Source organism: Lampetra fluviatilis, chromosome 35 (assembly GCF_964198595.1).
Source record: "Lampetra fluviatilis chromosome 35, kcLamFluv1.1, whole genome shotgun sequence".
Classification (NCBI taxonomy): domain Eukaryota; kingdom Metazoa; phylum Chordata; class Hyperoartia; order Petromyzontiformes; family Petromyzontidae; genus Lampetra; species Lampetra fluviatilis.
In genome coordinates this window covers 12,127,498-12,199,586 of record NC_136309.1, presented here as the reverse complement: position 1 = coordinate 12,199,586, position 72,089 = coordinate 12,127,498, and the positions used below count along the sequence as shown (strand labels likewise).

Genomic DNA, 72,089 nt, shown 5'->3' with positions numbered 1-72,089 from the left:
CACGCCCTCAGCAGCTGCTGCGGCGATGGCGGGAGATTCAAAGTTTGAATCCGTTGAGATGGCGGGAAGGCGCATCGGACGTCGGTTCTCCTCGCCCCGTGGTGGTCCACCAGCCCCCAGCCGCGTGATGTGTTCGAGTGTGGCGGCAGCGGCGTAAAGCAGCTCCGCCAGCCTCGCGTGAGCCAGCCTCAGCCCTTCTGATGGCGGCTCCTCTTCATCCTGATGCCCCGGTAAGAATGCGTCCGGCTCCGGCTGCACGATGTCTTGTTGAGCCGTCTCGGGCTCGACAATTTCAGCGGTGTCCTCCACCTGCGGTACTCCGGCTCGAGCTGTCCGGCGCGTGTCCATGTTCGTAGTTGTTCTGACACCAGATGAAGTACCGTTGATGACTCTTGGACACCGTTGGTGAGGCACACGTATTTATTCCGTACAAGTAGTCACAACTGTGGACATACAATACTAGAGGGGGTATCAGCCCCCTCACCCGGCTAGCTGGGAATACACTGCTAGCTATCTCTGACCTACCTCCTAGTCCTCCACTAACGGGCTAGGGGAGGCTGTCTGGCCCGACACTGGTAAGTCGGGCTACGGTACCCGGAGTCCCAGAGCACTAGCTCTGGTTCTCGGGACCACGCCGCTGGCTCGGTCCTGCGCGGCCCTGACAAGGGCGGCGTCCCAGGAGAGTCCAGGGCTCTAGCTAGACGATCTTCGGTCTTCACTGGTTTAGCTTTAACATTCTGCCCCGAGCCCTCTGACACATCCCCCTTTATACTCCACCCCCGCTGAGGGGTGGGGCCCCGGGCTGCCTGGTGCGGACGTCGTTGAGAGCACCCCCCCCGTGCACTCACGTAGCCCCGTCCACTGTGTTTGTTTCCCATAAGCTGCCATGCATAACGGCTCTCTCTCTAACACCCCTACACATGTACCATGGGCGGATTTACCTAAGGGAGAGGCCGATCGACTGTGCGAGTTACTGCGGGAGTATGCCGACGTATTCAGTGAACACGACTTGGACTTGGGTCAGACCGACCTTGTTAAGCACCAAATTGACACCGGTGCAGCCCGACCCATCAAACTCCCTGCATACCGAGTGGGCGCACCCGAACGCGCCCAGATCAAAGAGGCAGTTGGGGACATGCTTCGCGATAACATAATTCAGCCCTCGGCGAGCCCCTGGTCAGCCCCAGTGGTACTAGTAACGAAAAAGGATGGGTCAACCCGGTTCTGCGTCGATTACCGTAAACTGAACGCAGTCACACTCGGCGACGCCTTCCCCATACCCCGCATCGACGACACCTTCGACAGCCTCGCCGGAGCGCGATATTTTTCCACCCTCGATCTCGCGTCCGGGTACTAGCAGGTGGAGATGGCGGAGGAGGATCGGGCGAAAACCGCATTCACCACGCCGATGGGACTATTCGAGTTTCGAGTACTCCCGTTCGGACTCACCAATGCGCCCGCGACGTTCCAGCGGCTGATGGAGTTGGTGATGCGGGGCTTGCAATGGGAACAGTGCCTGATTTACTTGGACGATGTGATAGTGTTCAGTAGATCTTTGTCTGAGCATTGGTCCAGGTTACGAGAGGTATTCCAGCGACTGCGAGCGGCTCATCTCAAGCTCAAGCCACGTAAGTGTTACATCGCACAACGCGAGGTGGGGTACCTCGGGCATCGTGTCAGCGAGGCAGGCGTGCACACCGATCCGGAGAAGGTACGCACCGTAGTGGAGTGGCCACGGCCAAGGAATCTGACGGAGATCAGATCACTTTTGGGGCTCGCCACCTATTTTCGTCGATTTGTAAAGGGATTCAGCGAGATTGCACGCCCCCTCACCCAACTCACTTCCCCTAAGCACCCCTATCAGTGGACAGGGGCCTGCCAGACGGCCTTCACCACTCTCAAAAACCACCTCACCCACGCCCCCACCCTCGCTTTCCCCGATTTTACCACCGATTTTATTTTGGACACCGATGCCTGCAGTAGCAGGCTGGGCGCGGTGTTGTCACAAGTGCAGGATGGGACGGAACGAGTCATCGCGTACGCCAGCCGGACCTTGAGTGGGGCCGATCTGAACTATTGCGTGACCCGCCAAGAGTTGTATGCCGTGATTTTCGCATATAAACAGTTCCGGCCGTATTTGTACGGCAGGAGATGTCGCGTACGCACTGACCATTATGCTCTGCAGTTTTTTCTTACATTCAAGGAGCCGCGGGGGCAGATGGCCCGGTGGCTGGCGCAGCTGCAGGAGTACAACCTGCAAATCGAGTATCGGGCTGGCCGGACGCATGCAAACGCGGACGCCTTGTCGAGGCGACCCACGGTGTACGCCGAAACAAGGCCGGAGGAGGCCTGCCCGTGTTTCCCGGGGGGACGCTGCCGGCAGGCAACGGACCCCCGAGAGGCCGCGGCCACTGACCCCCGCCCAGCGAGAGAGAGTGCAGCGTGCGCCACAGAGACCCTCGCAGGTGGCACAGGGGATCCCGTCGACCGCCCGGCAAGCGCAGGACCCACGGCTCGGGGCCCAGCGGACCACCACGCCCCGATCGGACGGATCCAGGAGGACGTCGGCTGCGCCTTCCCGGGCCTGGATGACGAGTAGCTGAGACAGGCCCAGTAGCGGGACCCGGACCTGGCGGCGGTGGAGGCGGCCCTGCAGGAGGAAAAGGTTGCCCTGCAGGGACCCTGGAGTGGTTTGTATGCCCGGTTGTGTGTAAAGAACGGGGTGGTGCGGGAACTAACCGAAGCCGGGCAACCGGGGTGCATCTGTATTCCCGCCCAGGTGCGGCCCCAGCTGCTATAGCTGGTGCACAACCACAGGGAATGGCGCACTCAGGAGACCCTGCGTTGCCAGTATCTCTGGCCCAAACTGGCACAAGATGTGGCCGCCTGGGTACAGGGCTGCCGCGCTTGTCAAGTTCAAGTTCATTTATTAGGTATAGCCCTGTGAGCCATTCGGCTCTTGAATCGGGTGCAACCGCAACAAACAAAAAAAAACATGAACAAAAAACATCTTCAAGTGAATATGTGACTAAGTGCAAACAGAAAATCCAAGAAAAGACAGCAAAATATTGCAGAAAAAAAACCGTACACTAACGCTGTGTGCAAAAATCCCAGTGGGATGCAAGTCAAACAACAACAACAACAACCACAAGACAACTTAGATTAAGGCCATCAGTCTAACTCTGTACTACAACAAACAAACATGGCTAAACCAATACACTTTTCGAAATCACCACAATAAAGCTATGAAACCAATGAAAAGCAATAATAGGAACTGTGACGGAATTTTCACAATAAATGGCATAAACAACATGTACTACCAAAACCCTGCAGCCATAGCTGGCTGCATGAGTGACTCCACAACAGCAGGAGCATCAATCGGAGTATGCACCTTTAAGATCAGTACACTAAATCAAAACACAGGTCATATTTTGTAGCGATCATCCGGAGCGAAACATTTTATTTTAGGCCACTGAATAGCACTGGCAGCTAGGGGTGTACAACTCCTCTAGAGCAGTTTTGAGTGAAGATCTCATAGGTAGTGACTCAAGTTTCAATTTATTGGCAACAGCATTCCAGACCCTGGGGGCATCAATAGCAAAGGCCCTTCCTCCAGTATATGTACGGCAATAGGGAATATGAAGCTGGTAAATGAGTGTAGACCTTAGGTCAAATTTGTTCTTTGAAACAGAGAGGAGATCCAGCAGGTAATCTGTGGATTTTTTTGCAAGTACATCATGAATAAATAAGATCTGGTGCACAAGCCGTCGAACATTCAGAGATGTTAAGTTTGACCCAATGTAGAGATCACAGTGGTGAGTCCTATATGGGCATGCTCTTAGTTCTTTCGGTAAAGTCACGTAGGTAAAAAATGAAATTAATAAAAATTAAACAATAAAAATCACGACGTTTCGGAGGCAACACAAGTCTCCGTCAGCAGGTGGGACCGTCACAGCCAGATTTGCTGCATCAAGTGAGGCAATGATTCAAGATGTAATCCCTTAAATGCAAGTTGAGGGGGGAGGAGAGGGGGGGGGGAGCTCATCAGAATGTGGTAGCCAATGAATGGAACGTATCGGGAGGGAGTGGGGCGGGGCTAAAAGAAGGCACGAAGTGCTACGTAGAACGTATCGGGAGGGGGAGGGGGGAGGGGGGCGGGGCCAAAAGAATGCACGAAGTGGTACACGAGAGTCGGCAACGTGGACGTGGTTGTGCGCAAGCAACTATTGTTGCACACGCCAACGTATTGGACGGAGAGGGGGAGGGGAGGCCAAAAGAGAGTGTGGGGTGCAAGTGTACGTGGACATGTGTATGTACAAGCACCTGTTGATACACATGATAGAAAAGAACGAAAATGCCCATGTTTATACCAGTGCTGGCTGAACAATAAAGAGAGTACTGTTAAACACTGGAGATGTTAACACTCGGTAAAGTAAAGTAAAATAGTGCCTGTCAGATAAGATGGTCCAAAAATGTGTAATTAAGTCTTTCAATGATTACTAAGTTTGTACCCATCATCACGGTTGAAAGTATGTCTGTGTTTGTATATCTGAATGGCTTCGTGTACAAACCTTTGATGGTAGCCAGAGGGTTTGCAGAGTACCTTAGTCTCGGAGAAAACAATCTCATGAGAGCCCACCGCGTTGTAGCAATGATCGGCAACAGCGGAAGACTCAATTTTGCCGTGTTTCAAATCTGACTTGTGCTCGCGGACACGATCAGAGACATGACGTTTCGTTTCCCCAATGTAACAGTCACCACAGCTGCAACTCAGTTTATAGACTCCAGGGTATTGCAAGTCAGGGATGACATCCTTCACAGATGGAATTAGATCACGGATTTTATGTACTGTATTGAATCGGACTTGGATCTTGTGTTTGTTTAGAATTTTGGAGATCTTTTTAGTCACGCCTGCTATGTATGATAACGTGACAGTTTTGATCAGAGTTTCAAGTGGCTGTTTCTGTATGGTGGGAGAAACAGCTTGACAGGCACTATTTTACTTTACTTTACCGAGTGTTAATGTAATAAAGGACTCTTTCACTGTGTCTGTCTCCGTTGTCCTTTATTGGGTTCTTTACACTTGTCCCACACGGCCCTCGCTCAGAGCCTCTCCGCTTGGCAGCTCGACAGCTGCCGTCGCTCCCGTAGCCTTTCCCCACTCCGCTGCAGCTCCGCTGCAGGCTTCCTTGTGCAGTCCTTCAGCTGCTCTCGCTGCAGCTCCACCGCTGGTCTCTGTTCCTCCTGTGCCCGGTCACCGCTGGCCGACGGTGCCGAGTCTCACCGCGTGGCGATCTCGCCACTCTCCACCCTCTGCCCTGCGTGGCCTCACCCTGTCTTTATTCCCACACTCTCCCCCCGTCTCTTCTGGTTCTCTCCCTTAAGAGCTTACCCCTCTCTCCCACATGACCTAACCCCTCCCCCCGTGACGTCATATCCGCTAGGCTGTTTAAGCCCGCATTACACCACCCTCCCCCGTGGATAAAATTGCAGCCGTCCTCGGCTGAACAACAACAACAACAAGTAATGCGAGCGACCACAACCATCATACATGTGAGGACAGCGAAGCATACAATAAATATAACAACAACAAGAACACGAACAGTATAAATCAACGAAACGAAAGGGACTTAGACCGCGTGCGGGTCGCCGGCCCGTCCCGGACGGGCAGCGGCCCCCCTGCAGACCGGGAACGCGACGGGGTTTTAAGAGCGACAGGATTAAGTCTTCCTGTCGCTATTGGAGGCCCGCCAACGTCCCGGTCCCGTATCCCTGAAGGCCCAGAGTCCGGGGTGTCCCGCAATCGTGTCTGTGGCGGGGTCGGAAGGGCGGCGGGGCTCGGTGTCCCCGCAGCCGTGGTAGGCACACCCCGAGCAGAGTCCTCTGTCTCCTGCAGTGTCACGGCCGGCTTGTCTGTAAATGGCACGACAGGCGCTCTTGCAGGGTCAACAGGCACAGGCAAGGGTGCGTCGGCAGCAAAAGACCCCGGCAAGGCAACATCAGGAGATGACGCATCCGTTCGAGGGGCCACATATGGTTTCAAGCGAGACGTGTGAACGTACCAACGCCGAGATCCAAACCGAACGCGTGCAGACTGTGGGTTGGGAACCTCGATGAGGCGAACAGGCCCTTGCCATGGTTTATGTAATTTAGGGAAGGTCCCTGGCCGCACCTGTGGGCAATGCAGCCAGGCCATGTCCCCCACCTTCCAGGGGCACTTCCCCTTAGAGCGTCGAGCGCACCGTTCGTTCTGGGCCTGGGCTTTGGCCGTAGCCATGCGGGCCCCTTCCCGCGCCTCAGTGACACGGCGAACGGTGTCCTGAATGTAATCAGGAAGAGGCTTAGTAGGTCCCCTCACTCCTGTTCCCAACTGCACATCCATCGGCGGCACGTTTTCGCGACCGTACATAAGGAAAAACGGCGAATATCCTGTAGACGCATGCGGCGTCATCCGGTATGCCGAGAGCACCCCAGGGATATGCAAATCCCAATCTGATTGTTTTTCACTCACCGTGTGACACAGCATGGCGGAGAAAGTCCGATTTAGCCGTTCGACCATACCATCCGTCTGTGGGTGGTAGGGAGATGTCCGTATCTTTTTGGTTCCCAGAGCCGCGCACACTTCCCCCAACAATTTAGAAGAAAAATGTCGGCCTTGATCTGTGAGGAGCCTCTCCGGCGCCCCCTTGTCCATAACATACCCAAATAGAAAGGCGTCTGTAATGGACGCCGCCGACTGGTCGGGCAAGGGCCAGGCCATCGGCCAGCGGGAGAGGTACTCCGCCCCAACTAGCAAGTATTTATTACCTTTAGCAGATGGCGGGAAGGGTCCCAAAATATCCAACGCGACCAGTTCATTAACTCGAGACACTTGAATAGACTGTATCGGTGGCACATGGGTGTTTAGGCGGCTTCCGCCGGGCACAATCGGGACACGCGCGAACGTGACCGACGACATCTGTTGTCATGCCGTGCCAAAAGTAATCTCGCTGCAACGTCAATAGGGTCTTCTGCACCCCCAGATGCAAGAGCGTGTCGCAATGCAGAGTCCTAATCAATTCGTACCGCAAGGATGCCAGTACAACAAGACGCCAGCGTTCCTGTAACCCTTCCCTCCACATCAGCAGACCATCGCGGAGAGCGGTTTCCGGCGTACCCCCAAAACCCGGTCCCCCACTCTCTTTTGCAGCCCGACTCTGTAAGGTCGCCAATGAATCGTCCAGCATTTGTTCCCGAATCCACACAGCCCTTGGAAGATTCAAAACCCCATCAGCCGGTCCCGGCCCCATTGGAGCCTTAGGCACCTCAACTGCCAACGCAACAGGCTGAGGGGGATGCTGGATCGGCGCACACCTATGCGTCCCGGACGCGCACACGCAAGGGAATCGCTGCGGCAACCTAGAGAGCACGTCCGCATTCGCGTGACGCACCCCCTTCCGATGATGAATTTGAAAGGAAAATTCTTGCAGCGTGTCCAACCACCGCGCCAGCTGGCCGGATGGTTGGTCCACCTTCAGCGCATACTGCAAGGCCGCATGATCCGTGCGCACAATAAACGAACGGCCGTAGAGATACGGTCGAAATTGGCAGAGAAAGTAAACAATAGCCAAAAGTTCTCGGCGAGTGACGCAGTAGCGGGTTTCTGCGGGAGACAAAACCCGGCTACCGTACGCCACCACGCGCTCCACACCGCCTTTGGACTGAGACAACACGGCTCCAATGCCCGTGTCACTCGCGTCCGTATCCAGAATAAAGGGGTGATCAAAATCCGGATAATCCAACGTCGGCGCCGTATCCAACCGATCGCGCAGGCCTTGAAACGCCGCCTCTTCTGGCGGTCCCCAAGCAAATTTCCGTCCCTTACCCGTAAGGAGGTGCAGAGGCCTCGCGATCGTTGCAAAATTTGGAACAAACCTACGATAATATGAGGCGAACCCCAAAAACCGACGCACATCCCCCACCGTGGCCGGGGTTGGCCAGTCACGGACGCACGCCGTCTTGTCCGGATCCGTGGCAACCCCGTCCGCACTAACAATATGTCCCAAATAGCGCACGGACCGTTGCAGTAGGTGACATTTCTTAGGTTTAAATTTCAAGTTAGCGGAACGCATCCTGGCGAACACCGCCTCCAACCTCAGTAAATGTTCGTCAAATGTGCGGCTGAAGACGATAATATCGTCTAAATATATCAGACATGTCTCCCACTGCAACCCAGTTAATACCAGTTCCATCAACCTCTGAAATGTGGCGGGGGCAGCATTCAACCCCATCGGAAGACAATTAAATTGAAATAACCCCTGCGGCGTACGGAAAGCAGTTTTTTCCCGCGAGGACTCATCGAGGGGAAGCTGCCGGAATCCCGAAGAGAGATCCAGCGTCGAAAAGAACTTCGCCCCCGACAAGGCATCGAGGGAATCGTCCATACGCGGCAGGGGGTACGCATCTGCCACGGATACTTTATTCAATTTCCGAAAATCAACACAAAATCGCAATTTCCCGTCTTTCTTTTTAACCAAGACAACAGGCGCGCCCCATGGGCTGTTAGATGGAGATATTATGTCCGCAGCCAACATGTCATCCACTGCCCCTCGAACATGATCTCGCTCTGCCGGACTCATCCGATGCGAGTTCAACCGAATAGGGGCAGCGTCCCCTGTGTCAATATGATGGAAAAGCAGAGAGGTGCGTCCCAAGTCCAATTCGTCGGAGCTAAACACATCAGAATAACTCAGCAATAACTTACGAAGCGCGACACGTTGGTCCCCGGAAAGGGAAGGATTTTCCCCACACAATTCGGCGATCCAGCGATTATCTGCGGCCCCAGGGCCCGAAACACCGGCAACCATGACCTGGCTGCCCAGATAATCCTGGGCCGTAAATGCCGTAGTGGCATGTGCCACAACCGTACCAGCTGGCACACACACGTTTTCTGTACTTCCATTAAGCACCTGCAAAAATGGCTGCTGGTCCGGCCGGACAATAGTTTGCGCCCCGACGAGCGCTGATCCGCCCGTTATGGTGTCGGACGGCGACAACAAAACCCCAAGTGCTCCTTCACGACCAGGCACAGGTTTCCGATATCGCAAAGGGATAAGCATCTGTGAGCCAGGTGGAATGTCAACAGATACCTCGGACAGCGCCTGCACCTGGCCGACCGGAGCAGGTCGCCCCCAGGGCGACGGCAGAAATGTGATTTTACGACCCCCCGGTAATTCGATACAGTTTTCATTAATTCTAATCAGAATGGGCATTTTGGCCAAAAAATCAGTTCCCAACAAACAAGGAACCGCAAGGGACCTCGAAATTAACACAATCCCCGAGGCCGACACTCCCCCGATAGATATATTGGCTTCCACCTGGCCTACAATGCCCAAACTACCCCCGTTCGCCGCAACACAGGAGTCGTAAACCGGACGCATGGCCTCCGGTGGGATGCCCAACAGATGGAAAATTACATCCGATATAATGGTCGCGGATGCCCTGGAGTCCACTAAAATGCGCACGTCAACCCCTTGTATAGAACCAGGTACAGTGGACGAACCAGTAGCGGCCGCGACGACCTGCCGTGCCAATTTACGCCACTGCGTTACCGAGCGACATGGCCCAGTTGATGGCCTCCCGTTATTAACAACACCCACCGCTCCTCTCTGTTCCTCCTGTGCCCGGTCACCGCTGGCCGACGGTGCCGAGACTCACCGCGTGGCGATCTCGCCACTCTCCACCCTCTGCCCTGCGTGGCCTCACCCTGTCTTTAATCCCACACTCTCTCCCCGTCTCTTCTGGTTCTCTCCCTTAAGAGCTTACCCCTCTCCCCTACGTGACCTAACCCCTCCCCCCGTGACGTCATATCCGCTAGGCCGTTTACGCCCGCATTACATTAACATCCCCAGTGTTTAACAGTACTGTTCAGCCAGCACTGGTATAAACATGGCATTTTCGTTCTTTTCTATCATGTGTATCAACAGGTGCTTGTACATACACATGTCCACGTACACTTGCACCCCACACTCTCTTTTGGCCTCCCCTCCCCCTCTCCGTCCAATACGTTGGCGTGTGCAACAATAGTTGCTTGCGCACAACCACGTCCACGTGGCCGACTCTCGTGTACCAATTCGTGCATTCTTTTGGCCCCGCCCCCTCCCCCTCCCGATACGTTCTACGTAGCACTTCGTGCCTTCTTTTAGCCCCGCCCCACTCCCTCCCGATACATTCCATTCATTGGCTACCACATTCTGATGAGCTCCCCCCCCCTCTCCTCCCCCCTCAACTTGCATTTAAGGGATTACTTCTTGAATCCTTGCCTCACTTGATGCAGCAAATCTGGCTGTGACGGTCCCACCTGATGACGGAGACTTGTGTTGCCTCCGAAACGTCGTGATTTTTATTGTTTTATTTTTATTAATTTCATTTTTTACCTACGTGACTTTACCGAAAGAACTAAGAGTATGAATCATTGCAGTCACGAAAGCTTCAAATCTAGAATCCTATATGGGCAGTTCAATGTAAATCTTAAGGCCGAGTGATACATTGAGTCAAGCTTCTTCAGTACAGTACTTGGGGCTGATTTATACACAATGTCACAGTAATCAAGTAGAGGCAGTATGGTAGCTTTTATCAATTCCAAACGGAACATAGGGGGGAAGCATTGTTTGTGTCGATATAAAAAAACAATTTTAATTTTTGTCTTCTTCCCTATATAATCAATGTGATCTTCAAAATTCAGTTTTGAATCCAGGATGACCCCAAGATACTTATAGATCTTCACTTGCTCTATTTGATCATTATTTAAGGAATGTAATTGGGGGAAAATAACTTCCCGCTTTAATCCTGGTGAGAAGCATAGCACCTTGGTTTTGGCAGGATTTAGGACTAGTTTAAGAGCAACTAGCTGATGTTGAATTTTGTTGAAATCACTCTGGAGCTTAGCAATCACGCCATCTGTAGAACGGCCAGCAGTAATCAGTACCGTGTCATCTGCAAAAATATTTACCCTGGAATAATCCAGTTCAGTGCCCAAGTCATTTACATAAAGAGAGAACAAGAGGGGGCCGAGAATGGAACCCTGTGGAACCCCTTTTGTTATCTTAACACTGTTTGACCTCCAACCATCTGTGAATACAGTTTGGGTGCGAGAAAATAGATAATTTTAAAATCATTTTACTGTGTTTTCGGAAAAACGGAGGCAACTTATTCTACTAAGCAGGATGTTGTGGTCTACTGTATCAAAAGCTTTGGACAAGTCAAGAAAAAGACAGGCGCAGTACTGCTTATTATCAAGGCTATTGTAAATGTGATTCAGAGAGTCTAATGCAGCAGATGTGGTGCTGTATTTTTTCCGGAACCCAGATTGTTTTAGATGTAATAGATTGTTGGTGGACAGGAAACTGATAATTTGGTAGTTCAAGAATTTTTCAAAAATTTTCATCAACGGGGACAAAATTGAGATAGGTCGGTAGTTATTTGGATCATCTTTAGGGCCCCCTTTGTGAAGTGGACAAACATAGGAATGTTTCCAATCTAGAGGAACTGATGCTTCTTTGATGGACAGGTTGAAAATATGGGCTATAGGTTTGTATATTAGGTGACCAACAGTTAGTAGAGCAAAGACGGGAATACTATCTGCTCCGATAGAGGAGGACCCTTTCAGGTAGGACAGTTGTTTCAGAACATTACTTTCGTGGATTGGCTGAAAACTAAATTCGTTTAATGTTTGGATAGGGGTGTAGGAATTTGCATGAGCAGGGGTGACTCCCAATACATTTGTAACGTTCTTGAAGGAGACGGAGACTTAGAGGCCACACGCTTTTAATTCACCAATACTTACTACACCTAACACAAGGGGTATACGGTCCCCTTACCCGTTATCCTGAGGAGCTACAGACTCCGGACTTGCCGGCTATCTCCCCCGCAAGCCTAGCGTCCTCCGGCTGGGACCTAGGGGAGGCACACTGACCCGCCGCTGGCCCGGCGGGTCCCCGACCTCTGGTCGCTTGAGACCTTCGCCCTCACAAGGGCGGGAAGGCTGTGAGCCAGGGTTCTATCCAGGACCTATCTCCCCTGACCACTGGTTACACTGAGCCCCAGCCCTGACAAGGGCTGGAAGGCTTGGTCCAGGGTCCTAGCTGTCTTCAGCAGACTTGGTTCTTCGTGTAGCAGAACTCCAAGAGCTCTCAGCGCTCCAGCTTTTATACCTGTTCGTGGCTGGGTTAACCAATCCCCGGCCACCTCTTGGACCCCTCCGATTGGTCCTTCCCAATCTGGCGTTTGGATCCTACCTCACCCCATTTGACCCTAACTGTTTGATTGAGCGGGAAAACCTTGTTTACCAACTGCTCTCTCACAGCTTGCGAACAGCGAGTAGTTATCACCACTACATCACCCCCCCCCCCCTATACAGCACGCAGCCATACCAGCTGCAACACAATTCACAACCCCAACAATAATACAAGGAACAGGCACTCGGAAGCGCGAAGAGAAAAACACAATGCGTGAGCCTCAACGCAACAGTAACAACAACAACAACAAAACAACAACAACCCACAATAATTTACCCCAACCCGCCTGTACATATGAACACTGTGGACACACCACACCAAGGACCTGGGTCAACCGCACGCCCACACCCCCCACCGAACGCCAGGGGCCCAGGGAGGAGGGGCGGTGTGTATGCGTCGGATCAGGTCTCAAGAGAACCTGGGACACTTCGAGCGAGTCCGTGTGGCAGGTCCATCGGAAGAGTTCAGCGTTCCCTGCGGAGGGTTGGGAGGGGCCAGACGATGGGTGTCCGGCACGTCCCGAGAGGCCGGGGATTAAGCCCGTGAGCCGTCTTCCTGCAGGCCAGGCGGTCGGGCAGCTCCCCGATCCTTCGGTGAGGCCACCCTTGGTGAACTCACACCTGCAACATCCGAAGGAGCGGCAGGAGGGTGCGGAGCAACACCAGGATCAAGAGAACCCTCCCCCGGCATGCCGGACACATCACGCGAACGGCCCCTGCGAGATGAAGATGTGTGAGTGCGCGGTGCGACATAGGGTTTCAGGCGCGAAGGGTGAACGTACCACGAGCGCCGTCCGCACGCGACCCTAACACACTGGTCCCGAACGACCCGAACAATGTCCACCGGACCTCGCCAGGGTCTGAGCAATTTCGATGACGTCAGCAGTACCTGGGGACAGTGCAGCCACGCCTTATCCCCTACGGACCATTTGTATACTGAAACCCGGCGATCATACAGACGCTGATTCGCCCGTTGCCTCGCCCCGGAATTTTCCTGCGCAGCCACCCGCGCCTCGACCAACTTCCGAATGTTAAATTGAACGTGGTCGGACAGTTTCGAGCGCGACGCAGCAGCCTTGACCTGCAATTGCACCTCCATGGGGGGGTCAACATCCCTGCCGTACATGAAGTAGAAGGGCGAATAGCTCGTGGCCGCATGAGGTGCCAAACGATATGCGGCCAGCACCCCAGGTATACACAGGTCCCAATCCAACTGTGCCTAATCCAGCTGATGGCACAACATCGAAGTAATAGTATGGTGCAGACGCTCGACCATACCATCGGTCTGCGGGTGGTAGGGGGAAGTTTGCACCTTCTGCGTACCCAGAAGGTCACAGACCTCCCGCAGAAGGTTAGATGAGAAGTTTTTTCCCTGGTCGGTCAGCAGCCGTTCTGGGGCGCCCTTATCCAGGACATAGCCCTGGAGGAACGCCTCCGCAATGGCTGCCGCCGACTGGTTGGGGAGGGCCCAGGCCATAGGCCAATGGGTGAAATACTCAACCCCAACCAGTAGGTACTTATTACCCCGAGCGGTGACAGGAAAAGGACCCAGAATGTCAAGGGCCACCAGCTCGTTGACCCGGGACACCCGAATCGACTGAAGGGCTGGGCAGGCCGCCCTAGCCGGGTGTTTCCGCCGCGCACACTGTGTGCAACTATTTAAGAGGTCGGCGACATCACGTGCCATGCCAGGCCAAAAAAAATCCAATTGCAGCGTGGCGAGCGTTTTGTGAATGCCCAAATGCAGGATGCGTTCGTGCACCGCCCACACGGCCCTGCCCCGCAGAGCGGTGTGGACGACGATTTTATAACGCCGCGAGCTGGCGTCCCATGACATGAGGAGACCATCACGCAACACGACAGCTCCAATACCCTCCAGGCAATTTCCCGCACGTTCGGCCCGACGGCGTAACCTAAGGAGGGAAACGTCCTCCATCTGAAACCGTCCCCATTCATCTAGGGGCAGGTCGAGCAGCGAGTCGCGAGCGACCAATTCCTGCGAGTCAACAATGGGGACAGGCTCCCTGTCGACCACCCCTGCCACCGCCGCAATGGGAGAAGCCGGTATAGCCACCGTAGCCGACTTGCATCTCCCAGAGCCCATAAAGCACGCACAACCATCACCCGGAGGAAGGCGCGACAGGCCATCAGCGTTTGAATGTCGCGTACCCTTCCGGTATGTTACCGTGAACGTGTAATCCTGTATGACCTCGAGCCATCGTGACAACTGGTTGGATGGCTGGTCTATTTTTAGCGCATACTGCAGTGCCGCATGATCAGAACGAACCGTAAAATGCCTGCCGTACAGGTACGGACAATATTGTTGTATAAACACGACAATAGCGAGCAGTTCACGGCGAGTAACGCAATAACGTTGTTCCGCCGGAGACAGCACCCTACTGCCGTAGGCAACGACGCGTTCAACCCCGTCCATGACCTGCGAGAGCACTGCGCCAATGCCGGTATTGCTGGCGTCAGTGTCCAGGATAAAGGGCAATGTGAAATCAGGGTAGCACAAGGGAGGGGCACTGACGAGGGAATCGCGAAGCGCCTTGAACGCCCCGTCCTCTGCATCCCCCCAATGGAACTTGGCCCCCTTAGCCGTTAAAGCATGAAGAGGTTTCGCAATCGTCGCAAACCCCTCAACAAACAGGCGGTAATAGGACGCGAAGCCTATAAAGCTGCGGACTTCCCCTACAGACGTGGGTGTTGGCCATGTCCTTACACAATCAGTTTTGGCGGGGTCGGTGGTTATGCCTGTACGACTGACAATGTGCCCGAGGTACCACACCGATTCCCGCAATAGGAAACACTTCTGAGGCTTGAATTTAAGGTTAGCGGTCTGCATCCTAACAAACACAGCCCTCAATCTCTCCAAATGTTCCTCAAACGTGCGGCTGAAAATAATTACGTCGTCCAAATAGATGAGACATGAATCCCACTGTAGCCCAGTGAGGACCAGCTCCATCAATCTCTGGAACGTCGCCGGAGCTGAGTGCAATCCCATGGGTAACCGATTAAATTGATAAAGGCCCTGTGGCGTACGGAACGCGGTCTTCGGTTTAGATGCCTCATCCAAGGGCAGTTGCCAAAATCCAGATAAAAGGTCCAAGGTGGAAAAGTACCGCGCCCCCGCCAAGGCATCGAATGACTCTTCCATGCGAGGAAGCGGATACGCGTCCGCCAGTGAAACTTTGTTAAGTTTTCGAAAATCCACACAAAATCTCAAACTGCCATAATGCTTCTTCACGGGCACAATCGGTGCACCCCATGGGTTGTTGGAGGGAGCCACAATGTCCGCGGCAAGCATGTCATTCATTGCCAACCGGACATGTTCTTTCTCTGCCGGGCTCAACCGAAACGGATTTTGCCGAATGGGAGCGGAATCGCCCGTATCAATGTGGTGTTTCAATAGATTAGTGCACCCGACATCAAATTTGTGCTTACTAAAAACATCGGGGAATTCACGGAGTAACATACGCAATTTCAATCGCTGGGACTCGGAAAGATTTTCAGCCCCTGAACAGAGAGAATCCATCCAACCCTCATCAGTATCAGACTGCGTCTCGGACCCTGACATATCATCAACATGAGCCACGATGGAGTCAGTGTGGAGTGGCAACGATGCATGGGCAATCACAGCCCCCTGGTGCACGACCTTTGTCCGCAACCCTGCATTCAACACCTGAATGAAGGGTTGTCCCTCAGCAGGCACAAGTGTTTGTGCTCCCACCAGCTCCAACCCCCGTACGGCCGTATTGGAAGGCGCCAGCAAAATACCCGACATAGTTTCCACCCCGAGCGGTTTCCGTAACCGAAGTGGAATTAACATTTGCGCGCCCGGCGGAATTCGCACGGTTTGGGACGCCATAGCCGGAACAGTCGCACAAGCCGGGCGTAGCCCGGTGGGCGAAGGCAGGAACGACATCCGGCGGCCCAAAGGGAGCTCAATGCAGCCCTTGTCGATTAAAATTTTAATGGGCATTTTGCCAAGGAAGTCCGTGCCCAGCAAACAGGGAACAGCAAGGGTCTCAGAAACCAAAATGGGACCCGTTAATTTAATATCGCCAATACAAATTTGTGCCGTTATTTGCCCAATAATTCCCAAGGAACCCCCATTCGCTGCAAAGCAAGGGACAAAAACTGGGGCGAGCGCCTGACACTTCTGGGGCAGCACATTGTATATGAGGTCCGAAATTATAGTAGCTGAAGCGCCCGTATCAACCAACAATCGAAATTCAACCCCCTCGATGGCGCCGATAATAACCGAAGAGCCTGTAGCCGCGGCGACAACCCTGTGGGCCAACTCCAACCACTGAACTGGTCGGAGTGGCTGCCGAACGTCAACCCCATCCCGGCTCTGACCACTCAACCCAACGCGACGGAGTGGTGCACGGAAACGCAGTGTATGAGATGAGGGCAGGGACCGGATGCGTGAGGTGTCGCGACATCCCTGCGGTTCTTGTGGAGCGGCAGGTGAGCGGGCGGACGATGGCGGGCGACCCGGAGCACGGCGTCGAGGAGCTGGGCAGCCCGATGCCAGGTGACCCTGCTGGCCGCAATTGTAGCACGTGACACGGCCCCATGCCCGCGGGGAGCCGTGTCTCCGCCGGGGCTCCCCCTGGCGAGGCCGTCGGCCGCTCTCCAGCTTGCGGCGTGCTGCGATGCGAAGGCCTGGTTATCCAGGACCTCGTCTTCCCGCGCAGCCGCGCGCGTGGCACACGCCGCCACCTGCCCATCTCGCTGGAGGAGCAGCTCCATATGTAGATAATGGGCAGTGCCCAGTGAGGAGAGATTCGCCTCATCCTTGACGTGAACGGCGATCCGCAACTCCCGAGCCAGCAGCAACATCTTCTCCAGCACAGCCTCCCTCCTCCGACTCGCGAAGCGATGCCTGGTTTCTGATGAAGGCCCGTACACCAAGGCCATCCGATCGAGGGCATCTTGTAGCATGGAGCGAGCCTTCCGTGAGATGAGGAGGAACGTGGCCAGAGCGACGTCGTCCAGTGTGGAAGGCAAGGCTCGGAGAGCGATGTTCGCAGTCCACCCTGCCGTCTCCGCATTTGCCACAAATCGTCGGGCAAACGCTGCCCAGTCTCCACCCTTAGCCGTGAAGACTTGTAGAGACGGCAAGCGCTGTTGCAGTCCAGGGAGGTAGTCTCCCCCCGAGGCGAGCTGCGGGCCGAGCGTGGCGTTTGTAGCGCCGTCAGATGATAAAATGTCCTGCAGAAGTGGCGGCCGTATTTCTGAAGACGCGACAGCCTCGGTTAGGAGGCCTCCGAGGCCGGAAGTGACGCGTGACCCCTGGGCCACGTGACTTCCAAGGGCAGTTGACGTCATTTCCTGCGGAAGTGTCGAAACTCCCGGCGGAAGTGACGTCGCTTCCGGCTGCAGCACTTTCGGCGGCAGTGACGTATCCCCGGCCGGAGATGACGTCAACACCCTGTGCGGAAATCCCGCGTGTTTCGGCGGGAACGGCCCCCAACTTCCGGCATGGTCCTCCCCTCGCAGCCCCCGCTCCCCCCAGCGTGAGCTCGTCGAGGATGGAGGCAGCGGCATGCAGGAGATCGGCCAGCCGAGCGTGGGCTGACTGGATCGCCCATCCCGGCGATGGCAGACTCCCTGATGGGCCCGGAGAATGCGAGCTCGCCGCTGCGGACCCGTCCCCCGGAAATGGTGCGCCCGCCTCTGGATCAGCGTCGGCATCGACCTCCTTGTCCGAGGCCCTGGTGAGCGCCTTCTGTCTGGTCTCCATGTAGGCGAAGTTGTACCCCACTTCTGACACCAGTTGTAACGTTCTTGAAGGAGACGGAGACTTCTTAGAGGCCACACGCTTTTATTCACCAATACTTACTAGACCTAACACAAGGGGTATACGGTCCCCTTACCCGTTATCCTGAGGAGCTACAGACTCCGGACTTGCCGGCTATCTCCCCGGCTAGCCTAGCGTCCTCCGGCTGGGACCTAGGGGAGGCACACTGACCCGCTGCTGGCCCGGCGGGTCCCCGACCTCTGATCGCTCGAGACCTTCGCCCTCACAAGGGCGGGAAGGCTGGGAGCCAGGGTCCTATCCAGGACCTATCTCCCCTGACCACTGGTTACACTGAGCCCCAGCCCTAACAAGGGCTGGAAGGCTTGGTCCAGGGTCCTAGCTGTCTTCAGCCAACTTGGGTCTTCGTGTAGCAGAACTCCAAGAGCTCTCAGCGCTCCAGCTTTTATACCTGTTCGTGGCCGGGTTAACCAATCCCCGGCCACCTCTTGGACCCCTCCGATTGGTCCTTCCCAATCTGGCGTTTGGATCCTACCTCACCCCATTTGACCCTAACTGTCTGATTGAGCGGGAAAACCTTGTTTACCAACTGCTCTCTCACAGCTTGCGAACAGCGAGTAGTTATCACCACTACACATTATCAAATAGGGTACCAGCTTCAGAAAAATGAAGGTTAAAGTTGTCAACTATTTTTGGGGGATCTGAAAAATATTCCCCATTTCGGTTAAGCTGAACCGGCAGATTATCTGTTTTGGATGCCTTTTCGATACATTTGATTGTTTTCCAGAAAATCCTGGCATTTCCATGCCGTATTTTTTTTACGCATCTATTCCTTAAAATCCTGTATTCTAGCCAGTCATTGACCAAATTACTTTTTCTGAGCACATGCCCAAGCCTTGTCCCTAGTTTCCATGAGCTTTGTAATCAAAGGATCAAACCATGGTGGACGGTTGCCTTTAGTTTTAAATTTAACCAACGGAGCATGTTTGTTAAGAATTTGGAGAAACGTGTACCTGAAAGTCTCCCAAGCCGTAGTCAGGTTTGGAATATCACAGACCTTGTCAATATCCGAGTGAAGCACATCATTAGTAAATGCCTGAGTGCTGAAGTGTCTCATGGAGTGCTTCTCAACCAATTTAGGGGGGGGCTTTGGGTCTGGCTGATGATCTCACCCCAAAATGAAGGAGTGATCACTAAGGTTATTACCCAGAACACCAGTCAGTGCGAAATTGTGAGGGGCATTTGTCAATAGGACGTTAAGCAGAGATGACTGTCCCGGATTTTTTAGATTGGGTCTTGTGGGGACATTTATTAGTTGAAACAGGTTAAATTCATCTGCAAAATTTGTGGCCACGGCCGGCGGGTTTAACCGATTCCAATTTAGATCACCCACTAAAACTATTTCACCTTTAGGGAGGCCCCCAAGAAGCTCTCTCAGTGCAGATGCAGCTTCAACATCCTTCCCACTAGGCGGTCTATAGCAGCACACTACCAATATGTGTTGATTATTAGTGTAATAAACGACTGGACCACGATGTCTGGCTCAGTGTCCTTTATTCGGTTCGTACTGTATTCCCACACGGCTGTCTCTACTCTGTAGCTTCTCCACGGTGCTGACTCCGATGTCGGCCCGATCCACAACAGCAGCCCCGCTGCTGTTACTCTCACACAGCCCCCCTTGGCTGTACTCGCTGCAACTCCTCTCTCCATCGTCCTCTCTGCAGCTCTGACAGCCTCGTGCTGTCTCTCCCTCTTCTCTCCCGCCACACCTGGCAGCCACACCGCTGCCTCTAACACGCAGCCCTTCTGGCTGTCTTCTCCGCAGCTGCACACCACTCCGTAGCTTCCTCCTGTCTTCGGGGTTGGCTCCCGATGGCCGTCGGTGCCCCCCCCTCTTCTCACTCGCCCGCGTGGCCTCACTCTTTTCCGCTCACACCCCGACTGACTTCCCCTTCCGGTTTACCCGCTTAAGGACCCGAACCTTCCACCCACGTCACATGGCTCCACCCCCCGTGACGTCACATCCGGAAGGTTGCTTACGCCCGCATTACATTAGGGAGAGTTATTCTGAGAGCCAGACCTTCAAAGCAACACTTTTTAAACAAGGAGTGAGCTGGTGAACATGCAATAGTATTACGAACATAGATGGCAATTCCACCTCTTTTAGATCCTCGGTCAAGCCGAAAAAGGTTATAGTTGTCAATCGTAATCTGCAAGTCATTGACGGCAGGAGTGAGAAATGTTTCTGTTAGGCAAAAACTGTCCGGGTCAAGATTTGCTACTTCTAGTTTTTAGTTGACTTAATTTAATCATAAGCCCTCTGATGTTGACATGTAGAACACCAACACCTTTTCTGCCAGAAAAATCTACAGAATTATACGAGTTCTTTACATTTGGGCCAGGATGAAGCTCAATACCACCCAGAAATAAGAAAAGCAGAATTAATAGTTTGCACAGGTATTTTCTGTGAAAGGATGAAGAGCCACGAACCTTGGACGAATAGCAGCAGCTCGCAGATGGTGTTATTTTTAAGAGCAGAATGAAGTTTGGAAGGAGTGCTGGTGAAGTAATGGGACAAAAATAGGGTTTAAAAGGATACAATGATGGAGTGTAGAAGTGTCTATAAGTTGTTTCATTAGCAGGTGTAGTGGCAGATTTAGCAATAAGTATTGACGCGAAGTAACGCGGGTAGCCATTTGTAGAGTTGAATGTGGCACTAGATATGGCTGGGAGGGACAGTAGTAAGATACACAGCAGGAGAATTGACATCTTTAAAACACTAAATTTAAACACACACACAGCTCACTCACACGCAGCTGTTGTTGCAGCTGCTGTTGTTGCAGCTGCTGCTGTTGTTGTTGTAGCTGCTGTAGCAGCTGCAGCCGACCCAACTGCAGTTGCAAGAGTCATACACGAAGCAGCCGCAGCTGTGTGTACTACAGCAGAGCAGCAGCGGCCGTGCGGCCTGGAGGCGCCGAGGCTGGATAGTTGCGTGATGTGGACGTGGAGAGGCGAGATGTTTGGCCCATCAGCTTCATTGTTCTGCTTCCATTGACGAGCGCCCTCCACGTAGGCCTCGACGTAGACCCCGACGTAGGCCTCGACGTAGGCCCCCACGTAGGCCCCCACGTAGGCCCCGACGTAGGCCTCGATGTAGGCCTCGAAGTAGGCCTCGACGTAGGTCCCGACGTAGGCCTCGACGTAAGCCCCGACGTAGGCCTCGATGTAGGCCTCGACATAGACCCCGACGTAGGCCTCTATGTAGGCCCCCACATAGGCCTCGACGTAGGCCCCGACGTAGGCCCCGACGTAGGCCTCAAAGTAGGCCTCGAAGTAGGCCTCGACGTAGGCCTCGAAGTAGGCATCGATGTAGGCCTCGACGTAGGCCTCGAAGTAGGCCTCGACATAGGCCTCGAAGTAGGCCTCGAAGTAGGCCCCGACGTGGTGTGGGTGGTTGTTGTTGGTGTGGGTGGTTGTGGTTGTTGTTGTGGTGGTGTGGGTGGTTGTGGTTGGTGTTGTTGTGGTGGTGGTTGTGGTGGTGGTGCCCGCGCTTAGCCCGGCGCCCTTGAGCCGCGGCGCCCTTGAGCCACGTGTGTGTCAACAGTGTGGGCAGAAACCGGCGCGGTATCAGGTGCCCCTGAGGCCGTTCCATGTCAGCCAGGCAAACCAGCTAGTTGGAATCAACCTACAGGGGCCATTCCCACGATCCCAATAAGAGGCAACCGGTATATTATCATGGCGGTGGAGTATTTCACGCGCTATCCAGTGGTGGTGGCCATCCCCGATAAAACAGCCCTTGTGGTTGCCCGGGCATTTGTGGAGCATTACGTGCTTAAACATAGGATCTCCGAACGAGTCATTACTGGCCAGGGTAGTGAGTTTGAGGCAGAGCTATTTCAGGCGCTGTGCCGGGAGTTCGGAATCCAGAAGGACCGAACTACAGCATATTACCCCCAGGTGAATGGTATGGTGGAGCATATGAACCAGACCTTAGCCGGGAAGCTCAAATGAATGGCGGCCGCCAATCAACAAGATTGGGACGAACACCTCCCCTGTTCGCCTACGCTACCACGGTACACACATCTACAGGACAGACCCCGTTCCTAATGATGTTTGATCGTGAGTTTCGCCTACCAACAAATCTGTTGTTCGGCATTCCCCCACCGCAACTGGAAGAAGGGAGCCAGCCCGAGGAGTACCTGATGGGGACCCTGAGAGGGGTCTGTGGCCGTGCCTATCAACTGGGAGAGGCCGCACATCAGCGGCAAGAGCAGGGCGCCTGGCCCCGTGTGGAGCCCCCTTCTACTCGGCGAGCTCTAAGGTATGGCTGCACACCCCGCGCGTAGGGGCTGGACAGGTGGGGGAAGCTGACCACCTACTGGCGTGGCCCTGGACTGTGGTTTGGCACATCTCCCCCTGGACGGTGCTGATCCAGGGCGGGGAGAGGGGCCGAGAGACGGTGGTCAATGTCCGCCAATTGAAACCATGGTGGGCGGCCCCGGCGGGAGAGGCCCCCGCCCAATCGGCGGGGGCCCGGCGAGAAGTGGCTGAGGAGGAGGGGGGAAAGGAGGAGGTAGGCGTCAGCCCCCACAGCTCCGTCTCCTCTGGAACATCCCCTCTCCTTGTGTTGTCTCCTTTTATACCTCCCAAGCCCTCTCTCTGAAAACTTATATCTCCCCACCCCCTTCAGCCAATCCTGACCCTTCCCACCAACGGTTCTCAACCGTCCTTCGAGAGTCCACTCTTGAGAGTCCACTCCCGCCTTTTTACCATTCAAATCTTTCCTCCAATCACTTTCAATCTTGCCTCCCGACCAATCACTATGGATGCCTCTCTGCACCAATAGGAGGCCTTGGTCTACTTCCTGATTGTTCGTATACTTGTGTCACGTTAGCGGTCTGTTATCTCGATCATCGCAAATTAAAGTTAAATATCATGATGGTTAAGAATATTCATTTGGGGTAGATATCATTCTGAAAATTTCAACTCTCAAAACGCTGAGTGTGACCGATTTCCTGCCATGGGCACAGTTAAAACAAACAGCAGGGTGCTTATTTATGGCCTTTCTGGTAATATCTGTGGTACTCAAGGAAGGAATTTCCCAGATGCTGCCGCTTGTTATCATCCCAAGCCATCAAACCTATTTTGTTTGCCAACTTCTCACTCGTGCTAATTGGTTTTGCTGCATCTATTTTATTTTCAATTTTGGTCACGCAATGGATACAAAGAACTATAATGTTCAAAATATACAATATCACATTTTACAATTATTTTTGGAAAAGGAAAATAGAAAACATCGTGGTCTCCTATCTACGAGTCCTTACCACTGATCGTGGCTTCAAAGTGAACCTAGGCTGGCAGAAGCGCTGTGGGGACGTTCTAATCATTGGTGAACGGCGCCAATGATGTGTGAGCGAGTCGCTGCACGAATTGTGTGTGGTACTAAAGGCTAGTCTTGACAGTCTCTACATGGCTCCATGAAATGTACGTCCAACATTCCGCTTACATGAATATCGAAGGGAATGCGAATTGCAACAAATTACACCACAATTTCGAGAATTGCATAAGCCGTTGAGCACTCGCATTCCCAGGACAAATTTAGAGCGGGTTGACTCATGAAGCTGAAATCAGCCTTTCGAAGTTCAACTCAGCCTAAATGAGTCCTGTATCTGATGAGGTGGCAGTTCTACTAACATAATCAAGAGAGTCAAAGGCGAATAGATGGGTATTGTCAACCACATGACTGCCTCATTTGAAGTGCCAACATTAATAAGCGATTGCTGGTAGTGTTGGCTCTTTATGTAATGTGTCAACGAGGCCCACACAGGAATCAGGAGGCACCACTTCTTTATTTGAACTTGCAGCCGAAGGTAACACAACAACTAACGCTACACCGACCCAACACTGGGGAAAGGGGAACTACCCTTAATCCCTTAAGGGGGTATCTATCCCTTAGCCCTTCTCGCCGATCGCTCCTGGGCTCCCCGCCGCACCGCTGCCCCGATCGCTTCCCTCACCGGACTGAGCCCTCCGCTCTGCCCCCGTTCTTCCTCCCTCCCCGGAACCTCGCCCCCGGCCCGCCTCCAGCCACGCCTCCTGCTCGGCCTCGAGGGAGGAACGGAGGCCAGCGTTACCTGTCCCCAGCCTCTCACATCCGGGTTCCCTTAACTCCCCTGAGCCGGCCCCTCTGACAGGGCCAACTCCTGCGACGTCTCCGTCAACTCCCTTCAGAGGTACGTGCCATCACTCGTATAATCGTGGGTGCGTCCCACGTACACCCTGTAGGGATGCCACTCACGTCCCTACATCACCCCCCCCCCCCTTGTGAAACTCAGCCGACCCAGCTGACAAATATAAAAGCACAACTGGGCTTCCAACAACGAACAGGGATGAACAACTCGAAGAATAAATATAACAAATGGCAAACCCAACCCGAATATGTACACTATATACAAAATGAAGGGGGGAAGAAAGCTTTGCATAAGAAAGAACACAACCAACATTTACAATGGAACCCCCCCCCCAGACCGGCTGCACCCCAACCCCATTCATACAATACTGCACCCGAGCACGAGATGAGGTGTGTTCAGCCAACGGCTCATCTGGCCCGGGCTGCGGACGCGAACCCGGTGTAGGTGCATGCAAGTCCCGACGGACGGTTATTTGATTCGAGCCATCCTTGCCCGAGTTCTCATCGCTGGAACGTCCAGCAAGGGAGGAGCCGATCCCTCGGGGGCAACGGACACCGTTAGACGGTGGCCCGCTGGCCCTGGCATGTCACGCAGGGGGGTACCCCCTCGTGGAGCAGGGTCAGGTGACGGCGTCATCCTGTTGCCCTGCACCACTCAGCCGCAGCTAACAGCCGGCGGGGGATCCTCTAGGCACTCGGACCCTGCGGAAGGAATAGCAGAACTGTCCTGAGGAAGGATGTCAGAAGACGCGCGCCCCAGCTCGTCGGGCTCACCGGACCCCTGGCCCTCACGAAGTGGGGATCACGAATCCACGAGCAGTGGGACAAACCGTTTCAGGCGCGACGGGTAAACAAACCAGCGATGGCGATTATGTTGGATCCGTACACATTGTGGGCTCTGCACTTCCACCACTTCCACCGGGCCCTGCCATGGCTTGTGCAGTTTGGCGAAGTGCCCAGCAGGACATTAGGACAACCAAGTCACGCCCTATTGCCTTTAGCCCATACCGTAACAGGTCGGCGAGGTATGAGCAGCCGCTCATTGGCCGCCTGGCGCAAGGCAGAGTTTCCCTAACCGCCTCCAAGCGCTGCAGGACCCCCCGCATAGGCTCCAAAATCCTGGTACATTTGTCCAAGGGTTTCAATTGTACAGCAATAGGCGGGTCACGCTCCCTCCTGTACATTAAAAAGAATGGGGAAAACCCCGTGGAAGCGTGCGGGGCGGAACTGTAAGCTGCCAGAACACTCTGAATGTGTATAAATCCCAGTCAGACTGCTTCTCATCAACCCGATGACAAAGCATGGACGACAGGGTCCTGTACAACCTTTTGACCATGCCGTCTATCCGGGGGTGATAGGACGAAGTGCGCACCTTCTTGGTTCCCAAGTTATCACACACCTCTTGCAGGAGTTTCGAGGATAAGTTTTACCCTGGTCCATCAGGAGAAGCTCTGGTGCACCCTTATCAAGCACATAGCCTTGAATGAACGTATTCTTAGGTTTTTTCGGTAAAGTCACGTAGGTAAAAACATTAAAAAATAAAATAAAAATCACGACGTTTCGGAGGCAACACAAGCTTCCGTCTTCAGGTGGTACCGTCACAGCCACGACAGCTGTATCAAGTAAATGAGAAATTGCAGGAGTTACCACTGCGTTTATATAATGGTGGGAGAAGGTGGTGGGGCAAGGGCCACATATTTATTATTAATATGGTAAGGTGAGGCTTGAGACTAAGAATAGACTGTATAACAAAGGCTGAGCCTTTGTTATGGAGAGGTGCGGTTTGTGACTCAACCTGTATTCTAAGAATACTCAACCTGTAATACTCAACCTGTAACAGGGAGACCACCACTAAACATGGTAAAACAGTAATGGTTGTCTGTCAAATAAGATTGGCAAATAAGTGTAGTTAAATCTTTTTTGCATGGTTAATCACATCTTTCCAATGATTACTCAGTTTGTAACCGTCATCACGGTTGAAATTATGTCTGTGTTTGTATATTTGTATGGCTTCGTGTACAAACCTTTGATGGTAGCCAGGAGGTTTGCAGAGAACCTTGGTCTCGGAAAATACAATTTCATGAGAGCCCACCGAGTTGTAGCAATGATTGGCAACGGCCGAAGAATCAGTTCTGCCGTGTTTCAGATCTGACTTGTGCTCGCGGACACGATCAGAAGCATGACGTTTCGTTTCTCCAATGTAGCAATCACCACAAATGCAACTCAATTTGTAGACTCCAGGATACTGTAAGTCAGGAACGACATCCTTCACAGATGGAATCAAATCACGGATTTTATGCACTGTACTGAATCGGACTTGGATCTTATGTTTGTTTAGAATTTTGGAGATCTTTTTGGTCATGCCTGCTATGTATGGCAACGTGATAGTTTTGGTCGGAGTTTCATGTGGCTGTTTCTGTATGGTGGGAGAGACAGCTTGGCGGATAGTGCGGTCAGAGTATCCGTTCATCCTGAGGGCCCGATGTACATATCTTAATTCACCGGCCAGGTGGTGTTGGTCAGCAATGCCATGGGCTCTGTGGTATAGCGTTTTGATGAGAGGATTATTTTGAGATGGGTGGTGGTGGGAATCCGGTTTCAAGTAGGAATCTGTGTGGGTGGCTTTCCTGTAGACAGAATGTCCCAAGGATCCGTCAGGCCTCCTCTCAAACAGAATATCCAAGAATGGTAGTTTACCGTCTTTCTCCACTTCCATGGTGAATCTGATGGATGGGTGTCTAGAATTTATGTGGTCCAAGAAGTGGTTCAATGCTGGGAGGCCATGTGGCCAGAAGACGAAAGTGTCGTCCACATACCTCTTCCACAAGGAAGGACGCAGGGTGGATGTCTGGATGGCGTCTGATTCAAACTTTTCCATGAACATGTTGGCTATAACTGGTGACAAGGGGGAGCCCATAGGGGTACCCTCATTCTGTTTGTAGAAGGTGCCATTCCAGGTAAAATAAGTGTTGGTGAGGCAATGCCTAACCAGCGCAGGTACATCAGAATTCAATCCATGTTGGACTAAGTCCTCAATTATTGTTAGGGTGTCCGGTACTGGGACTTTGGTGAACAAAGATACTACATCAAAGCTGACGAGGATGTCATCAGGAGATAGTACCATGTCCTTAACCATAGAGACTAATTGGGTTGAGTTGAGTACTGCCGAAGAGGTCTTGCCTGTGAAGGGGAGCAGAGTATCTGATAGAAAACGGGCTAGTTTGTACGTAGGAGAGTTTATCGTCGACACGATGGGTCGTAGCGGGGTGCCTTCTTTATGGATTTTGGGAAGACCATAGAGTCTGGGAGGTCTAGCCGCCGATGGTTTTAGAGAGGGACGTTTGCTTGGTTCGATTAGGGAAGTCGAACTCGTGATGATACTGTTGGTTTTCGTCGTTAGGTTTTTAGTGGGATCGTTTTTAATTTTGGAGTGACTCCCATCATTAAGAAGGTCCAGGATTGTGTTGTTGTATGAATCTTTATCCATGATGACCGTGGCATTGCCCTTGTCTGCCGAGAGGATGACTATATCATCTCTCTTTTTTAGGTCCGCGAGTTCAGAGCGTTCGTTTTTGCTGATGTTACTTGTGGGTTTCTTAGCATTCTTAATAATAGTAGCTATTTCAGCTCTTGCTACATCCGCATGGAATAGTCCTATGCCTCTGAGGGCTACATCAATCTGATAAATCATATCCTCTACTGGTATATATTTAGGGGTGACGGCGAAATTTAGTCCTTTGGCCAGTACCGTTTTTAGATTGTCAGAAATTGGGATGTTACTCTGATTAATCACGGTCTTGTTAACATCCAGCTTTGCGATGTGTGGCTCTGGTTTCTTCTTAGATAGGAGGTTGAATTTAGAAATCAGGTTAGCTTTGCATTTGGCTGACATTGAGTCAGCAGAAGCAGAAGTCATGTAATCAACGTGGTTCCAATCGGAAGGTGACATTTTTTGTGTTAACATTAAATGTGTTTGTAAGAGAGTCTTGTCTAAATGATCGAGTTCAGATCGGAGTAACCTTATTCTCTCCGAGATTAGTGATAGGCTAGCTTTAAATAAGATCTGTTTAGAGTTCGGTGTGGACACAGCAGCGGATGTGAGTGTGAAAGCAATGGGTATTACCTTGTTATCTCGGCATCTCTTGAGGAAGGCCAGCGTCTCGAGACGCTGTGACTTCTTGTCTCGTTGTCTGTTAAAAACTCTAACAGATAGGTGGAATTCCTCCCCGTAGAGGGCATTAATTCTAGATTTGAAGCTTTCGTGACTGCAATGATTCATATTCTTAGGTTTTTTCGGTAAAGTCACGTAGGTAAAAACATTAAAAAGTAAAATAAAAATCACGACGTTTCGGAGGCAACACAAGCTTCCGTCTTCAGGTGGTACCGTCACAGCCACGACAGCTGTATCAAGTAAATGAGAGATTGCAGGAGTTACCACTGCATTTATATAATGGTTGGAGAAGGTGGTGGGGCAAGGGCCGCATACTTATTATTAATATGGTAAGGTGAGGCTGGAGACTAAGAATAGACTGTATAACAAAGGCTGAGCCTTTGTTATGGAGAGGTGCGGTTTGTGACTCAACCTGTATTCTAAGAATACTCAACCTGTAATACTCAACCTGTAACAGGGAGACCACCACTAAACATGGTAAAACAGTAATGGTTGTCTGTCAAATATGATTGGCAAATAAGTGTAGTTAAATCTTTTTTGCATGGTTAATCACATCTTTCCAATGATTACTCAGTTTGTAACCGTCATCACGGTTAAAATTATGTCTGTGTTTGTATATTTGTATGGCTTCGTGTACAAACCTTTGATGGTAGCCAGGAGGTTTGCAGAGAACCTTGGTCTCGGAAAATACAATTTCATGAGAGCCCACCGAGTTGTATCAATGATCGGCAACGGCCGAAGAATCAGTTCTGCCGTGTTTCAGATCTGACTTGTGCTCGCGGACACGATCAGAAACATGACGTTTCGTTTCTCCAATGTAGCAATCACCACAAATGCAACTCAATTTGTAGACTCCAGGATACTGTAAGTCAGGAATGACATCCTTCACAGATGGAATCAAATCACGGATTTTATGCACTGTACTGAGTCGGACTTGGATCTTATGTTTTAGTGATGGCCTCCGCCGATTGGTTCGGTAACGGCCAAGCCTCAGGCCAATGCGATAGATACTCAACCCCTACCAATAAATATCTATTGCCCCTTAGGGTGGTAGGGAACGGGCCAAGAACATCAAGCGCGACCAGTTCATTAACTCGGGACACGCAAATGGATTGCAGCAGTGGCTGGTCCGTCCTAGGCAGAGGCTTCCGGTGCGCACACTCCGTGCACCCTTTTAAGACGTTATAAACATCGTCGGCCATGCCCGGCCAGAAGAACCGTAGCTTGAGAGTAGCCAACGTCTTCCTGACCCACAAGTGCATGAGCCACTCATGTTCCACCCATATCACCTTGCCCCTCCTGCTCGGCCTCGAGGGAGGAACGGGGGCCAGCGTTACCTGTCCCCAGCCCCTCACATCCGGTTCCCCTTAACTCCCCTGAGCCGGCCCCTCTGACAGGGCCAACTCCTGCGACGTCTCCGTCAACTCCCTTCAGAGGTACGTGCCCTCACTCGTATAATCGCGGGTGCGTCCCGCGTACACCCCGTTGGGACGCCACTCACATCTCTACATTTAGATTAAGTGATGGATTTTTTTGAGCACTAGAGTGTGTGTTTGTGTTCATTATTTAAATTTCCAAATGATACAGTGCATGGAGTCTTTGGTTATTTCCAGAAACTATTCAGAAGGGACCTTTTCACTTTAACAAATGGAATCTCAGAAACGGTCATTTCGCGGGGAAGTCAGTCACCCAAAGGGTATTCCAGCAGGAGCATGGGGAGGCGATTCACTCATGAGGACATTAATAACCTCATCGCCACTAATCCTACAGCCTCATCAAATTTGCATCCTTCCTCCACTGTATTGTTGCCCACGTTCCGGGGTGAGATTCTCGGATTTGTAGAAGGGTAATTTCTGTGTATAAACTGCATTTTCTATCAGCTTTTCCTCCAACGGAACGTGCAACTTGTTACAGAATTTCGATTTAAAGCTTTCGTGACTGCAGGGATTCATCTTCTTGGTTCTTTCGGTAAAGTCACGTAGAAGGGAAGTAATAAAATAATAAAAATAAAACATAATAAAACAATTCTCACGACGTTTCGGCCACAACGCAAGCAGCCGTCCTCAGGCGAAGAATGAAACACCACCAAGCTTGGAGCGTATATTTAAGCTGGGTTAGAGGGGGGAGGTGGGAAGAAGAGCGCCTAGACAAAATAATTTGCATATCAAGAGGAATTCAGCATATGGAAAATGCGTAGGAGGTGGGCTGGGGGGGTTCCAAATCAATACTATGCCCGTGCATTATGCAGGATTAGCAGCATCAAAGGGGGGGGGGGAGGGGGGTAGCATTAACAAAGGAAAGGAATGTTAATAGTATGTAGCTGCAGTTACTAAACAACCACGTAAAAAACTAAAGTATAAACTGCATAACAAACTAAAGTATAAACTACATAGCATCATCAGTATACTTACTATATTCTACAATAAGCTGAGTTACTAACAGTAAGTAATACATACAAAATTCTACGTTGTAAAAATGTTTATAATATGCTTCCATCTAAACTTTATTCTCTTACATCACACGCGTCTATACCGTACTATATACTGCCATAGACAAACCCAACATTAAATTACATACTGTATTGCTATAAACCACCCTATATACCTTATACATTTTAATATAACACTATGTATTATTCTACCCACCCTAATGTGTATCGAAATGGTTTATTACGTCCTTCCAGTGATTGCTAAGCCAGAATCCATCTTCTCGGTTAAAATTGTCTCTGTGTTTGTATATGTGGATCGCCTCATGAACGAATCTCTCATGATAGCCAGATGGCTTGCAGAGAACCTCTGTCTTGGAGAAGTCAATGTCATGTGAGCCCACTGAGTTGTAACAGTGATCTGCCACGGCTGAGGTGTTTGTCCTACCGTGTTTCAGGTCAGCTTTATGTTCACGGATGCGGTCCGAGACATGTCGTTTGGTTTCCCCAATGTAACTGCTACCACAGAGGCAACTTAGTTTGTAGACACCAGGGTACTGTATGTCTGGAACCACATCTTTTACAGACGGTACCAGATCACGGATTTTATGTACTGTGTTGAATCGGACCTGGATCTTGTGTTTAATCAGGATTTTGGAGATCTTTTTTGTGACCCCAGCAATGTAGGGTAAGGTGATGGTCTTGAAAGGCTCCTCAACAGGATCCTTCTTGATGGTTGGAGTGATGGCTTTGCGGATTGTGTAGTCGGAGTAACCATTAGCCTTAAGAGCTTGGCGTACGTGTTTGAGTTCACTGGAAATGTGTTCATGGTCGGAGATGCATTGGGCTCTATGATATAGAGTCTTGATGAGGGAATTTTTCTGTGATGGATGGTGGTGGGAATCCGGTTTTAGATAAGCATCCGTATGGGTGGTTTTCCTGTAGACAGAGTGGCTCATTGAACCATCAGGTCTCCTTTTGATTAGGACATCCAAAAAGGGTAGCTTGCCATCATTTTCGACTTCCATGGTGAATCTGATGGCTGGGTGGATGGAATTGATGTGGTCGAGAAATTGGTCTAGAGCAGGCCGGCCATGTGGCCAGATGACAAAAGTGTCGTCTACGTACCTCTTCCATAAGGTCGGGCGTAGAGTGGCAGTCTGGATGGCGTCCGTCTCAAATTTCTCCATGAAGATGTTGGCTACAACCGGATATAGGGGGGAGCCCATTGGGGTGCCCTCAATTTGCTTGTAGAAGGTTCCATTCCAGGTGAAGTATGTATTGGTTAAGCAGTGTCTCACCAGGGGGGGTATCCCATCATTCAGTCCTTGATGAACCAAGTCTTCAATGATTGCGATGGTGTCAGGCACAGGCACCTTGGTGAACAAGGAAACCACATTAAAACTGACAAGCAGGTCGTCTGGGGACAGGGCAATCCCCTTGATTGTCGCTACCAGGTCAGTAGAGTTTAGTACTGCAGAGGTGGTTTTTCCAGTGAAAGGCCGTAGGACTTCGGACAAAAAACGAGCCAGTTTGTAAGTGGGGGAGTTGATAGTAGAGACAATGGGACGAAGAGGTGTATCTTCTTTATGTATCTTTGGCAAGCCGTACAATCTTGGTGGCCTGGCTGCAGAAGGTTTCAACGAGAACTTTTTGGTCTGATCAATTAATGCGGTTGAAGCAGAAATGATGTTGTTGGTTTTGGAGACGAGGCTGTTGGTGGGGTCTCTTTTTATTTTTGTATAGCTGCCATCGTTGAGTAGTTCTTGAATTTTGTTGTTGTATTCTATTTTGTCCATGATGACAGTGGCATTGCCTTTGTCGGCTGAGAGGATGACAATGTCATCCCTCTTTTTTAATTGAGCTAATTCAAAACGCTCATCTTTGCTGATGTTGCTAGCTGGCATCTTAGCGTTTTTGAGGGTTGCAGAGATTTCAGATCTTGCTACGTCTGTGTAATGTAGTAACTCGGCAGGAGACGACTTCACGGGTAACACACTCTTTATTTTACCAAACTCGTTCACAGGTGACTAACACCTACTTTGTATCTCGGGTGACAAACACCCACTTAGTATCGCGGGTGACAAACACCCACTTAGTATCTCGGGTGACAAACACCCACTTAGTATCTCGGGTGACAAACACCCACTTAGCTACCCTGGCGACTAACGCCCACTGAGCTACTCGGGTGACCAACACCCACTTAGCTACTCGGCGACTAACGCCCACTGAGCTACTCGGGTGACCAACACCCACTTAGCTACTCGGCGACTAACGCCCCTGAGCTACTCGGGTGACCAACACCCACTTAGCTACCCTGGCGACTAACGCCCACTGAGCTACTCGGGACACTCCCTGCCCGGGGTATCCGTCTTGACTGTGGGTCCCCAGCCCGACCCACGTGGGCGTCGGACCCCGGGTCCCACAGTCTCGCCTCCGAGCCACACAGGGCCCCGGTCCCTACAAGGTCGGCGGGACTAGGGGTCTCGGGGCACTAGGTCTTCAGCTCCGTCTTCTGGTCTTCAACTGGGTAACTCTCCCCGAGTGCTCTCGCGCGTCCCCCTTTATACCCCACCTGCGGACGTCGCTGCGAGCACCCATCCTATTCGACCAATCACTGGGCGCTGGCTACGATCCTGTTTTCCCACATCTCAGCGTGCCTCAGCACCCACGCCGCGCCGCCCCGTCATCTGTCACTCCCGGCGCGCGCGTCCACACCACGCCCACAACGCGTGCCCAACCCCGCACCTCGCGCCGCCCCGTGATCCATCACTGTCACAGTCGGCGCACGTCAACACCACCACTACATCACCCCCTACCACATAGCTCGCAGCCGACCCGGCTGCTATAAAAATATACAAACCCCCCTGTGTGCCCCGTAACACAACACAACAACAAGAACAACAACTAACGTAACAACCCAACACAACGCGAACACTACCATCCGCAACCATCAACCAATGCCACCGCGACAACAGAACAATATATACAATCCGGCGAGTGACAATAGCAATGTGTATGCAGCAAGAAAAATAAATGGAAATTCTTTTTTTTTTTTTTTTTTCCTCTCTCGACTCGTGCAGCGTCCCATTCTTTCCGAGCGTCCCTACAACGGGACATTACCCCGGCAGAGGGGAACACCGGGCGAGCTCGGTGTCGAAAAAAACATCTTCATGAAAATTGTTGTGCCCTAGCCCGAGTCCGCCTTGCCGGTCCTTCGTACGGCACCAGACACGGTTGAACGTCCGGTGGTGCCGGCGGTTCAGGAAGACATCGGCCAGGCATCGAGGACCCGTGCGTGCCGCGGGGTTCAGGCTCCCGACGGTCAGCAGCCGTCAAGCCCGAGGCACCTGGGGGTGGGTCAGGTGGAGACACGTGAGGATCAGCCTGCGACACCTCCCTCCCCGAGTCGACGGTCACATCACACGCCCGGTCGTTACGGCACAGAACGGGGTCACACGGTGCCGCATAGGGCTTCAGTCGGGAGGGGTGCACGTACCAACGGCGTTTTTCCCATTTAATCTGTATACTCTGGGGTCGTGCAACCCGCACAATTTCCACCGGTCCCCTCCAAGGTCTCAACAACTTGGGGGACGTAGCCAACGGTGCATGTGGACAATGCAGCCAGGCCTTATCGCCTGGTTTCCAATCATGCGTATGCACCCTCCGCCCATGCAATCTCTCGTTCGCAATTTGCCGAGACCGCGAATTCAACCTCGCCGCCTCCCGCGCTTCAGTCAATTTGGCGATATTAAATTTGATGTGGTCTGCCAATTTTGATTTTGCACGTGGCTGGGAAATCCCCAGTTGGACGTCCATGGCCGGATCGGCCTCCCGCCCATACATAAGAAAAAATGGGGAAAACCCCGTCGCCGCATGAGGGGCCATTCGATAGGCCGCGAGTACCCCCGGCACCTGTAAGTCCCAATCAACCTGATCGTCGCAGACCTGTTGGCACAACATAGACGTAATCGTCCTGTTCAGACGCTCAACCATCCCGTCAGTCTGCGGGTGGTAGGGGGAAGTACGCACTTTCTTTGTACCCAACAGGTCGCACACCTCGCGCAACAAAACGCTCGAAAAATTCTTTCCTTGATCCGTCAGCAAGCGTTCGGGGGCGCCCTTGTCCAAAACATAGCCCTGGACGAAGGCGTCCGCCACCGCTGCAGCCGACTGGTTGGCGAGTGGCCATGCCATGGGCCATCGGGTGAAGTATTCTACGCCAACCAGCAGGAACTTATTTCCCCTTGGTGTAGCAGGAAAGGGCCCCAAGATGTCCAACGCAACTAATTCGTTTATGCGCGAAACTTGAATGGATTGCAGCGGTGGATTAGCTGCCAATGGTGGCGGTTTTCTTTTGGCGCACCCTACGCATCCCTTAAGAATATTCGCCACGTCGTTACCCATCCCCGGCCAATAATAGTCTCGCTGGATTAGGGCGAGCGTTTTGTGAAAACCCAGATGCATGAGCCGTTCATGAGCTGCCAGAACGACCCTACCCCGCATAGCAACAGGCACAACGAGCACGTGACGCCGGGACATGTTGTCCCACTTCATCAAAAGGCCCTGTCTGCACACCCAGGAACCGACCCGCGCATCCCCTACCTCGGGAGCGCCAACTTTTCGACGTAGCGTAAGTAGGGAACCGTCGGACATTTGGAGACGGCCCCACTCAATGAGGGGCAACGACAACAGCGAATCCCTCCCCGTGGGGGCGTCGACTCCCGGCGTGTCAGTGGCGGCGAGCGCAACTCCCGGGGTGCCGGCGACCGGGGGTTTGCACCGCGCCGATCCCAACAAACATGTGCAGTCCATGCACGGTGGCAACCGCGACAAGGCGTCCGCATTTGAGTGTCGCAATCCCTTGCGGTAAATCGTCGTGAATTGGTAGTCCTGAAGGACCTCCAACCATCGGGACAATTGGCCCGATGGCTGTGCCACGCGCATAGCGTATTGTAGAGCCGCATGGTCCGTACGGACCGTAAAATGACGGCCGTAAAGATACGGCCTGAATTGCTGTGTAAAAAACACAATCGCTAACAATTCACGACGAGTTACGCAATAGCGTTGTTCGGCGGGGGAAAGAACTCTACTACCGTAGGCGACCACCCGTTCAACCCCCCCGACCACCTGTGAGAGCACCCCCCCGATACCCGTGTTGCTGGCATCTGTGTCAAGCAAAAACGGTTGTGTGAAATCGGGATAACACAAGGGGGGAGCCTGCACCAAGGCGTCACGAAGGGAGCAGAACGCAGCCTCCTCTTCCGCCCCCCAGTGAAACCGCACACCCTTAGCCGTCAAAGCGTGCAGGGGCCTGGCTATGGTGGCAAACTGCATGACAAAACGACGGTAATAGGAGGCGAAACCAATGAAACTGCGAACCTCCGTGACCGAGGTTGGCGTTGGCCATGAGCTGACGCAGTGCGTCTTAGCAGGGTCCGTCGAGATCCCTGAACGACTCACGATATGGCCCAAATACCTGACCGATTCCCGAAGCAGAAAGCATTTAGCCGGTTTAAATTTAAGCTTAGCGGAACGCATCCTGAGGAACACCGCTCTCAGTCGCTGGAGGTGCTCCTCAAAAGTTCGACTGAAGACGATGATATCGTCGAGATAAATCAAACAGGTATCCCATTGGAGGCCCGACAAAACCAATTCCATGAGTCTCTGGAACGTGGCGGGAGCGGAATGTAAGCCCATGGGCAACCGGTTGAATTCAAATAGGCCACCAGGTGTCCGGAAAGCGGTTTTAGGTTTAGACTCGTTATCGAGTGGCAATTGCCAAAATCCGGAAAGCAGATCGAGTGTGGAAAAAAACTGTGCTCCCGCCAAGGCATCCAGCGACTCATCCATCCTGGGGAGCGGATACGCATCCGCCATCGAGATTTTGTTTAAGCGGCGGAAATCGACACAAAACCGCAAGGACCCGTCCTGTTTTTTTACTAGGACAATAGGAGCACCCCACGGACTAGAAGAGGGCGAAATGATATCGGCCGCCAACATATCATTAACCGCCGATTGCACATGCTCCTTCTCGGCTGGGCTGAGCCGGAAGGGATTCTGACGAATAGGGGCCGCGTCCCCTGTAGCTATGTGGTGGCGCAACAGGTCAGTGCAGCCGATATCGTACTTATGTTTGCTGAACACGTCAGCAAACTCGAGTAGCAAACCCCTCAATGCTCCCAATTGCACCTTGGACAAGTTAGCCGAACCGGCACACAACGAGTCCAACCACTCAGTCCCCTCATCACTTAGAGGATGCGACTCGACAGTGAAATCTGCTTGAGCCACGAGCCGTTCCTCAACGGGTAGCGGCGCGGCGTGAGCCAGCACCGTTCCCTGCGCAATTACGGCCGGCCGCGAGCCCGTATTCAAGACCATTACGAACGGCTCACTGTCCCCTCTCACCATGGTTTGAGCAACCGCTAAATCGAGGCCCCTTCTGGCCCTGTTAGACGGCCCCAACAGCACCCCCTGTGCCTCCGCACCCACCTCGAGTGGTTTCCTCAACCGAAGGGGTACCAACATTTGCGATCCCGGGGGCACCCGTACAGTGTGAGTTGCCAGCGCCTGCACCGTCGCACAAACCGTGCGTATTTTGGTAGGGCTCGTCAAGAACGCAACCCGCCGACCTGACGGAAGCTCAATGCAGGCCTGATCTATAAGAATTTTGATGGGCATTTTGGACAAAAAGTCCGTACCTAGCAAACAGGGAACGGCCAGCGATGATGATACAAAAATAGGGCCCGCCAATTTGATGTCCCCAATGCAAATAGTCGCCCGAATCTGGCCGATGATCCCCAGGGATCCCCCATTCGCCGCATAAAATGGCACGTCTACTGGCAGAAGGGGTCTACTTTGGACGGGAAGAATGTTATAAATAAGGTCCGAGATGATAGTGGCCGACGCACCCGTGTCCACCAGCACCCGGACCTCAACCCCGTCAATAAACCCCGTCACCACGGACGACCCAGCCGACGCAGCCACTATCCTGTGGGCCAATTCGGACCACTCGACTGCTTGCGGGCCGTGTACGGACCCCCCTCGCCGAAGTGAACCCCCGGCACCCAGCCGCGAACCCCCCACCACCAAGCGGCGACCCGAATGTGCCGTGTTTGTGGACCGAACGTGTGAGGTGCCGCGACTTGCCGGGTTTTGTTGGGATGACTTGTGGGCCTGGTCGTCGTCCCGACGTGGTCCTGTGGCGCGCTGACGCGGGGCCCGGCACCCGGCTGCGACGTGGCCCCGAAGGCCGCAGTTGTAGCAGACGATGAGGGACGTCGTAGGTTTCGGTTGCTCCAGCTTGCGGGATGAACGTGTGGGCGAACGACCTCCCGTTCTCCACTTCCCCGGACGCGATGCAGCGAAGGCCTGCTCCTGATCCGCAGCTGGCTGAGGTTCGGCGATCGTGGCGGCCAGTGCCGCGTTCCCCGCCCATTTGCAGACGACCCCCGGCTTGCGTTTGAGGACCTCGTACGCGTGAATGCTCGTGGCGATCGCCAGGGAGCAGATATCCATTTCGTCCGCCACATTGATGGGGACCCCCAACTCGTGGGCCAACGCCAGCAGCTGCTCCGTCACCATGGCGTCCTTCCCCTCCTTATCCATGCGGGAAAAAGCTGCGTCCGCCAAGGCGAGCAGTGCCGTGCGATAGGCGAGCGTCGTTTCTCCAGCCACCTTCCGCCGATCGTAGAACTGGTGGCGACACGTGGAGGGCGGTCCGAACACCTTCGCCATCAGGTGTAGTGCGGCCTGGAGCGTAGAGCGGGACGACCTTGCAGCAGATGTGAAGGCTGCAAGCGCGTCGTCGTCGAGCATCGCTGGCAACGCACGCAGGGCAGTGGTGTCGGACCACCCCGACATCTCCTGATGAGCGAGTAACCTTCGTTGGAAGGCTCCCCAGTCGCCCCCATCCGCCTTGAACGCCGACAGCGCGGGCAATCTTTGCTGGAGGACCCGATCGTCGTCGACGTCGGAGAGATTTTCCCGCGCTCCGCTGTAGTTGTGTAAAATGTCGGCTCGGTTGTCAGGCGCAAAATGGAGAGCTCCGGCGCGCGCTGATGACGTGGGCTGCGCTGAGCGGAGGTCTCCGGCCACGTGGTGTCCGTGTTTCCCGCCAATCGATGGCGGCCCCTCAAAAACGGCGGCAACTTCCAGACTTTTGGCGCGAAGCGCCTTTTGGCGGGATCCCTCCAACGTCGCTTTCTCCACCAACCCCGCAGCCGTTTTTCCGCTCGCCGGAACAGAGATGTCCGCCAAGACAGCGGCGGCGGCGAGTAGCAACTCCGCCAACCGGGAGTGCGCGTCTTGGAGGCTGGTGTCGGAGGCGAGCGGAGCGTCGGCCATCACCGCGAAGTGCTGCATCGGCGGCAACTCCTCGTCCTCTCCTCCCGAGGTTGGTGTCCCCGGTACGCCGTCGTCGTCCCGACCTCGCTCGTGGGTACGGGTAGTCTTCCTCGTGTCCATACTTCTTGAAGACAGGTTTACTTCTGACGCCAGTTATAATGTAGTAACTCGGCGGGAGACGACTTCACGGGTAACACACTCTTTATTTTACCAAACTCGTTCACAGGTGACTAACACCTACTTTGTATCTCGGGTGACAAACACCCACTTAGTATCGCGGGTGACAAACACCCACTTAGTATCTCGGGTGACAAACACCCACTTAGTATCTCGGGTGACAAACACCCACTTAGCTACCCTGGCGACTAACGCCCACTGAGCTACTCGGGTGACCAACACCCACTTAGCTACTCGGCGACTAACGCCCACTGAGCTACTCGGGTGACCAACACCCACTTAGCTACTCGGCGACTAACGCCCCTGAGCTACTCGGGTGACCAACACCCACTTAGCTACCCTGGCGACTAACGCCCACTGAGCTACTCGGGACACTCCCTGCCCGGGGTATCCGTCTTGACTGTGGGTCCCCAGCCCGACCCACGTGGGCGTCGGACCCCGGGTCCCACAGTCTCGCCTCCGAGCCACACAGGGCCCCGGTCCCTACAAGGACGGCGGGACTAGGGGTCTCGGGGCACTAGGTCTTCAGCTCCGTCTTCTGGTCTTCAACTGGGTAACTCTCCCCGAGTGCTCTCGCGCGTCCCCCTTTATACCCCACCTGCGGACGTCGCTGCGAGCACCCATCCTATTCGACCAATCACTGGGCGCTGGCTACGATCCTGTTTTCCCACATCTCAGCGTGCCTCAGCACCCACGCCGCGCCGCCCCGTCATCTGTCACTCCAGGCGCGCGCGTCCACACCACGCCCACAACGCGTGCCCAACCCCGCACCTCGCGCCGCCCCGTGATCCATCACTGTCACAGTCGGCGCACGTCAACACCACCACTACATCTGCAGCGATGTGACTCAAGCCCTTGAGAGCTACATCTACTCGAGCAATTATATCATTAACTGGTATGTGTCTAGGTGTGACTGCAAAGTTTAGTCCTTTAGCTAAAACGGATTTCAGACCTTCAGAAATAGGACTGTTACTGCGATTAATTACGACTTTGTTAACATCTAGCTTTTCAATGTGTGGGTCCGGTTTCTTGTTTGAGAGGCGGTTGAATTTGGAAATCAAGTTGTCCTTACATTTAGTCGACATAGCGGCAGCTGAAGAGGCAGTCATTTTTTCCACATGTTCCCAATCCGATGTGGACATTGTTGCACTCAAAGATAAGTGTGATTTGTAGAGTGTCTTGTCTAACTGATCTAGTTCGGTGCGCGTAAGTCTGATTTTCTCTGAGATAAGAGCTAAGCTAGTTCTAGACAGAATTCGTTTCGCATTAGAAGAAGTTACAGCAGCAGATGTTAGTGTAAATGCGTTTGGTATTACCTTAGAGTCGCGGCATCTCTTCAGAAGCTCTTAAGGCTAATGGTTACTCCGACTACACAATCTGCAAAGCCATCACTCCAACCATCAAGAAAGATCCTGTTGAGGAGCCTTTCAAGACCATCACCTTACCCTACATTGCTGGGGTCACAAAACAGATCTCCAATATCCTGATTAAACACAAGATCCAGGTCCGATTCAACACAGTACATAAAATCCGTGATCTGGTACCGTCTGTAAAAGATGTGGTTCCAGACATACAGTACCCTGGTGTCTACAAACTAAGTTGCCTCTGTGGTAGCAGTTACATTGGGGAAACCAAACGACATGTCTCGGACCGCATCCGTGAACATAAAGCTGACCTGAAACACGGTAGGAAAAACACCTCAGCCGTGGCAGATCACTGTTACAACTCAGTGGGCTCACATGACATTGACTTCTCCAAGACAGAGGTTCTCTGCAAGCCATCTGGCTATCATGAGAGATTCGTTCATGAGGCGATCCACATATACAAACACAGAGACAATTTTAACCGAGAAGATGGATTCTGGCTTAGCAATCACTGGAAGGACGTAATAAACCATTTCGATACACATTAGGGTGGGTAGAATAATACATAGTGTTATATTAAAATGTATAAGGTATATAGGGTGGTTTATAGCAATACAGTATGTAATTTAATGTTGGGTTTGTCTATGGCAGTATATAGTACGGTATAGACGCGTGTGATGTAAGAGAATAAAGTTTAGATGGAAGCATATTATAAACATTTTTACAACGTAGAATTTTGTATGTATTACTTACTGTTAGTAACTCAGCTTATTGTAGAATATAGTAAGTATACTGATGATGCTATGTAGTTTATACTTTAGTTTGTTATGCAGTTTATACTTTAGTTTTTTACGTGGTTGTTTAGTAACTGCAGCTACATACTATTAACATTCCTTTCCTTTGTTAATGCTACCCCCCTCCCCCCCCCCCTTTGATGCTGCTAATCCTGCATAATGCACGGGCATAGTATTGATTTGGAACCCCCCCAGCCCACCTCCTACGCATTTTCCATATGCTGAATTCCTCTTGATATGCAAATGATTTTGTCTAGGCGCTCTTCTTCCCACCTCCCCCCCTCTAACCCAGCTTAAATATACGCTCCAAGCTTGGTGGTGTTTCATTCTTCGCCTGAGGACGGCTGCTTGCGTTGTGGCCGAAACGTCGTGAGAATTGTTTTATTATGTTTTATTTTTATTATTTTTATTATTTTGTTACAGAATGTGTATGAACGGCTGTTATCGACTGTACAGTGAGGGAAAAAGTATTTGATCCCCTGCTGATTTTGTACGTTTGCCCACTGACAAAGAAATGATCAGTCTATAATTTTAATGGTAGGTTAATTTGAACAGTGAGAGACAGAATAACAACAAAATCCAGAAAAGCGCATGTAAAAATTTTTATAAATTGATTTGCATTTTAATGAGGGAAATAAGTATTTGACCCCTCTGCAAAACATGACTTAGTACTTGGTGGCAAAACCCTTGTTGGCAATCACAGAGGTCAGACGTTTCTTGTAGTTGGCCACCAGGTTTGCAGACATCTCAGGAGGGCTTTTGTCCCACTCCTTTTTGCAGATCTTCTCCAAGTCATTAAGGTTTCGAGGCTGACGTTTGGCAACTCGAACCTTCAGCTCCCTCCACAGATTTTCTATGGGATTAAGGTCTGGAGACTGGCTAGGCCACTCCAGGACCTTAATGTGCTTCTTCTTGAGCCACTCCTTTGTTGCCTTGGCCGTGTGTTTTGGGTCATTGTCATGCTGGAATACCCATCCACGACCCATTTTCAATGCCCTGGCTGAGGGAAGGAGGTTCTCACCCAAAATTTGACGGTACATGGCCCCGTCCATCGTCCCTTTGATGCGGTGAAGTTGTTCTCTGTCCCCTTAGCAGAAAAACACCCCCAAAGCATAATGTTTCCACCTTCATGTTTGATGGTGGGGATGGTGTTCTTGGGGTTATAGGCACCATTCCTCCTCCTCCAAACACGGCGAGTTGAGTTGATGCCAAAGAGCTCCATTTTGGTCTCATCTGACCACAACACTTTCACCCAGTTGTCCTCTGAATCATTCAGATGTTCATTGGCAAACTTCAGACGGGCATGTATATGTGCTTTCTTGAGCAGGGGGACCTTGCGGGCACTGCAGGATTTCAGTCCTTCACGGCGTAGTGTGTTACCAACTGTTTTCTTGGTGACTGGTCCCAGCTGCCTTGAGATCATTGACAAGATCCTCCCGTGTAGTTCTGGGCTGATTCCTCACCGTTCTCATGATCATTGCAACTCCACGAGGTGAGATCTTGCATGGAGCCCCAGGCCGAGGGAGATTGACAGTTCTTTTGTGTTTCTTCAACTGTTGTCACCTTCTCACCAAGCTGCTTGGCGATGGTCTTGTAGTCCATTCCAGCCTTGTGTAGGTCTAAAATCTTGTCCCTGACATCCTTGGAGAGCTCTTTGGTCTTGGCCATGGTGGAGAGTTTGGAATCTGATTGATTGCTTCTGTGAACAGGTGTCTTTTATACAAGTAACAAGCTGAGATTAGGAGCACTCCCTTTAAGAGTGTGCTCCTAATCTCAGCTCGTTACTTGTATAAAAGACACCTGGGAGCCAGAAATCTGTCTGATTGAGAGGGGGTCAAATACTTATTTCCCTCATTAAAATGCAAATCAATTTATAACATTTTTGACATGCGTTTTTCTGGATGTTTTGGTTGTTATTCTGTCTCTCACTGTTCAAATAAACCTACCATTAAAATTGTAGACTGATCATTTCTTTGTCAGTGGGCAAACGTACAAAATCAGCAGGGGATCAAATACTTTTTTCCCTCACTGTATGGACGACTGTAAAGTGCGTGCGCTTCTGACATTTGTCACCAACAACGTGGGAAAAAACGCATCCACATGCAGTGGATTGGCGCGGATGCTAATGAACTGCTGTTGCTGATCAGCCTTTGCTACAGCTGCTGATACTGATGCTGAGATGATGATGTTGATTATTACGCTGCTATTCATGAAAGTCTGATGTTGCTGCTGGTATTTTCTGTTGTTGGTGATTATTAAGCACTACCCCAATACGTCATTTCTCAATACAATACCGACGAGCATTCCATTGTAATCGTAATATCTAGGATGTTAGGTAGAATCCCCCCCCCAACCCTAGCATTTTCCTGCCCACGCAGCTCCTCCGCTCCCTGTGTAAACAATCGAATTTTTTACGCTTATCAACACAGAAGTGTACTCCCAGAGACTCTCCCTGCCGTGACCCTGTGAGTCTCACGCGGAGAAGGGTTAAACTCCACGGAAGAGTTTAAAATTCTATTGTTGTTTAATGACGTGAGAACTGGAGACGGCAGCGATAGTCTCATTGTGACACGAACACGCGGACCGTGGGAGCTGCTGGTGATAAAGGATATGCGCGTGCACAGGACCCACAGAGAGCCATCGCCAGGCGTACAAATCGCACTGCGCATGCGACTGATTGATCGGCGGCATCCACGCCTATGACAGCCCAACCGGGTCCCGCGTGATGCCGTTGCTTCTCAGTTGAAGTAAGAGGAAACACTAGAAAGGTGCAGCTCGGCAAGTGCTTGCAGGAAGGGCGTCCATGAGAAGTAGCTCTACAGTCGAGAGGGTGTTCTATTCCAAGCTGTGTTGGATGACGTGGGTGTAACCACATTTTACCCCCACATTCAGTCCATCTGCCAATATGGGGGGCCCATCCATACTGCGGCTGCTGGTAGGACATGCCCCATTATTTCAGCTGCAGCCTCGCTGGGAGACCCAATCGAAGCACTCGCTACCTCTGGATTGCAAGTCCAGCGTGATAACCATTATTACAAACATCGTCAATAAGTGGCGGTGACGTCACCACGACGCTTGTGCCAGGCTAGGTGTACCTTGAAGCCACGTTAAGTATCGAAGGCTTCCTTGCAGGAGGTCTCGGGACAGACTCAGGTGCCATAGATTGACTGAGGTGACTAGCCGATGCACCGCCTTTGCTCCCTCCTGTTCCAACGTGCTGAGTTTTAGTCGCTGAGCCATGCGACGCCTATAATCGGGGAATCCCCGTGCCTCCGCATCGCGTCACTGGCTTAAATCTCACTGCAGCAACGGCACACACGCAGACACAGCAAAGCAGCCGCCCTGTGCTTGTGTACTGACATGGAGGTGGTCATCGCGGTGAGCGTGGCCATGCTAATCGCCCGGGCTTCGGGCTGCAGCGACTGCACGGAGACGTTCGCGGGGTCGCTCGGGGTAAGTGCGGAGAGCGGAGAGCGCGGCACCCCTCGGGCCAGGCAGCGACAGTGGGCGGTGGCTTCGCCTGTTTGTAGGAGCGCCTTCGCCGCGTTTTTGTTGTTGTTGTAGACGGTTTTACGGTTTGAATCCGATGGCAGCCTTGGTTAATGCCGAGGCCGTGTTAACCGTAACCTATTGCGCAGTCTTCTTCACAGCGGACGTTAAAATATCTGGTGACGTCGTTGGAAAAAGTAGAGCCATCGTGTGTCGGTGGCAAGGCACAAATTTAGCAAATTTTAAAAATGACACCAGAAATTACTCAAATTGGAATGAACCTCCTGCAAAAATAGTCTCGAGACTCAGGCTTTCCTTAGTCGACAAGGCATATATATTTAAAAAAAACATAATCTCATGAGGGAAGTGCTGTCAGCGAGCACGTATTTACGTCCTGAATCTTAACTCGTCGACTTAGGGAAGGTCCGGGACATGTTTTACACCTCTTGGTGTTTTCCGTCGTTAGGAATCGAACCCGGGAAGCCAACGTCTTAGCACAGGGCCCTCCGCTTACGAAAGGCCAATTGCTCAATTACCGTTGGGCGTCGATGTCGCTGATCGTGATCAATCCTCATCGCTCGCAAGAGCAATGAAATGGGCATCGCTTTGTGGGAAGCTAACAGTGCTCATCAAGTGTCGAGACAGGAACCACCCTCAAATGAAATCGGAATTTCCACCACTTTGCTCAGGGCCACCAGTGGACCGGAGCACAGCACTCGTTCCACTTTGGTCACGGTGTGGGGCCAGGGTGGACTCCTGCTGCTAAGGGAAAGGGTGGACTCCTGCTGCTAGGGGCCAGGGTAGACTCCTGCTGTTAGGGGAAAGGGTGGACTCCTGCTGCTAGGGGCAAGGGTGGACTCCTGCTGCTAGGGGCCAGGGTAGACTCCTGCTGCTAGGGGAAAGGGTGGACTCCTGCTGCTCGGGGGAAGGGTGGACTCCTGCTGCTAGGGGCCAGGGTAGACTCCTGCTGCTAGGGGAAAGGGTGGACTCCTGCTGCTAGGGGCAAGGGTGGACTCCTGCTGCTAGGGGCCAGGGTAGACTCCTGTTGCTAGGGGAAAGGGTGGACTCCTGCTGCTAGGGGCAAGGGTGGACTCCTGCTGCTAGGGGCCAGGGTAGACTCCTGCTGCTAGGGGAAAGGGTGGACTCTTGCTGCTAGGGGCAAGGGTGGACTCCTGCTGCTAGGGGCAAGGGTGGACTCCCGCTGCTAGGGGCAAGGGTGGACTCCTGCTGCTAGGGGCCAGGGTAGACTCCTGCTGCTAGGGGAAAGGGTGGACGCCTGCTGCTAGGGGCAAGGGTGGACTCCTGCTGCTAGGGGCCAGGGTAGACTCCTGTTTCTAGGGGAAAGGGTGGACTCCTGCTGCTAGGGGCAAGGGTGGACTCCTGCTGCTAGGGGCCAGGGTAGACTCCTGCTGCTAGGGGAAAGGGTGGACTCCTGCTTCTAGGGGCAAGGGTGGACTCCTGCTGCTAGGGGCAAGGGTGGACTCCCGCTGCTAGGGGCAAGGGTGGACTCCTGCTGCTAGGGGCCAGGGTAGACTCCTGCTGCTAGGGGAAAGGGTGGACTCTTGCTGCTAGGGGCAAGGGTGGACTCCTGCTGCTAGGGGAAAGGGTGGACTCCTGCTGCTAGGGGCCAGGGTAGACTCCTGCTGCTAGGGGAAAGGGTGGACTCCTGCTGCTAGGGGCAAGGGTGGACTCCTGCTGCTAGGGGCCAGGGTAGACTCCTGCTGCTAGGGGCAAGGGTGGACTCCTGCTGCTAGGGGAAAGGGTGGACTCCCGCTGCTAGGGGCAATGGTGGACTCCCGCTGCTAGGGGCAAGGGTGGACTCCTGCTGCTAGGGGCCAGGGTAGACTCCTGCTGCTAGGGGAAAGGGTGGACTCTTGCTGCTAGGGGCCAGGGTAGACTCCTGCTGCTAGGGGAAAGGGTGGACTCCTGCTGCTAGGGGCAAAGGTGGACTCCTGCTGCTAGGGGCCAGGGTAGACTCCTGCTGCTAGGGGAAAGGGTGGACTCCTGCTGCTAGGGGAAAGGGTGGACTCCTGCTGCTAGGGGCAAGGGTGGACTCCTGCTGCTAGGGGCAAGGGTGGACTCCTGCTGCTAGGGGCAAGGGTGGACTATTGCTGCTAGGGGCAAGGGTGGACTCTTGTTGCTAAGGGCAAGGGTGGACTCCTGCTGCTAGGGGCCAGGGTAGACTCCTGCTGCTAGGGGAAAGGGTGGACTCCTGCTGCTAGGGGCAAAGGTGGACTCCTGCTGCTAGGGGCAAGGGTGGACTCCTGCTGCTAGGGGCAAGGGTGGACTCCTGCTGCTAGGGGAAAGGGTGGACTCCTGCTGCTAGGGGCAAGGGTGGACTCCTGCTGCTAGGGGCAAGGGTGGACTCCTGCTGCTAGGGGCAAGGGTGGACTATTGCTGCTAGGGGCAAGGGTGGACTCTTGTTGCTAAGGGCAAGGGTGGACTCCTGCTGCTAGGGACCAGGGTAGACTCCTGCTGCCAGTCTTGTATGTCCACCACTGTTGAAACAAGAGTGCAGACAGCAACCACTGCTGGTGCGTACCTCACATAGTCATTGTTTGTGGTCACATTTTCCTAATTTTTTGTCAAGAAATATTTTAGTTGCATGCTTACACTGAATGTGCACGTCTGTGAGTTGCACCGAGTACAGCTCTTGAGAACTCTAACTCTAACCCTGTTTTTCTCACCGTGCTGATATTGTATTAACTCAGGTTTTAATCAAATAATCAACGTGGTTGTATGGTATTTGAGACTAATATGTATTACTAAGTTTGAAAATACATTTCTAATACGTCTTTACTGTAATATTAACACAAATATTCAACATGATATGTTAGTAGTGTGCATGTTGTCCACATCAACATCGCGACCTCCGAGATCTGCCGTATAACAGCATCCTGCTGTGCTCCTCGGTATTCCCCTTGGTCGCCGGATTCATAGAGACCATGTCAACGCCTGTATCGGCAACCGGCCAACCCCATATCTACACATATACGTTGCAACCATTGCAACAATTGTTACCTAACTGTATCTATAACACTCACCTGCCATGTTCTTTTACCGACGTCTGCATTGCTTCTCCCGTCTTGCCGCTAAATCTCCAATATCAGTCTCAGTCACTGTGCTCAAATGGCAGCAACTTCATGTGGATCAGCTTAGAGCACCCCTGCCACATATGCCCATTTTATTGGCTTATGTAGAGCAACTATCAGAGATTCAGTTGTCAGTGATTCAGCCATGTCATCTCTTTGTCTCAAAGTTGATGGATTGCAGATGCACCTACCCATCGCCTTCACGTGTATATTTGGAAAAGTGCGAAGTCACATGGTCCATGCTTTGCCGTTTGTAGCTGCAATCGCACAGAGGAGAGAGTCTCTGATTTTCTACTTGTGTATGAGGAGTCCTCTACTCATAGTCCGTAAGCCAGGCGGATCTCTCTCCCTGGCCGCCATCATTGCGTCTCGTATCTCCCAGCGTCAGTGACTGCCCAATTCCAGTAAAAACGTTGGAGTTCAGCAATGTTGGCGGTAGCAGGGTAACTGGGTGTCTCAGAGGTCAGAGTGCTGAGCTGACAACACTGAGAATGTGAGTTATAATCCAGGCAGCCGCCTATATTTAAAACGGGTTGTCAAATGTAGCTACCGAGTTAATGGTCTCAGCCTGGTTACCAGTGAATGTACACAATACCATTATGTTACATCTGATTTAGCACGTTGGCTATATTCCAACTCTGAGAATTCTAACTATCAAGTTGACTGCCATGCAAAAATCAATACTCTCTTTAGCATAGAAAGGTGGTTGGGAAGTACTGCTCCAAGCCGTGTTACAGAGGTCACTTTAAGGGATCTCAGAAGTAGTTGTGATATCCGCTCGTGCGCGCTATTTCTTGTATTGTTCTGCGAGAGTTGCGAATGTATATCATAACACACAAGCAGGATAACAATGGGGTAATTGTGGTAAGACTGGCCTCTGATCATTTCTGTGGTAGAGTCAAAGCCCCACCCGCTACTGCTATTTCTTCATGACATAAACAGCAGGAGATATGAATGAAGATGAGAGAGTTGCACTCATAACAGATAGTGTAGAGACAGGTGGGCAATGTATTCATACCAGAGAAGAGACAGGATGTCGATGCTATGCCAAGAGATCGATTGGAGAGATTAGAGAGTTGTGGACGGTGTTTATTATTTTACAGGTTTGTGTCCAATCGGGGACGGCTGCTCCGATTTTCTCTTTCCGTGAACTTCTATTCTGTACCTCTTCTATTGTCACATCCGCCGTCCTCACATCTCATTCTACCGCATTCTGCCCCCCCCCCACTCGGTCTCCCTCTGCTTCTTCTGCTCTCCACCTGTGGTATCTCCATGGCCCCTCTCATTGCATCTCCTTTTTGTCGCTTCTCGATGCATGACCAAACGATCGCGACGCTGTCATGACCCATCGGTAGTGCATTTTCCGCTTGTTGCCGAGGTTCGTGGTTAGTTATTAGCAGGTTGCCACGGTTAGTTCCAAGGATGGATTAGCCGTGAGTAAATGCGCCGTTTGTTTCATTGTTATCCCTACAGATCCTGTGTTGTTATACGCAGAAAAGAATTCCATAGTGTGTGGGTTCAATTGTAAATTTTTAGTTATTTCGCAAAAGTTACTGTATTGGGAAAACATCCTCCTGAAAAAGATTTTGGTAAACACTCGTAATCTAAGTCTTGCCTCCCTTACCTTCTCGGAAATATTAGTAATTCCTCCTAAAGCTTGAACTTCTTAAATACGTGTCTGCTTTAGAGATTGTTGAAACCTCCATCTGACTGTACAGAGGGATAGTTTATTTCACTAATCTGTCGTTTCGAGAACCTGAAGGGGTTTCAGAGGAAGATAACCCTGTGGCGGTGAATGGGAAATTAAACAATAAGGGGATGTGTTTCCGATAAGTGAAGAGGAACTGCACAAACGGCTAATTTCGCAAGGCGCAAAAGGAGCAGCAACACTTTCACTTTGAGCGCTCTCCATGCAAGAGGTGCTCAATGTGACTTCACGCGTGGTCAGCAAGCAGTCGCAGAAGCTTGGCCAAGTCAAAGTCTTTGCCTGCTGAAGCGGGCACTGGGGCCGGTGTAATAGTGGTGAAAATTCTAATTTATATGGCAAGGCCCAATCTGCTCATAGTTCAAGTTTCCGGTTGATTTTGTGTAACCCGGTGGTGAGAACTGACGAGAGCCAGGATAGAGTCTGAATTACACCAGTGACCATCTGGGTCACCAAAATAACAAAAGCAATTACACAAAAGTACACCAATACTATAGAGTACACATAATTTCGAACAAAAACAATTGTCTTGTAAAATAAATAAATGTACTGCATAAACACATAAACAGATGTAAAATGTAATACATTTCCTGGAACAAAAGTCGGCTGAGACAAAATCACCATAGGTTGACCACGGTTGACTTTTTCACAAAACGGTGCTTATCGTATTCACCCCACAGGAATGGTCAGCTGAGTCAACTCGTGACTGCGATTGGAACTCACATCCTTTATGATTGCGAGTCGAGCGCTCGCATCGTCATCATCGGCGCGGCCTGTGTGGCGTGGATGACGGTGCACAGAACACGATGCCACGAGGGTTTATATTGCACCTCCTCGTCGTCACTGCAAAAACGCACGCAAAGTTGGGCTCGGGGTAATTCTCAGCTAAAGAAGTGGTCATGTGCAAAAGGTTCGCTAAGCACTTGGAGATGTCTGTTGGAGGAACGTATGTATTTATGGATGTATGTTGAACTTCTTTCGCACCGTACGTAGCCAACTGTGCAAATCAGAGGTTCGGGGAAGGATGAAAAAAAACAAGCAGAAAACCGAATGTGTAGCTTGGATCGAGGGTAGCCATTGAAGGTCGAGAAGACGACCTCGAACTCGTGACCTAGACCTAAGAAGCGTGACTTAGATCTCAAAACCCAAGTGGATTTCCGTGAATGGCACATCGCCTCCTCACTTAGCGAGCGATCGTCCCTTGCGCAGTGACTGCCTGTACAGTTACTGGTGAGTGGTAAGTGAGTTAGGGGAGCCTCTGGTGAGGGTCAGGTGATTGGTTAGTTTGAGTGGGTCAGGTGAGTGATAAATGAGGTAGGTGGTAAGGGGCAGGTGACTGTCAGGTGTTTTATTGGTGAATGTCTGGTGAGTGTAAATTGTGAAATTATTGACTTTTTTTTTATTAGACCCCATGCATGGGATGGGCTGCCCTCTAGCTTTAAACATGAACACTCTATCTTCTTGGTTCTTTCGGTAAAGTCACGTAGAAGGGAAATAATAAAATAATAAAAATAAAACATAAGAAATGTATTCTTATTTTATTATTTCCCTTCTACGTGACTTTACCGAAAGAACCAAGAAGATGAATCCCTGCAGTCACGAAAGCTTTAAATCGAAAAATGAACACTCTAGTGCGTGTCCTTTCAAAGGTTATACACTTTTTGTGTGTGCTTGTGTGTGTGGTAGAATTACATTTTACTGTTTTTATCTGAACTGATCTTGGGCCTTCCCTAAGTCTTCCCCTTAAACTGGCGTGGTGTGTAAACATCAGCTATGGGGAGACAGTGGCGTGATTATGGCTACCCACCTCTTTGTATGCTTTGTCAGCCTTAATAGGTGCTCCCTAACAGTACTTGTCCTAACCGTCTGTTGAAGACTGTAATCTTTGTGTCAATTTGTGTTTTTGTGTTTCTATCTGAAGAGGCCCAAGAGAGACAATGCTGCCTGCCGTGACAGCCAATACCTGCACCAGGGCCGATGCTGTGAGCAGTGTCCGACCGGTACGAGTCCGTCATGCGGAGTCGTGGGTGGTGACTGGCATGGAAAACTGGACCTTAACAAATGCTGCCCATTACCAATGATCAACCCGGTTTTTATCGTGTCGGGAGTTGGGGGTCTCAGCCAGGTCACCAGTGCCTGCACACACATCTTGTTACACTCGTTATTTCGGTTAACTCAGTTTTGTCCAAATTTGCCATGCACAAACTCTCTTTCCCCATAATGTTCAATAATGGTATTCTCATCATTTTTCTAAGGTCGATAAAATTGGTACCACTTCTTGGAAGTTGACTATGGTTGTCACGTCGACACTGAGCTCTGCCATGGTAATGTGTAAAGTCCAGCACTGTCTCAGTGCTGCCAATGCACATGGCGATTCTCCCACGTCTGCTTGAACACGGAGACATTTTAACTTTGTTATGAGGGCTTTCCATACAGTATTTGCCAATCATCAGGTGCAAGCAAGGTTAATTTATTACCGTTTACCAAGTAAGGCCCACAGAGCTGTATAGCTCTTTTTAAATCCTTTATATTAAGTTCGCTTGCTTGCTTGATTGCGTGCTTGCTTGCGTGCTTGCTTGCTTGCTTACGACCGTGCAAATCTTTCGGTCGTTTTTAACCCACTTCCGTGATCCAATCGAGCTGACATTTTCCACACAGACTCGTTGTGTGTGACAATTAATTTTCGTGAAAAAAATTCCAAAATTTTACACTGTTTAGGGAAAACAAATTAAATATTTTATTACCAATTGCTTAATGGTGGCAGACAATCATCTGACCCATAGGTGGCAGCCATCTCAAGCCAGAGGACGAGAGGACTCTAGCCGCCACGCATATAAAGGATTTATAGTGAAAAATATTGTTTTTACGGGTTTACTTGTTCAGAAGTGACCTGGCCACAAATGTAAGCTCAACGGAGTGGCTTATCATGTGGAATTTATAGCAGCCAAATCTAAACAGATTTTTCTAAACGTGGAGGGGAAAACCTGAGAACCCAGACAATAATCTATATGACCACGGGGAGAGAGACATGCAAACTACAAATATACAGGCGTCAAGGCCAGGATCGAACTCACAACCTCCTATGTACCAGGCGAGGTAGTTAACATCTCGCCACCGCGACAACATAAAAAAAACGCATGGGTAATAGACTACAGACTGCAGACATGTTTATATCATCCTCATCATCATCTTCAGTCACCATCCGTCCACTGCTGAATGTAGAAGTCCTCGCGCTGTCATCTTACCCCCTGCTCCTTCAGTGCCACAAGCCATCTCACTGCTGACCATGGATGACCTCGTTGCTATATCTCCATGGTGGTGGTCTTCCCAAAGTCAACCTCTCCATTGGCTATGTTGTATATATTGTTTTGAAGCTTTCGTGACTGCAGGAATCCATACTCTTTGGTTCTTTCGGTAAAGTCACGTAGTAAAATACCGAAATAACCAAAGAGTATTTCGATTTAAAGCTTTTGTGACTGCAGGGATTCATCTTCTTGGTTCTTTCGGTAAAGTCACGTAGAATGGAAATAATAAAATAGACTCTATACCATAGAGCCCAATGCATCTCCGACCAGGAACACATTGCCAGTAAACTCAAACACGTACGCCAAGCTCTTAAGGCTAATGGTTACTCCGACTACACAATCCGACTACATGATGGCGGCACACATCGCGTCTCAGTGAAGCCAGACGCAGTTGTCCATCGTGGGACTTTGAGAAGCATTGTCTGTAAGTTTGTTTATATTCTAATAATATTGGCAATGCTGTCGTAATGTTGGAATGACCGTTATAGTGATGTAAATGCCTTTATGGTGCCGTTAAGTTGTTGTGGTAAATACAAGGCCTAGTTAGCAACTTTCCTTATTGTGGATGTTACTTGTGATTTAGTAGGTCGAGTCAGACTTGTGTCCAGGTGGCTATGTTGCGATCCTGAGAGCAAAGATGACGAAGTATCTCATCCACAGTTTAGTGTTATGTGTAATACTGTACATTTGGGGTGAGTGGGATGAATACACGATGTGCCTTTATGCAACGCACCAGCTTGTGCTCTTGTGTAGTTGTTCAGTGGTAATGTAGGGGCCTGGTCCGTCCAGGATATATTGTTATCTAAGACAATGTTCTGATGCTGTGGTGTTCATTGTGTTGGTGTTTCCGGGTTATAACAGATGCTGTATCTGTGTTTTCTCACCAGTTTTACCTTGTTAAAATCAATAAATGACTATTGGAGTCGGACGTTCATCCTGGCTCCGAGGGTTTATTGAATGCAAGGTTATCTACTCGACTAGCGGTGCAACGCAGTGTACAGCGAGGCCGATATATTAGCTGATCCCAGTATTATATGAAAATGTCTTCGCACACTTCTTAGCTTCTCACAACTCTTAAAGCTTAGTACAGTACAAGTTCTCGCAGTCCTTGACTCTGCAAGAGACTCTATCTCGGCCTCGCTGTGCGCTGCGTTGCACCGCTAGTCGAGTAGATAACCTTACGTTCAATAAACCCTCGGAGCCAGGATGAACGTCCAACTCCAATCGTCATTTATTGATTGTAACAAGGTAAAACTGGTGAGAAAACACAGATACAGCATCTGTTATAATCCGGAAACACCAACACAATGAACACCACAGCATCAGAACATTGTCTTAGATAACAATAGATCCTGGACGGACCAGGCCCCTACATTACCACTGAACAACTAGACAAGAGCACAAGCCGGTGCGTTGCATACAGGCACATCGTGTATTCATCCCACTGCACCCCAAATGTACAGCATTACACATAACACTAAACTGTGGATGAGATACTTCGTCATCTTTACTCTCAGGATCGCAACATAGGCACAAGTCTGACTCGACCTACTACATCACAAGTAACATACACAATAAGGAAAGTCGCAGGCTTCGTTACTAACTAGGCCTCGTATTTACAACAACAACTTAACGGCACCATAAAGGCATTTACATCACTATAACGGTCATTCCAACATTACAACAGCATTGCCAATATTATAGGAATATAAACAACTTACAGAAAATGCTTCTTAAGCTCCCACAATGGACAAGTGCGGCTGTGGTCTCACTGAGATGCGATGCGTGCCGCCATCTTGAATTATCAGTAAGATGGCAGAAGCCCGCGTGGTTCACTGAAAATCTAACATCGTCACTTCCTGGTCACGTGACCAAATTTATCATAAAAAAAAACAGGAACTTCCTGTGAACGTACGCTCCACATCTGCCGTGAGGCAAGACAGACTCAAAACATGAGGGAAACCCTAGAATACAACTTTCAGCAATACTCAGAGTCTGTCAGCGCAGAACTCAACACTTAGCAACACACAGCCCTTTGTCTCTGCAAGACTCGACACTTATGGTTGATTCCAAGGACCATACCCCAGAGTAAGACTCTTGACACTTGTCTGGTTACGGGCGCCTCCCGGAGTTTGCCGTTGCAAGACTTACCGTAGTTTGTGTGGATTTGGCTTCATCGTTATTTCCGATATTTCCTCCGCCTCTTGCATCCTTCTCACAAAGGCTTGGATTTTCATTTGATTTTGCTCCTTGGCTCGTTATTGGTCATTTTTTGGTCTTTTGATTTTCTCTCACAAAGCAGCTGGTGTCCTTTCATTTTGCTCACACAAAGCAGTAGCTGTGGCCATGAGGTTGTGTGTGACCTTTCTGTGTCCGGGTGTGCGTGTCTTCACCGCCGCCGTGTCTGGTTCACGTGAGCAGCGTTTGCAGCACTCCTGTCGCGGTTGGAACTCTCGCATGGGACTTGATTCCCTGCTACCACGTGCTATGCTAGCTACTGGGAAGACAAAGGCGCTTGGTCAGGCTCTGGTTATGCCCCTGGAATGCATACTATTTGGTCCATGGAGGATTGACATAGTTCGTATTGTATATCTTCTGAATGATCTCAGTTATAATACTCCCATAATTGTTATTCGGTTTATGCTTAACCACGATTTGTGGCACGTATGTATAGATGGTGGGTGTTAATAAACATGCAACTAGTCGTATTCAAAACCTCCTGAGCTACATCATCATCTTCTTCTTGGTTATTTCGGTAAAGTCACGTAGAAGGAAAATAATAAAATAATTAAATTTAAACTAAATAAAATAAAAATTCTCACGACGTTTCGGCCACAACACAAGCAGCCGTCCTCAGGTGAAGAAACAGAGCTGTCGGAAAGACAGCGTCCCAATGAACACCGCCAGGCTTGACAGCGTATATTTAAGCTGGGTCGGGGGGAGGAGAGCGCCTTGACAAAGGAGTTTACATATCAACACCGGAATCAAGCATATTGATGACAGCAGCAGAGGTTAGTGTAAATGCGATTGGTATTACCTTAGAGTCACGGCATCTCTTCAGAAAGGTGAGAGACTCGATTAGCTGAGCCTTCTTATGCCGGAGTTTGTTGAAGGATCTCAAAGTTATGTGAAATCCCTCCCCGTAGAGGCGGTTAAATTTCGATTTAAAGCTTTCGTGACTGCAGGGATTCATCTTCTTGGTTCTTTCGGTAAAGTAACGTAGAAGGGAAATAATAAAAAAATACAAATAAAACATAATAAAATACAATTCTCATAGGAGTTCACAGGCCTCAGTTACTGCGTTTTTTTTAGAACTTGCCAAATCCAGATATGCGAAAAATAAAGAACTATCACATTTAAATAGACAATATCACTCTTAATACTGGTAGGAACCTCCTGGTTACACCAGCCCACAGGGGATTATTGTGTCCGTCCGTCGTGCATCCAAAAATGGGAGGGGTGGGGCTGGGTGGAGAGGGGAAGGTGGGGAGGGGCTGGGTGGGGTGGGTGGGGAGGGGCTGGGTGGGGTGGGGCTGGGTGGGGTGGGGCTGGGTGGGGGGTGGGGCTGGGTGGATAGGGGCTGGTCACCCCGTGGTGCCCTTATAAAACTCAACGTTTAACCTACTCACGCCGGCTTGTGCCCACCCTCACAGTCGGGCATATTTGCGGAATACACCACGCCGCCGTTGACCCTGGCCATTGACCGAACAACCCAACGTTCCTACCAGCTCCCTCCGCAGGAATGTGTTAGATACTGTATTTTTGGAAAAGGCATATATACAACAGCTACCATTCCATCGGGAGTCTCATCCGTTGTGACCCACCCCAGCCCACATACCGCTCTGCCATCCCTGGACACTGCGTGACTGTTGTTGTTTGTTGTTGTTGTGCCAGGGTATTTTGTGGAGGCCCACTGCACTGCCTCTGCTCAAACACAATGCAAGTTGTGCCCCGAGGGCTTCTTCCTGGAAGTGGCGTCGGGGCGCGATGGCTGTTTGCGCTGTCAGCACTGTGACCCAGGTAGGAGCCGCAGTGCAAGTGGTGAACACAAAGTGAAGAGCGACCCTGCTCAGGTTCTAATGATCGTGTTCATCTGGGTGGCACGGTGGGGCCCTGATAACACTTGCACCTTAGAGCAGGAAGGACCTGGGTTCGATTCCCAGCTGCATTCTGTGTGGAGTTTGTATGTTCTCCCGCTGTCCTGTTTGGGTTTCCTCTGGGTTATCCCAATGCTGAGTATTTGCGAATCCAATTGGGATTGCACACAACAGTAACATCGCCTCCTGCGACAACTTGGCAGGACCCTCCTGAAAAAGAGTCTTGAGAATCAGGGAGGCTCTCTTTGGCAAACAAGCAGAATAATAAGAGTGGGCATGTGTGTGTGTGCGCGCACACCTGTGAGCGTTTGTGTGTGTGTGCTGCTGGTCGGCAGCGGTGGCATAACGGTTATCGCGACGCTGCGCTTCGAACCTGACGACCCAGGTTCAATTCTCGCTCACGGCCAACACCAGTGGCGATTATCTTAACCCGTCCCGGGCCTCCCCTAGGTCTACTCGGCCTCAAATGCGTACCTGGTGGGGTGTGTCAACATCACCACTGGGGAGACAGATGCTTGGGCGTGGTGATGGCCACCCACCCCCTGCTGTGCAAGCCTTCGTAGGCGCTCATCGCTGACAGAACTTGCTCCTACAGTCTGTTAAGGCTATACGGGGGATATTTGTCTATGTGTGCATGATGTGGTCTCAGTGGACGGCCTAGACGAGGCTGTCCACTGCTCCGCAACGTCGGACGCGCGCTGCCGCTGCCAGGTGGGGTCCTTCTGCTCCCACCCGAGCGGGAGCAGCTGCCTCCTGTGCCGCCACCACTCCTGGTGTGATGCCGGCACACAGCTGCTGCGCAACGGTGAGCTCTACTACAAAGCGCTTACCACCACCACTCAGCACTCACTACCACCATTTACCACCATAACACCACCACCCAGCGCTCATCACTACACCACCACCACCCAGCACTCACCACCGCTCAGCACTCACCACAACTACTCAGCACTCGCCACAACCACTCACCACAACCACTCACCAGAACCACTCACCACAACCACTCACCACACCTCAACCTCACCCATATAGCCTTAACAGACTTTGGGGCAAGTGCTGTTTGGGAGCTCCGGCACGGTTCACGAGGGGGTGGGTGACCAGTGCCACGCCCGACCGCCTTTGTTTCCCAAGTGGTAATGTTTACACACCGCACCAAGTACTCACTTAAGACTGAGTCGACTTAGGGGAGGCACAGGACCGGTTCAGATAATCGTCAATGGTGCTGGTCATGAGTAGGAAACAAACTCAGATCGCTGGGGCATAATCTCCCTCCCCAATGTGCTGGGCAAGGTCCTGACAAGGGAGATTTAACATTGGCTTCCCAGGCACGCTGAGGAGAGGCTTGCAGAGCCCCAATGTGGTATCAGGCCGGAGCGGTCCACAAAGATTGCAATATTTTCTGTCCGTCTGCTACAGCAAAGGTGTAGGGAACTTCAACTAGACGTTCATCTCTTTGGTTGTTATTCGTGCCTTTGTGGTGCCTGACTCTCTGTTCACAATCATTAAGGATCTTCATGATGGTGGGCATTCCTGGGTAAAGCTGCGTGGCCAGAAGTCAGAGCCATTCCCTGTTCATCTTGCATCCGTGCAACATGGATACCCTCCATGTTGCAACATGGATGCCCTCTGGCTACTACATTATTTAACATCTTTTTAGACTACAGCGATACCTTGACTTTCATCCACTTGACTTTAGTCGCTTTGCTCTTTCGGACGTTTTCAATTATAACCACATTTCAAATTTCGTCCACGTGCTTTCCTCTTTCGTCTGATTTCATCCAACCTTCCACAACGTTCGCGCCACGCCCCATCTTCTTCGTTCAGTCTTTGAATAGAAGTCGTTCAGTGAGCATCTCTTATATTTGCGTTTATTCATATATTATTAATACTTTACTTGTTTCTGTGATTATACGGTAAACAATTCACTTATTTTGTGATAACAGTATAATACTATAGTGTATACTTACGCAAGAATGAAAATATTTCAAGGTATAATTTTGTTTATTTATTTAGTATTGTTTCTTAATTTAATCTTGATTTGAAGCTTTCGTGACTGCAGGAATCCATACTCTGGTTCTTTCGGTAAAGTCGCGTAGATAGAAAAAATAATAAAGGAAACACGACGTTTCAGTCGCAACAAAAGCGTCCGTCATCAGGTGAGAAAGAATGATCTGCTGTTGTGGCTTTATTATGGCACGGGAGTGGGGGAAGGGGGGGTTGTAGAGTCGTGGCTGCAGGAGTTCACGGGGAAATGGGGGGAGGGTTTGTGGCGTGCAGGGACGGGTGGGGGTTGGAGAAATGAGCATGTCAATGAGCTTGAATTAGTAAACGAAAACAGCACTGGTGGGTGAGTGGAAATCACAGCAGTTAAAACATGACGTGGTTTATCACGTCCTTCCAATGATTGAGCTTTCGTAGCTGCAGGAGCTCACAGGGAGAGGGGGGTGGGTTTGTGGTGTGCAGGGACAGGTGGGGGCTAGAGAAATTAGCATGTCAATGATATTTAAATCTTGAGTCTTTAATTAGTAAACGCGTATTTTTTTGAAAACAGCACGGGTGGGTGAGTGAAAATCACAGCAGTTAAAACTTGGCGTGGTTTATTACATCCTTCCAATGATTGCTCAATCTGAATCCATCTTCTCGATGAAAGTTTTGTTTGTGTTTGTATATCTGGATGGCTTCATGAACAAATCTCTGATGGTAGCCCGAGGGTTTGCAGAGCACCTTGGTCTCGGAAAAAACAATGTCATGTGTGCCCACAGTGTTGAAACAATGATCCGCCACCGCCGAGGTGTTGGTTCTACCGTGTTTCAAACCCGCTTTGTGTTCGCAAACCCAGTCTGAGACATATCGCTTTTTTCACCAATGTAACTGCTGCCGCAGACACAACTCAGCTTATAGCCACCAGGATATTGCATGTCCGGAATCGCATCCTTCACCGTTGGGATCAAATCACGGATTTTGTGTTCTATATTAAACCGAACTTGGATCTTGTGTTTGTTCAAGATTTTGGAAATCCTTTTGGTGACCCCTGCTATGTATGGCAAGGTGATGGTTTTGATTGGGTCCTCAGATGGTTCTCTACCCATGGTTGGGGATGCAGCTTTGCGGATTGTGCAGTCAGAATATACATTCCTCCTGAGAGCCTGGCGTACGTGCTCAAGCTCACTGGCTAGGTGGCGCTGGTCGGAGATGCAACGAGCCCTATGGTGTAGTGTTTTGATGAGGGAATTCTTCTGGGCTGGACGGTGTGGATGGCTTTCCCATAGACAGTGTCCCAACGAGCCATCAGGTCTCTTCTCGATCAAAGCATCCAGGAATGGTAGCTTGCCATCATTTTCCACTTCCATGGTGAATTTGATAGATGGGTGTGTAATAACACGCTGGAGATGGCTTGTGCAATCGGTCCTTTTATTTCACTTCTTGCAGTTCACAAACACTCCCCGTTGCTGGCAGGCAACGGGAAGCGGGCAGACAGCCCACCAGAGACGCACCGCCACGTGGCACCTGGAGCCCCACTCGCGCGTGGCCCCTCTCTCTCTTTGTTCCGTGTCTGACCACGTGTCTCTCCTCTCTCCTTATTTAACGCCTGGGTCACGTGCTACACTCCAGCCAATCCTCAATAGCCTGCGCCGAATGTTCCAGATTCCCCATCACTCCCGGGACCACGCCCCTGACTTGTCTTCCCATTGGCTGAGGCCAAGACCAGCAGAACCAATCACCTAGCTGTAAAGCGGGACCGGCAAAGCCGATCACCACGTGAGTCCGACATAGGCTCTTATTACATCACCCCCCCCCCCCCGGTGAAAAATTCAGCCGTCTCGGCTGGGAAAAGGGTGACAAGCCGATTCCATAAAATTGCTTATTAGGGCGTCAAAGACGCATTAACCATGAAGGGGCGAAATGGGCGTCTATGCGCCGAACAAAAACAAAATCACCCATGAACAACAGACATACATTAGGGTGCCCCTGCAGCGCAGTAACAACAGGGAAGGGACTGCAAGGCAATCAATGCTATCGAAACGGAAGAGATTTCGACCGCGTACACGCCGCGGGACCCTCTCCGCTTCCTGCGCATGGTCGCCTTGCCGTCGGATCTGCAGGAAGTGGTTGACGTGAAGAATAAGAAGGAGAATGTTCGGTTTCGGTCGTATCCGGGGTAGGTCCCGTTGGAGGAGGGACGGCGGGGGTCTCATCAGCCCTCAAAACCTGTTCATCTGCGGGTGGCACAACACAGTCCCGCTGGGGATCAACGGGCGAGGCAAGCGGCATATTCGGCACAGCAGACCCCGGCAGGTCAACAAGTGGAGATGAGGGGTCGGCACGCGGGTCAACGTAGGGTTTGAGTCGCGACGAATGGACGTACCACCGACGTTTTCCGTATTGGACGCGAACACTCTGTGGGTTCCGAATGTCCACCAACGTCACAGGCCCCCGCCAAGGCCTGTGCAGTTTAGGGGATGTGCCCACCGGCACCTGAGGGCAGTGGAGCCATGCCAGATCGCCCACCGACCAGGGCATGTGGGTACGCGATCGACGCGCACACCTCTCGTTCCTTGCCTGCGTACGGGCCGTCGCACATCTGGCGGCCTCTCGCGCCTCTGTAACCCGTTCAAGCGAGTCCCGTACGTGATCAGGCAAGGAAAGGGACGGCTGTTTCCTCGGCGTACCCAGTTGTACATCAATGGGGGGTACGTTCTCACGACCATACATCAAGAAAAATGGCGAATATCCCGTGGACGCGTGTGGAACCATGCGGTATGCCGCTAAGACGCCCGGTACGTGCAAGTCCCAATCGGTCTGTTTTTCACTCACCGTGTGACAAAGCATAGCCGAAAGGGTGTGGTTAAATCGTTCCACCATGCCATCCGTTTGCAGATGGTAAGGGGAAGTGCGAATTTTTTTGGTGCCCAGCGCATCGCAAACCTCCTTGAGCAATTTGGAGGAGAAGTTACGTCCCTGATCTGTGAGCAGCCTCTCGGGTGCTCCTTTATCCATGACATAACCATTCAAGAAAGCATCGGTGATGGACGCGGCCATTTGGTCAGGCAGAGGCCAGGCCATAAGCCATCGAGAAAAATATTCTACCCCGACCAGAAGGTATTTGTTGCCCCTAGCCGATGGAGGGAACGGCCCGAGGATGTCCAGAGCAACTAATTCGTTTATACGGGATACCTCAATGGAACGTAATGGCGGCACATAATGTTTCCGAGGCAGTTTCCTCTTCGCACAATCATGGCATGACCGGACAAAGTCGTTGACGTCTGCCATCATGCCAGGCCAAAATAAATCTTTCTGCATTGCGGCCAAAGTCTTCTGCACGCCGAGGTGCATTAATTTGTCAGCGTGCAGAGCGCGAAGCAGGTCATGGCGAAGGGATGTAGGCACGACCAGGCGTGGTCGGTCAGACAATCCATCGGTACACATTAATAGTCCCGCCTGGCCCCGGAACATCCGCCACTTCCATCCCGCCAAATGAGCTCTCGGTTTCCCAATCAATTTCCGCAGCGGAGCCAGAGAGGTATCGGCCTCCTGCTCGCGTAGCCAAACCGAGTGCGGCAGCCGCAGGGTATCATCAGTATCCACTGGCACATCCTGGCTGTCCTCGTTCGACATCACCCCCATAACCGGACAAGGTGAGGTAAGCGGCGCCCCGCAGCGGTGCATACCCGTCAGACAAGTGCACGGGGGAATGGGTGGTAACCTGGAGAGCGCGTCCGCGTTGGCGTGGCGAGCACCCTTGCGGTACGTGATATCGAAGGAAAATTCCTGTAACGATTCCAACCACCGAGCCAATTGGCCTGATGGTTGGTCCAATTTCAACGAGTATTGCAAAGCCGCGTGATCAGTGCGAACGAGGAATTTCTTTCCATACAGGTACGGCCGGTACAGGCGAACAAAATGCACGATCGCCAAAAGTTCCCGCCTTGTCACGCAATATCGTGTTTCTGCCGGGGACAGAACTCTGCTGCCGTATGCAACCACTCGTTCAACTCCGTCTTTACTTTGCGATAAAATGGCCCCGATGCCGATATCGCTAGCATCCGTGTCAAGGATGAACGGCTGGGAAAAGTCTGGGTAGTCGAGCATAGGTGCCATGGCGAGGTGAAAAGAGCGTTCCTCCTCCGGACCCCATTTAAACCTTTGATTTTTGCCCGTCAGAATATGCAGTGGTTTAGCCAGTGTGGCAAAGTTCTTAACAAACCGGCGATAGTAGGATGCAAACCCAATAAAGCGCCGAACGTCGCCCACCGAAGTGGGTGTAGGCCACTCTCGGACACATCGCGTTTTCTGAGGGTCAGTGGACACGCCGTCCGAACTGACGATATGACCCAAGTAACGGACGGAGTGTTGACAGTCTCCAGGCGTTGACAGTCTCCAGGCGTTGGAGGTGTTCCTCGAACGTGCGGCTAAAAACGATAATATCGTCTAAATATATGAGGCATGTCTCCCACTGTAGTCCCGCCAGTACCAGTTCCATCAGGCATTGGAACGTCGCCGGAGCCGCATTTAAGCCCATAGGTAACCGGTTAAACTCAAAGAGGCCTTGTGGCGTGCGGAATGCCGTCTTGGGTTTTGACGCGTCATCGAGGGGGAGCTGCCAAAAGCCCGAGGACAGCTCGAGGGTGGAGAAGAATTTTGCCCCTGACAAAGCGTCCAATGAGTCATCCATCCGTGGTAAAGGGTTGCGTCCGCCACGGATATCTTATTCAACCGGCGGAAATCTACACAAAATCTCGTCCCACCATCCTTTTTCTTAACCAGTACCACCAGCGCGCCCCACGGACTGTTGGACGGCGAAATAATATCCGCCGCCAACATTTCGTCTACTGCGCCGCGCACGTGTTCCCTTTCTGCAGGGTTCATGCGATGCGGATGCATACAAATCGGAGGTGTCGCACCGGTGTCAATATGGTGCAACAAAAGCGACGTACGGCCGAGATCCAAATAATCTTTACTGAAAACTTCAGCATACTGTAATAACAACGAATGCAAAGCAGTCCTCTGCGTGTTTGATAAAGATGAATTTTCCCCGTACAAGTCCGCGATCCACCGTTCCTGTGAACGATCGCGTGGCGGTCCATCGGTGGGTGTTTTAATTTGTGGCTTTCCGTCAAAAGTGGCGAAATCGGTAGTGGCGTGAGCCAATACCGATCTAGCCGGGACAACGACCCGGTCTGGCCCCCCATTCAACACCTGTATGAACGGGGCCTGACCCGGCCGTACGATCGTTTGGGCTGCCCCCAAGGAAAAAGATTTAGACACCGAATTCGACGGGGATAATAACACACCCATCACACCATCCTTAACCTGAAGGGGTTTACGGTAACGCAGCGGGATAAGCATTTGTGAGCCTGATGGAACTTCTACTGTGGCAGTGACCATGGCGTTAATAGCATTACCTGGTGGTGAACGGGGCAGCAGGGAAGGCAGGAACGACATCCTGCGACCCCCCGGCATTTCTAAACAATCCTGGTCGACCAGTATCTTAAGTGGCATGCGGCGCAAGAAATCGGTGCCTAATAGGCATGGGACGGCCAGTGAGTGCGAGATCAACACCGATCCTTTGGCGGTAATATTACCGATAGCAATACGCACATCGACTTGACCGAAAATACCCATGCTACCCCCATTTGCGGCTACACACGCGTCATTAACCCGGCGGATTCGCGACGTGGGAACAGACAAAAGATGAAAAATAACATCTGAAATGATGGTGGCAGACGCGCCAGTGTCCACCAAAATATGGACGTCGATGCCCTCGATGGTACCCCGTACCGTCGACGAACCCGACGCCGCAGCCACAACCCTACGAGCCAATTTTTTCCATTGTGTAGTAGAGCGTGGTAATGACACCGAAGAATCACAATTATCATTGGAAGTGCAACTATGTGTGCGAGTGGATGAATGATGTGACACGACCTGCTGGGTGTCCGATTTGCGCCGACTCGCCCGAGGGTGTCGCGGCTCCGCGCCCGGTGGAGGAGATGGAGGTCCATTCGGCGGAAGCGGCGAAGGCAGAGGTCGGCAGCGGCAGTCGCGGGCAAAATGGCCTCGTCGGCCACACTTGAAGCACGTGGCCGTCGTCGGCTGGTGGTCAGTCGACCCGGCCCCCGCACGTGGTCGGCTTGCATAGTCACCACGCTGGTCGCGCAGCCGCCGTCTTGGAATCCAGTGCAGAACAGCAGCCACCACCTCGTCGTCGCCGAAGTCGTCGGAGCAGTGGACGACCCGTCGTGGAGACCACCCTAAAGGTGGGCCGTCGATTTCGGGTTTCCCCGTCCATGCCGCCATCTGATCCCAGCGCTTGATGTTAAATTTAGCGTCCAAGCAGCGCGCCACCCATCGCGATGTAAGCAGTTCGTGGCCGCATACCGGCAGCGAGATGTTGAGTTCCTGGGACAGCTCCAACATACGGGAAAGGATGAGAGGATCGAGGTGATCAGCCGTCGCGTCGGGGTAAGCGGCCATGGCTAACGCCACCAGCGCCCCCCGGTAAGCCAAAGGCGACTCCTCCGATCCTCGACGACGTGACATACATTTTCTCGTGGCTGCCGTTGGCGGGACGTAAAACTCCGCCATTTCTGCGAAAGCATCACGAAGCGTCTTCTTCTTGGCCGCCGGAATGGATCGGAAGACCGCCAGGGAAACATCGTCCAGCAGCGTGGGCAGCGCTTCCAGCGCCTCCGCCTCCGTCCATCGCACGGATCTGAAGGCCGACTCGAAGCGCCACGTAAAAGCACTCCAATCGCCCCCGGCGATAAATTCCTTAATCTGTGGAAGCCGATGTCCGCGGTGGCAGGCAGACGCCTCGAGCGTCTCCATTTGCGCTTCCCGCGTTCTGCGCGTCTCCGACAAAATGGCGTCCGGCGGCCGCGTGGTGGCAGCCTCGCGCAAGATGGCGTCGAACGGCTCCGTCGCCGCCGCCCCGCCTAAGATGGAGGCCTCCCCCCGCGTGGCAGGAGCAATGGCGGACGTCGTTTCCCGCCGAAGATCGTGGTCCTCGGCATTAAGCTGAACCACAGGCGGCCGACCCAGGCCCGTAGAGGACGCGATCGCCGTTACCAGATTGAGCAGAATCGCGCGGAGCGACTCGATCTGCTCCGCCATCAGCCACCATCCTTCGTCCGCCCTTGAGGTGGTTGCCTCTTCCTCCCGTGGGCGATGAGCGGCGTCGAGGAGAGCGGCATCCGGAGGCAGAGGAGCCGTAGCTCCCAGCAGATCATCGTCGTCCATCTCCACAACTTCCTCCGATGGAGGGTCGGGTGGGTTGTTCTTTCTGCGGTGCTTGGACATCTTGAAGATCGTCCAAACGGTTCCAGAAGAACTTCTGACACCAATGTAATAACACGCTGGAGACGGCTTGTGGAATCGGTCCTTTTATTTCACTTCTTGCAGTTCACAAACACTCCCCGTTGCTGGCAGGCAACGGGAAGCGGGCAGACAGCCCACCAGAGACGCACCGCCACGTGGCACCCGAAGCCCCACTCGCGTGTGGCCCCTCTCTTTCTTCGTTCCGTGTCTGACCACGTGTCTCTCCTCTCTCTCCTTATTTAACGCCTGGGTCACGTGGTACACTCCAGCCAATCCTCAATAGCCTGCGCCGAATGTTCCAGATTCCCCATCACTCCCGGGACCACGCCCCTGACTTGTCTTCCCATTGGCTGAGGCCAAGACCAGCAGAACGAATCACCTAGCTGACATCCCGTGATCACGCCGAGGCCATGCTCCCAGGCTCTCCCCCTATTGGCTGTAAAGCGGGACCGGCAAAGCCGATCACCACGTGAGTCCGACATAGGCTCTTACAGGTGTATGGAATTGATGTGGTTGAGAAATTGGTACAGTGCCGGCAGGCCATGTGGCCAGATGACGAACGTGTCATCTACGTATCTCTTCCACAAGGAAGGACGTCGGGTGGATGTCTGTATGGCATCTGTCTTAAATTTCTCCATGAAAACATTCGCTACCACTGGTTATAGGGGAGAGCCCATTGGGGTACCTTGATTCTGTTTGTAGAAAGTACCATTCCAGGTGAAGTAAGTGTTGGTAAGGAAGTACCTTACCAACGATGGTACCTCAGGATTCAGTCCCTGTTGGACCAAGTCTTCAATGATTGCAATAGTATCAGGTACGGGTACATTGGTGAAGAGGGAGACTACATTGAAACTGACAAGCAAATCCTCCGGGGACAGTGATATGTCCTTGATTAGTGAAACCAAGTGGGCCGAATTAAGTACAGCTGAGGCAGTCTTGCCCGTGAAGGGAAGCAGTCTCAGTCAAAAATCGTACCAGTCTGTAAGTGGGTGGTTAATGGTGGAGACGATAGGACGGATTTTTGGAAGGCCGTAATTATTCTGTTAATTTTTCTTTTATTTCTGTTTATTTAGGTTTCACACGCATGTGTAATATAGTTACTGTAATTATTTGCATGTACGTTTTTATATTTATTGTTGTTATTTGCATGGACGTTTTTCACCAGCCAAAATAAATTAAGCGAAATATAGGCTCTGCTTTGACATTCGTCCATGCTCTGGTCCCTAATCAGACGAAAGTGCAAGGTATTCCTGTACATAGTTCAATAACCTTTCCATGGGTCTACCAAAGGCTGATTGATGCCAGGGTCCAGTCAAATGATGGCTCCCTATTGATAAACCATGTTATGTATGTTGATAATATGGTAATTGCTGCTCACTTTGAGAATACATTAGAGGGTCTGCTGCTATACCTGGATCATGCCGTAAAGAGGTGGGGCCTTACCACCAGCCCCACCAAAACAAAGCACCTTCCTGGGTATTTTGTGTCATCAAACACTCCCATCGCCTCAACTCCTCATTAGTGATGGGCCAGTTCAGTAGACAGTGGAGACGTTTCCGTGCCTGGGTAGTGTAGTTCTGGCAGGTATCTGTCATGTATTTTAATATTTGATTTGTCTACAGTATGTTTGAATTGTTATATACAATGACAAGCCAACCTTATTGTCTAGATTCTTAGGCAAATCGGCTGTTGTGTGTGTGTGAAGGCTCCGAGACCACGGATGTGGAGTGCGCGCCGTGCAGCCCTGGAACGTTTTCTCCTGGTGGGAACTCCCGGTGCAAACCTCACACCAAGTACGGTGCTCCAACAGCCCTCGCTCCCGCGTGCCCCCCAGGGCAGTCACGTCGAGAGGGCGTCGCGGCCACCGCCCCAATGGCCCTACAGCTTTCCTTGTTACACCACCGGCCTGTTCTTCAAGGGCCACGCTCGCAGTCTCCTGCTCGCCAGCTTTAAGTCTCCCCCTTTTCGCAGTCGATTGTTCCTGCAGTATCCTGCCATCTGCTTCTTGACATCTACGGTTGACACATGCATGAAAGATACAGATTTCTACGTATACGACGTTTAAACACAATGGCGTGTCAACAAAACACATACACGAGGTTCACCGTGGAGAAAGACAGAAGTGGGATTTGAAGTCAGTTGCATGCTCTCATCGTTTACAAGTCCAGACATTGCTCTGATCGTTGTTACGTAAAATGGCGAAACGTATTTTTGAGAACTATTCAACCCCCACGCGTGATGTTTGGATGTTATAGCTGTCGAATGTTTATTTTGCATATTAATGCACATTTATTGGCTCTATAAGAAATTGGAGGGAGTGCTTGTGTAGCGGGTTGCGCACTGCACTTCAAATCCGGTGACCTGAGTTTGATTCCTGGTCGTGACTAACGTCAGTGGCGAGTGATATCTGAACCGGTCCTGGACTGCCCGCTCACAAACCTGCACTTACCGGCGTGGTTAAATATAGCCGAACATAACCTCATGAACAACACAATGTGGGAATGCCTTCATCGAGCAGTGGGTTGACAGAGAGCTGTAAATTATTAGTTTATAATGGATGATGATGACAATGTTGATTATGATGATGATGGTCTACCTCTATTCCTCCACTAATTTAAAGTTTCCCTGTATTATGGATTCACCTTTCCAGTTGCTCATCAGAGGGCCAGCTCTTGGTTCTGGAAGGATCGGCTGTGAGTGACGCACGGTGCATGGTGATTCCCAAGACCCTGCCTCCCGAGCCTTCAGGTAGACACAGAACACTCCGTGTCTCCTTCAGCTCCTTCTTCATTGCTAACAGCAATTGTTCTTGCACGAGAGTTAAAAAGATTCCAGTGCAGAGCTCATTCGGTACGTGCACCATGCAGTGGCGTACCTAGGATATTTTGCGCCCGGGGACGAACTATAAAATTGGCGCCCCCCCCCCGTTTTATCACATACCAAAATGTAATTACATGACATGTAGGCTGTGTGTGGCGGGATATATCAACTTTTCGGTTGAGGTGTAGATTTGTGCAGTAGTTTCTGGCTGCCGCGCCTGCCGCAATAAGTTATAATGTAACGTTGTAAGCCTCATTTTGGCGCCTCTTTACCTTGGCGCCCAGGGACATATGTACCCCCTGCCCCCCCCTAGCTACGCCTCTAAGCACCATGACGTTGTCACGTTCATGAAAGGCCCCACAAAGTGGATTATAATTATGGGTTCATGTTCACGTGAGAATGTGGACATCATTGTGGGGAGCGGTTGTGTTGCGGTTCGTGCGCCACGCTTCGGACCCGGCAACCCAAGTATGATTCCCACTCATGGCCAATACCAGTTACGATTATTTTAACTGGTTATGGGCCTCCCCTAGGTCGACTCAGCCTAAAATGAGTACCTAGTGTGGTGTGTAAACATCGCCACTAGGGAGACAAAAGCAAACGGGCATGGTTTTTGCCACCCACCCCCTCGTGTCCCATCTCGGCCTTCATAGGTGCTCGTTCACAGCAATTGCCCCAACAGTCTGTTAAGGCTATACGGGATCTTTGTCTTTGTTTATATTGTGTGTTTTTGTGTGTATAGTATTGTGTATGTGTGAATGTGTTTCTGTTTGTATAGGATTGTGTATGTGTGTGTGTGTGTGCAGCCCCGTTGATGCAGAACACAATAATCATTGCCGCGTGCACGGGAGCAGTAATCCTGAGCATTGTGAGCTTTGCGATGGTGGTGATGCTGATGGTGCGTCAGAGGAACCGGCCGGAGAGCCAGTGCAATCACCTGGAGGCAGCGGGTGAGATGCTTCCACTCTGACAAAGGCCTTGACATTCCATGAGGCTTTCCTGACACAGGAGAACTCTTTCTTATCTGTGGTCCTCTTACCCGCAACTCCTATTATCCATGGGAGCTGTATGGTCTGTGCAAACTCCGTAATCCGTGGCCCTATTATTCACGCGTGTAATCCAGAATTGCGGGCATTCCTCGGGTTACGAAGCTAATTCGTTCCTGAGACCCATTCATAAGTCGAACGGCTCGTAAGTAGGAACAGAATAATGTACTGTATTTAAATGTCCAAGGGTCAGTGTTATTAGATGCATTTAGTTCAACCAAAACTCCTTTAAAAAGGTTTTTTAAAAACAACGGCTTTATTTTAAAGTGCACTAAAAATTAAATAACTCGATTGGACAACGGGAAGTGGACAACATCTTGATTACAAGAGACACATGGTACCTGCTTTTTGTGCGAGCAGATTCCACAGTTTAGGGATCGCGGCGTTTTTCACCTACACAAATTTCTAATGAATATGCCGTCCATGAAATTTTTTAATTGTTTGAAAGGAGGCAATTAATTGATGAATCGATGCCGATTTTATTACAGGTGAAGTATTGGAAATGACGGCAGGAAACTCCTTGACGGGTAACACACTTTTTATTAAATCTTGACTTGTCACGATACAACGTGTGGTCTCTATTCTTCTGACTACTGTCACGATACGACGATACAACGTGTGATCTCTATTCCTCTGACTGCACACTTCACTTAGCTCGTGTAGACTCCGTGCCTCTGGCTACACACTTCACTTAGCTCGTGTAGACTCCGTGCCTCTGGCTACACACTTCACTTAGCTCGTGTAGACTCTATGCCTCTGGCTACACACGCATCACTCGTCTCGTGTAGACCCTATGCCTCTGGCTACACACGCATCACTCGTCTCGTGTAGACCCTATGCCTCTGGCTACACACGCATCACTCGTCTCGTGTAGACCCTATGCCTCTGGCTACACACACTGCATGATCACACTGCATGCTCACCCTACACTCCGTCTCTGGGTTACGCAGAGTCCCGGTCCTCACAGGACAGCGGGACTGGGTACCGCAGGGCCCTATCTCTTCCTCTCCGTCTTCAGTCTTCGCTGGTTACACCCTCTCCGTGCGCCTGTGTGCATCACCTTATATAGTCCCTCCTCACGGGAGACGGAGCGGATGCGGACCTCGACGTGAGCATCGCTCCTTAGTTAACCAATCACGACGCGCTATTTCTACGACCCGTTTTCCCCCAGCGCGTGTTTCCACTCGTCAACCAATCACGCCGCGCTGCCACCCGATCACTCCCTCTCAAGCGTGTCACCGGCACACAGCCAATCAGCACCACATAACCCACGACCCCGCGCTGACCCCTGATCCTTCACCGTCAGCGCGCGTCACCACACACACAGCCAATCACTACGCGCTGGCACCCGATCGCTACCCCAGCGCGTATCACCACTACATCACCCCCTCCCACATAGCTCGCAGCCGGCCCGGCTGCTAACCAACAACATCACACAACGTTAACACAACAAAAACCCCACCCCCCAGTGTGCCCCGTAACGCAACAACAACAACACAACAGCAACCTATGTACAAATTGACAACTAACACAAGAAAAGTCAACAACAACACACACAACACCTCGATAAGAAGCTATATACAGCCCGACGAACAACACAATAAAAGCGATTTCCAGAAAATGAACGCGCCCAGCGTCTCTGTGACTAAACGCAGTGACGAGGCGCTCCAGCTTCCTCGACTCCTCACGTGGTACGTCATAAAAAGTAG

The 72,089-nt window shown here is 51.5% G+C and overlaps 1 long non-coding RNA gene across 1 annotated transcript; it reads left to right on the top strand.

Moving 5' to 3' along the window:
- The first annotated feature begins 44,887 nt into the window (after nucleotides 1-44,887).
- On the top strand, nucleotides 44,888-57,025 carry LOC144944683 (uncharacterized). Its single transcript, XR_013639613.1, has 3 exons — nucleotides 44,888-44,964; nucleotides 51,719-51,797; nucleotides 56,997-57,025. It is a non-coding gene; the product is annotated as an uncharacterized LOC144944683 (long non-coding RNA).
- Nucleotides 57,026-72,089: the final 15,064 nt, after the last annotated feature.